Source organism: Emys orbicularis, chromosome 4 (genome assembly GCF_028017835.1).
Source record: "Emys orbicularis isolate rEmyOrb1 chromosome 4, rEmyOrb1.hap1, whole genome shotgun sequence".
NCBI lineage: Eukaryota > Metazoa > Chordata > Testudines > Emydidae > Emys > Emys orbicularis.
The window spans coordinates 135,715,051-135,787,139 of NC_088686.1; the positions used below are offsets into that span (position 1 = coordinate 135,715,051).

Here is a 72,089-nt window from a genome sequence, read left to right on the forward strand (position 1 = left end):
GACCTGAATCACCTTCATTCTTGTAGCTACAGCCCACTTAACCAACTACCAGGGCTATGTATGAATACAAGCACGGCATTTAGGGCTGGGTGTCCCAGGGCCATGAGAATAGGATATAGCACCTTCCCCAGTTGAAATGTGGTCCATTTGCACATACGTAACAGATAACTGTTTGGCCCTCTAGTAAATCAGTCCGTCCAGTCCAGATCCCAAATGGTCACTTAAGCACACTGGTCTCATCCAAGATTCAGTACGGAATGGGCAAGGAGTCTTACCTCCCCCCTCACTCCTAAAGATGGTACCTTTACCGCCAGGTTGACGTTAGGCATACTGGAAGGACTGTGAGTAGGGGGGAGGGGAGGGACAGCTTGCCTGGCTGGATACAAACAATTTGTCTCCAAAGCCCTGTCTACACTAGAAACCTTTTCTGTGGTGCAACAGGCAAACTGAGGTCAGTTGCACATGCGGACAAGGACAAAATCTACATTCAGCCAAACATGGTTTGTCTTTCCCATCTCTTGCAGCTACACTGCATTCGCCACTCATTTAGCCGCACCAGCTGCTGACACCCATTGTCTGCAAGAGGTAGGTTTGCTAACAAAGGCTCAAGTCTGCCAGCCTGGCCCCTTTCGTACGCCCCACAAAACCTGCAAATAAACAACAACAACAACAACCGTAATGCACCCATGCACTTTAGAAGTTAGTTTCCAGATCCCTGTAGAAGTAGAAGTCCTTTTACAGTGGCAAGAAAAGCTTTCCAAGCACCAAACTGCTCACCCATCCACCGGGTCAAATCACCTTTGCTGTCCAAAAGCATGCAGACTGATGCTTAAAGGCTCCCCAAAATACATTCAAATGAGATGACAAGGTCTGACTAAATAGACATAAGAGGCAGGACATTCAGTGTTCAGACTCAAATGCTATATTGAATGTACTTCACTGTGGGGCTACCACACAGTAGATGGAACATTCACTCAAATCCCAGCAAGGTTTAAAGGAGACAAGGACAGATTTTAATCTTCCCTGGTTCGTGGGTTGAAGTTAAGCTCTTCCCGTTATTTAAGTGTCCTGCTTCATGGCGCCAGGTGGTTTATTTCTGTATTTTAAAATACAGTCGTAATAAAAAAGGGCAAAGTGCAGGTAAAGTATCCGAGTCTTCCCTCCCGATGGACCCTCTAGCGTATCAGCTGATTCATTCAAGGGGCACTGCTTTCCTGCTCAGGTCAAAAATTCAGACTACTTTAAAATGTCTATAAAGTGGGGATTGGGCTTTAAGTTCTAAATATATTTAACATTGTTTAAATCCATTACCAAGTTGATTTTTTAAATCTGTTTTCCGTTTTGATGGGATCACACTAAAATACAATTAAATACAACCAACTCCCTCTACTATGCCCACAGCAGAGGCTAAATTCTGCCCTCAGGTACATAACTCCCAATGATGATCAATGGGACCTTTGCATGCGTACACCAGGGCAGCATTAGCCTGTGCCTTTATATAATGAACAGACTCCATCACTAGGGTCACGCAGATTTTCAGGTTGGTTCCATTATCAGCCATGCACATTCCCTATGTCACAATGCAAGGTCGAGAGACTGAGAAGTGAAGAGAGAGAGCCCGTTGGTTTCTGCAGCATTAAAGAAGAAAGAGCAAAATAAAATCCGGTATTTGCTAAATGGAGAACAAAACTGATAGGAAAAGAAGTTTTATTTTCAAGCTTCAAAAGGGGGTATTACAAACAATGGAGAGTAAATAAAAATTTAAAAGCTGGTTTAAAAAGGTAGTGACAGCGTCCCTTTAAGGTAGAAGCACGTACTAGGTTTCAAAGGAGCCATAATGGTGTATGTCGAGAATGTGTATTCCCAGTCAGATCTGTAATTCACAACGTATTTCTGTGCTTTGTAGGTTATTAATAAACAAATACAGCTCTCACCAAAACATCAGTGAGTGTTGGATAAAAGATATACATTGGCAAGCTATGATTCCTGGTACCACATATGTGCAGTAAGAGACCAAATAACCGTTTTGAACCACAATATTTCATCTGCCTTTTTTTTTTTTTTTTGCACAACCCCCTAATAAGCTGTAAACTCCATTTAAAAAAAATTAGACCTGCAGATTGTAAATTAAGCATCTGAAAACAGCAACTTCTGAAAACAATCTTTTGCACGCCAACAACATTAAAATGTGGTGCAACTTTTTTTTTTTAAATGTAAATAAATTAACTCCCAGAATGAAACCCTATTTTAAAGCCAAATTATAAATCCCTAAGAAGAGAGAGGAGTTCTAATGGAAGGGATGAAAAACGTAACTGAAGCAGCACTTGTGGGAGCCGTTGTAACAGTTTCCGAAAAGGAAATGGGAAAGTCGTGATGAAATGCAGTACTTTAATGCTGGTTACTGTCATCACATTGTAACATCCCCAGAAACGCATCCAAGGAACCTCCAGACAGAAACCCAACCCCCAAGAGCTCATCACCGCTGAATGTAACCATAAGAGCTAGATTGTTCCGTCCCTTGTGCTACAGAAACCCATTTGAAGTCTATACTGGAGTGAGAGAGAAGAAAGAAATTACATGAGAAGGTAACCTCTCTGCTTCTGGCTTTCAAGTCCATAACACTGCGGTACACAAACCATGGCACATTGCTTTGCACTTTGTTCTAGTAGGTACAGCGCGATATCTTGAATCGGTAGCACTTGGGTCAATTTTTTTTTTTTTTAAAGAACAACAACATAGGCCCGTGTCGTGCTATGACAGTACAACCAAATGCAATACTGAATTGTACAACTGATAGCTCCTACATTCTAACTCGCTTCAGAGGACCCTGGACACTGTACGGAAAGTTGACATGAACTGAAATAAGCAGGACTTGAGCCGCCTCAGTTAACCCCCTTAGTGCCAAGTTTTGTTGCTTTGTTGTTGCTTTTTTGTCGTTCCCCCTTTCTTTTTAAAGACCATTTGTTCCACTTGGAGTGGTCCCACCGTCCCTTTGCTTCTGCTCCACTGCTGAGCATGCTCACAGCAGAAGGGCTGTTTAAACATTTTTGTTTGTGAAGCTGCTGGTTAGGCATTTTGCTTCCACGATCACACAAACTGTAACAAGCTTTACAATAAACACTGTGGAGTCCTGAGTTCCGCAGAAACCTGTTTTGGCGCAGGCCAAGTTCATAAGAATCAACTTTCCACCTTCTCTTCCGTCGGATGTGCCCCTCAGACTTTGCCTTCAGCCACTGGAGTTTTTAGCCCCTTTTCACATGGTTCTTTCTCCGCCTCGCTCTCTCCCACGGCTTTGCTGGCCTCCTGCACAATGGCAAGTAAACCACGCATGGTTAGTTGAGACACAAGCAGTAAAGACAAAGGGACCCCAGGGGTCCTCACATGCTTTAGTGAGGACAGACAATCCCTGCAAACACATTGTAACGGAAATCTCTTCCTAACCTCAGGTTTGCCTACGGCGTAGCAGTGGTAGTCATACAGCGCACACAGACTGGGAACGTGTACCTTCTTGGCTAGGAGAGTTAGTACATCATATGCGGATTACACTCCACTCCTCTTGGCTAAGCGAGATTAGGTACATAGAAGGTACTGGATTCACCTCTTAGCACTTCCGCAACTAATTTACAGGAACGGGGTGTTGTATGATTCACCCCTCCTCTGTGGGCATTTGGTCCCATCACTGAGAACTCTTACCGAAGTGGATGTTTGGGGACATGGGGGAGTAGAAGAGGGAAACAAGGTAAAACCTCTCAGGATAGACTACATGGAGTTATGGATGGAGCTACAGCCAGTGCTCAGATACCTGGGGCCAACACTACAGAAGCAGGAGAACATTATTCCTGGGAGAGCAACTCAACTGACTAAGTTGACTGACACAAAGAGAAGTTAATAGCCCTGAGTATTCATTGATCCTTACGTAGCAATGTCTGGCAGAGTTAATTATTTGGCAGGGTTCTTTATTTATCAGGCACTAGTTCTGAAGGTAATGCTGTAAAGGATTTATACAAATTTGGTTTCATAGTTCATGTATTCCCTCCTGCTAGAGTAATGTGTGCATCAGGCACTTGTTTGTTTAGCCTGTTGTTGTAAGAAAGAGACATCTATATTATAGATGGAGGAAATGGGGTCTTGTGTGGCAAGACACATGCTTGATATCCAGTGGATTTCCATTACCAACTCCTATCAGACATTTCAGGCCTAGCAATAGAACTGAATGACACCTTCAATCCAGCATAGGTCAGCAGTGACCAGGAGCATGCCACCAAACAGCTGTCAGATGGAAATCGTAAAATTAAGTCTTGGTCCCTGGGAAAGGTTCACACTGCAAATACCCTTAACAACAACTGATACCTGTGATATCAGCCTCAGCTGTAGAGAGACCAAGAATGGACCATTAAAAAATACATAGACTCTCTTTCCATAGGGTTGGTCCCTCCAGGTAATGGGTCAAACACCCCTTTTTGCTCTATCTGTTAGAAAAATACAATCTGCAGTTCTGTTAATATGATCCCTTTCTCCATCACAAAGTCCACTTAACTTGAGTCAGCTATCAAGTCATAACGGATGCGCTCCAAGCGTCAACACAATACAAACCTTTGCATCTCTCTCTGCAAACTTCTCGAACATGTTGGCATATATCCTCCGGTCACGCTCATTGTGCTCCTTCATCTTCTTCTGGCAGACTGTGATCTGGGACTTGGCAGCTTTGTTCTGCGGGTTTACTTCCAGTACTTTTTGAAAGTCACATTTCGCCAATTCAAATTCATTCATTAGTAGTCTGGCTTCACCTCTCCTATACAACCCCTTCTCGTTGACTTGATCCAGTCCTAATGCCTGCAAAGACACATTTCCACATTAATGCTGGATGCCATCCTAAGCTTTGCTAGTTACCCTGGGGTTTCCCTTTACTGTACTCCAGTTAACACAAGCAAGGACTGTGCTGGAGGAAATGACTTTAGCAAATATGCACCAGGTACAATTTATAAAAGATGTACATGGCCACAGGTGTCATCAGGTATTTTTGTGCAGAACAGTCTGCCACCAAACGGCACACAGAAGAATTCCATTACCTAGCTATCTGTTAGGGTGCACAACAACAACAACAACAAAAATGGTCGCATGCTACTCTTTGGTGAGATGGAGTGCTTGATTCTGATCTCACACCAGTCTAACTCCACTGACTTCGCTGAAGTTACTCAAACTAAGATCAGATTAAAGGGATAAATACTTCCACCACAACTCAAAACCTAACCCCCTAAAATGAGACATTGCTGTAAGACACCCCAATAATGTTGAGGTCACACAGTCACCTGAGCGCTCCTTGTTCTGGGGTCCTAAATGCTCTGCTAATGTGAATGTGTCTCTCTTTCAGAGGCATTGCAAGTTTTAAAGCCTCATCAAGCATGACTTATGAGGAGAGGCTGAGGGAACTGGGCTTGTTTAGTCTGCAGAAGAGAAGAGTGAGGGGGGATTTGATAGCAGCCTTCAACTACCTGAAGGGGGGTTCCAAAGAGGATGGAGCTCGGCTGTTTTCAGTGGTGGCAGATGACAGAACAAGGAGCAATGGTCTCAAGTTGCAGTGGGGGAGGTTTAGGTTGGATATTAGGAAACACTATTTCACTAGGAGGGTGGTGAAGCACTGGAATGGGTTACCTAGGGAGGTGCTGGAATCTCCATCCTTAGAGGTTTTTAAGGTCAGGCTTGACAAAGCCCTGGCTGGGATGATTTAGTTGGGGTTGGTCCTGCCTTGAGCAGGGGGTTGGACTAGATGACCTCCTGAGGTCCCTTCCAACCCTGATACTCTATGATTCGATGACGAAATTGGAATGGCAGAAAAGGCTTGAAATCTCTACAGTGCTCCTAACTTGTCTACACAAAATGGCACTGGCCTCCAGTATTGGTTGAAAATCCATATAACTATACTGCAGTTGATTAATATTATAATTGCTCCTCCCTCTCCCCCCGAAAAGTAACAGTCAGTGGGAAACAAACCCACAGATGCAAGAATTCATGGGTAAGTACCAAACCCAAGCCCAGAGGAACACACATGGACGACAGTAAAGTGACACTCTCAGAACCCACTAAATTTTAATCCTTAGCAGTGTCTGTTTTTTCACAAGTTTGTTTCACTGCTTTAAGCCCCTTCTTGAGGCAGCTGCATTACTTTATCTCTTTTTAGAAAAATTATCTTCAGTTGACTTATACTTAAGAACATAAGAATGGCCAGACTGGGTCAGACCAAAGGTCCATCCAGCCCAGTATCCTGTATCCGACAGTGGCCAATGCCAGGTGCCCCAGAGGGAGTGAACCTAACAGGTAAAGATCAAGCAAGCTCTCTCCTGCCGTCCATCTCCACCCTCTGACAAACAGAGGCTAGGGACACCATTCCTTATCCATCCTGGCTAATAGCCATTAATGGACTTAACCTCCATGAATTTATCTAGTTCTCTTTTAAACCCTGTTATAATCCTAGCCTTCACAACCTCCTCAGGCAAGGAGTTCCACAGGTTGACTGTGCGCTGTGTGAAGAACTTCCTTTTGTTTGTTTTAAACCTGCTGCCTATTAATTTCATTTGGTGGACCCTAGTTCTTATATTATGGGAACAAGTAAATAACTTTTCCTTATTCAGTTTCTCCACACCACTCATGATTTTATATATCTCTATCATATCCCCCCTTAGTCTCCTCTTTTCCAAACTTAGTTGTGTATCTCTAATAGAATTCCCTATGACAAGATTCTGATCTTGCATATTATATATTACACACATACCTATGCCTACCCCAAGTCAGAATCTGGCCCATTGGTAATTGTGAGTAACTGCATTATTAGTACATGGAAAGAATGTAAGACTCATTTAGAAAAGGCTTTGTTGAACAAATGTACCATGACTCATGATTACACGCAGAAGCTGATATTTAAAGGTTTCAACTTTTTTATTTTTTTTCCCAGTTAAAATGACTAACTTATACTACAGATCAAGTCTGCAAGAATCCTAACCACCAAAGTCTAAGACAAAACTTAGACAAAAGTTTAAGCTAAGTTAAGTTTAAGTTAAAAACTTAGCACAAGACAAAACTTTCAACACTCTAGCTTCTAGTTTACACAAACTCCTTTATTGCTGCCTACATGCCCAATATGCTTACATGTCTGCTGACAATGCTGACATTCCAAAAGTTGGTATGTTGGTATGCTGAAGAATGTCACTGATGCACAGGTCAGCACGTAGGGGCTAGATTCAAATTAGCTGTGTGTGGTCTGAAGTCATTGGGGTCTATCCACATGGATCCAGCTGCAGGATCTGGCCCTAAAAGTCATACCCTCTGGCTCCAAATTTCAGACAAACACACTTTTAAAAAAGACCAAAGGGCTAAATTTTGAATGCCTGAAGATTCGGGGGACCCCCCCATCTGAAATGCTTTTCCCCACCCAACCGATCTGTACCAGGTAATTACTTTGGATGAATCAGCTCCTGAACTAATTCTGTGAAGCATTTTATTTTAACAAAGTTTGCATGAAAGACACTGTTCAAAATAAAATTATACCAGCATTACAAAGCATCTTAGTAAAAATGAAATTGTGTCCCTTTAAAATCTTTGGGACCAAAACTCCCCTGGACAAGAGCACATAATTCCCTCACTAGGGTTAACAAGATCAGACTAGATGATCATAATGGTCCCTTCTGACCTTAAAGTCTATGAGTCTATGAGTCTATATGCAGCACAGATCAAAAGATCACCACTCCTAGAGCATGCCCCAATTTATTTTTAAGCAATTTTTAGAAGTGTTTGTAGTTAAGTAAGAGAAATAATCAAATGTCTGAAATTGACCTGGTTCAGATGCTTGTATGTTCCTGAAACTTAACAGATTGGTTTCAACTTACTTTAACTTCTCCATCCATAAAGAGCACTAGACCCCGCCCCGCCCCTTTTTAAAGGAAACATCACATAAGAAATACTGAGATTCTACAAAAACAAGTCTATACTGTCCAAGTGCCATGATGAAAAAGTACGTTAGAACAGTACACAATAGAACAGCCCCAGCAAGCATAACACAACACTCTGCTAGCACTTTCCATCTTTTAACAAAACTTCAGTTTAATGATCTGTAACAACATTGCTAGGCAGAGCCAGGCTCACCAAGGAGGATTTGTTTGGCTCTACTTCGCACCCTTCCAGAGATATAGGCACTTTGATATGAATAGGTTGGTTTGTATGCATGTTGTATGAAGGGATGGATTACTGTAACTATTTTCTGACGTCTTCAACTTTCACTGTTAAATGACTAGCAGCAGAATACTGTTTCAAAAGCAGAATACATACAAGAGTAATCTTATTTAATCCCAGCACTGGGATTTTGAAGTACATTTGCTAATCTATAAGGTTATTAATACTGCAAGTCCACAGAATGTTTCAGTTACTTGTTTTCCTGATTACAAGATAGGCTGGTCATCCTAAACATACGAAGGCTGGCGCGTTATAAATAAAACAGATACAAAGTGCAGTTATTTGGGCTGAGGTTGTTTAGGAATTAAACACTAATCAACTTCTGAATATTTGAGAAGCCAAATTTGCTCTTAATTCACATTTTAATTGAGAAGATTCTTGTTTGATGCCAGCCCTCATTTTGTTCGATGCTGCTTTTAATTTGGTGTGAGTTGTAATGTGTCCAAGACCACTCTGTGCGTAACTTTATAAAAATGTGCTACTGCTCTACCCCACCAAAAAAGTTACATTCCGAAAACCTTAAGTTTCAGTTCTAAGCCCAGAGAGGAGACTAAACTTACACTGAAGTTTGGAAGTTCCTTCTGGAATGTAGAGAAATTCAGTGTAAGGGAAGAGGAGAAAGACAGGAGAGGTAGTGGACAGAAAAACAGCCTATTCTAGCAAGGTGTACCTTTACCTTATCGCAACACTCAACAGCTTTGATGTACTCTCGCAGCTTCAGGTAGCACATGGCCAAGTTGAGGAAGGCTGCCAGCAAGAAGGATTCAGCTTCTTTAGATTCCCTTTCTGATAAGCCGTACTCCATCTCTAACCAGGACACGATCTTCCCATACTGAATCACTGCCTGCATGTACTTGCCTTCCTGGGATGAAGGGAAGACAAGGCTAAAGGATTGTTATTTGGCAAACTGAAGCGGATGTGCTTCTGGAACAGTTTTAAAGACAGTTTAACAATCTGAACCACCTGGAGTCTTTTAAAATTAAAAACAAGGGGGCTGATTTTCAGAGGTGCCGTGCACCCACAACTCCAGGGGAATGTAACGGAAGCTGCAATGCTCAGCACCTCTGCAAAGTCAGGCCCTGTTTTCTACTCCCCACTCCCATGAGTGCTAGGAGGAATGCCCACACATCCCACCGTCCTAGGCTTTCACCTGCCTGAGGAAATGAACTCAGCATTAGCCTGGTCCAAGTGGGAGACAGTGCTTCTCTCCTGTCCTTCCCTTTCAACGGCCATCTCTCTCTTTTCAGGGTTCCAAGGAGACACTCCCCTTGAAGCTAGGAGGGCAGGATGCTTGCAAGCCAACACCACCTGATAGGATGCCCGCTGTGGGAGTAGAAAAAAATTATGCCCTTTCCCCTGCTGGACAGGCAAAACTAGAGTACAAAAGGCAGTTTCCAGGGACCCAAAAGATGGGTGTCCCATAGTTCTCATGAGAGATAGACTGAACAGGGAACTGCTTATTCAGAAACACGCTGTGACACAGGGGGAGAAGGACCAATGGTGTTCATCCAGTTTCAGAAATTAAACAGAGCTTCACAGCTGAAAGCGGAAGGCTGAAAGGCAAGGATATGAATATCTTCATTAACTCAAATACAAATCCATCAAAACAGCCAACTACGTTTAAACAACATGACTTGTAACAAATAATCTTAACTGTACAGATAAAAGATGCTGATATCTCCTGACAGAACAAAGTCTGGAGTCTAAAACATCTTCTCCCAACCCACTGTAACCTTGATGGAAGCGATCTGATTTTCAAGGTCACCTATATTTTGATGTGTCCCTGAATTCAAGTAATTTCGTTTTACTTACAAAATGGACAGCGCGTATCTTCCTTTCAATAAAGCTCTCTACTATTATTAGGAGCTATTGGAATTGTCATACCAGATAAAGCCAATATCCTGCATGGCACAGTGTCCAGTACCAGATGCTTCAGAGCAAGGGGTGAGAAATCACACACAGCAGACAGTTTAGAATAACTAATCTATACAGGAATTTTCTTGGCAATTCCTCTCAGTGTTGAGCTTATATCCCGAAGCAGGAGGGTTTGTAGCCCCATAAACTATATTTGGCATAATGCAACTGGATATTCCCACTAGTCATATACATGTTTAATCCTTTTTTTTTAATCTTGCTAAACTCTTGACCTTAATATCCTATGGCAATGAGTTCCACATATTAAATTTGCACTGTGTAAATAAGCATTAGCTGTATGAAGTTTGGAAGTCATAAGGCTATTCCATACAGTACCCAAAAAGGCAGACAATAGTATTAAATGAAGAAACCTTTTCTTAGTGGTACCTCCTTATTTAGTAGGAACCACGTATCAGGCAAGAACAGTCCAATGCCAAACTGCTGTCCTACACTGCAGATCCTTCCTCAGGCTTCTGTGCTACACCAAGCTGGGAAGGTCAAGTTTGCAATAGACCATATTGGTCACCTGAAGAGGAGGGTAGGCAGGAGAGGGGCATTATTTGCCTTGCCTAGGGCTAAAACTGTTTGGGAGGGACAAACTGTGACACTTTATGCCTGTTCAATGATGTTTTAGAGCTTGTCTACACAGGGAAGTTAGCGCGCAGCAAGCTCGCGTGTGAATTTACAGCATGCCGGCTACTTCGCATAACTCCCCATGTGAACACTCTTACTGCACACTAAAAGTGCCCTCGGGCAGTTTAGTTTATTCACTTTAAAGTGCATTGAGCTAAAGCACACAAAGGTACCTTCAGGGCGCGATGAGCGTGCGCCCAGATGGGGTTTAGCGAGCAGTAGCGAATGCACTGTCAAGTCAAACTCCAGCTTGCTGCATAGTAACTTCCCGTGTTGACAAGCCCGTCAGTTGTTTCTCTGAAGGGTCCACCAGCAATTTAAGAAAATGTTAGACTGGAAGCCCAGTTTCATTTCTTGGCGACCCAGTTTCTACTAAGTCTTTACAAACCTTGAAATACACTGTCCCTTTCTCTTTGACAATGGCAGCCTGCTCAAGTTTCTCTTTGGTGTCCATCTCCCAGGATTCTTTGGCCTGTGTGCAAACATTTATAACAATTGTTAGAAGATGAGACAGGAAACAATATCAGCTGGAGTTCCTGACTTCTAGGGCGGCTCCTCATCCCAACTTGTTTGTCATGTTGTTGTAGCCGTGTTGGTTCCAGGATACTAGATAGACGAGGTGGGTGAGGTAATATCTTTTATTGGACCAACTTCTGGTGATGAAATAGACAAGCTTTCGATCTACGTAGGGGACCTGAAGATCTCTGTGTAGCTTGAAAACTTGTCTTTTACCAACAGAATAAAATAAAAGTTATTACCCCACCCACCTCGTTTCTCTTTATCCCAACAACAGAAACTGACTTCGAGAAACCCAGATTTCAAGACATGCTGGCTCCAAGCCACACTGCTATTACCAATTCTTTGCCATGCCAATGCTCACTCATTATCTGAAGGAGTTTGTTCTCTGGTGTCAGGAGGAAGCCACTTTGCCCACAGAAGGCAGTTGGGAGGAGTGGATCACAAGAGCAAGTATGGGTCTATAGTCATAAATAAATCCTTGATCTGTCCACCAGATCCATTCAGCTTTAGGAATTGAAAAGGCAATAAAGTCAAAATGAGCAGTCGGTATTGTAACCTGAGACTCAAGTCCTTCACATCAAGTGGCCAGAGCTGTCTAGGATTTCTCCTTGACTGGCTGGTCTGGTCAGTGCTGCGTGTTAAAGAAAGCCATTCTGTGCCTAAGATCAGTTAAGAGGACACTTGTTTAACAAGATTGGTCCATTCGAACCCCACGTGCTCCAAAACCCCATTCAAAACAACACACCAGCCAGCATCGGAGGGGTGGGTAAAGTGTCTCCACAGGAAGAAGGGAAATTCTGTCCTCTCCCCTGTTAAGAGATAGGGGAGGGAAGCCAGGCACAGATGCCTTCCTCCCACAAACATGCCCCGGGACAGAGCCTGGCAGCATCTGCTCCGCCCCATGTACATCTTGTTCTCCATTAACACTGTACAAACACGGGCACATTTTCCAGCCTCCCGAAGAGGGCACAGCTTGTTCAGCAGCCCAGCCCTGCCCTCCTTTCAGAGCACTTTGGCAGGACATGAACTTTTTTGTCTGCAGCCCAGTTAAAAAAAAAAAAAAAAAGTACAAAGAGAACAGGCCTAGGAACAAATAAAGGAACAAGTCTTGAACCGCATCCAAAAAAATAAAACAAACCAACATAGGAGAACAAATTAAGAACACGGAGATCTTTGTTGATGTAACTGCTTTACCAGGGCTGCGTTACAGCCATACCAAAGACAAAGTGTTAAACACTGTCAATGCGGAACGGCTTCCAGTAGGGTGTGTGTGTGTGTGTGTGTGTGTGCGCGTGTGCGTGTGTAAATTCTCTTCTCACCTTTTCAAAGCTTTTAAGTGTAACTTCATACACAAGCTCAGCATTTGCCTCGATGCCAAATTTCGGCTTCCCTGCCTCGCCAAACCCATATCTGAAACACAGCATAAAAATAAAGCGTCAGAGGAAAGGGTGTGTGATCAGGCACTTCATTCAATATTCTGATTATTCACGCACGCATGGAGGTACGAGTGGGGAGCTACACGCCAGACCCTAGAGACAAGCCAGATGTTGAATAGGAAACCGTGCCAAGTTTCTCGTCAGTGGCAATGTTGTTTTTAGAAACAGGACTGGATTCAACACTATTCCCCTGGCATTCAGAGGGGATGCATCACCCATGCTCTTAGGAATTATTAACCCCACCTGATCTGCAGCTCTGCTGTTCTTCAATTCATTGTATATTTCCATTTTCTTTCAATGTCACCCTTCTAGGTCAGCGCTCTTTTCCCTGTGCCTCTGAAAGGCAGGCAACTTAAATCCATATGTAGGCACCTGACCCTGCAAACCAGAGTTGGACGTTTTGGCCTAAATTTATCTTGGCAACCGGATGCCGTTCCAACCCTCTCCCAGTGTTGAAACATGTCAGGATAGGATGATTTTATTCCGTAAGAGCAAAATGAAGATACACTAGATCATAGGCTGCTTTGGGTGCATGTGGATATTCCTATCGTCAACCACCACGCATGTGATTTTGGTCTATGTAATATGCGGAAGCTATAAGGCTGCACGAAAACAAGCCATGGCTTGCACTGATAGTGATGGGTGCATCTCCTTTAATAGTTCAGATACAAATATCTGAACAAAAGCGTTCGCTCACAACTCAACTCTCCTTAATCCTGTGTTTGTGACAGATTTTATGAATACTATGAACAAAGCCAAATTAGATGCCATTATCTGCTCCACAGACAGAGTTTCGCACAGGTACAACAATGCTCTTGTCAAACTTTCCAGAAACTGAAAATATCAGTTTACAAGTCTGGGTGGCTCTTAGGAGATCATAGGAGTGGGCATTTGTAGAGAAGATCCTATGAAAAACATATCCTTTTCAGTAACAGCCTGCTACTGAGATTGTCTGTAAGATGCTCAGACAGATACTGCTCACCCAGAGCTAAGAGTTTCTTACCGTGGTCCAAGGTACAAGATACAGTATTCTTCTCTCTGCATTTTTTCTAGAGCTTTGTCAATTCCAATTGGAATGTCATGGTCTTCCCCTTCTCCGACAACGAACGTCACATCTCTGCAGTCAAATATTCTGCCACCATAAAATCCTTCCAGGTGGACTGCAGGGAAACAAAACAGAGTAAGAGATGCAAGGAAGGCCACAAAACTGCCAGAAAGGTTTCACTGGGCCGACAGAGTTGCACAATTAAAGACTTTCTGTTTTGCTAGCACTGTTACAGCGCTGTTATTCAACACAGCAAATTGGTTTCAAATACGGAGTTCTCTAAATTACCCCCTGCCTTTGGGAAGTAAGGCAGTCTTAAGAATCTAGAAATGCATTTTGTCTCTGGACATCTAGGTTCTACCAGGTTGAGAAAACTAGTCTGTTGGTCTTAATCTAATTCCCATTTGTGATTATTGCCCAAACTCCACCAGCAATCTTTGATCAGATCTATAACGGGGGGGATACAGCAGAGCAGTGTGGGGAAGCAAGCCCGTCAATCTGTGCAGCACTTGACGGTACACCGATGATTAGCCCCTCATGGAGGGGGGGTGGGGGGAGAAAGGACCTGAAAACTAGTGGTGTTGGAGAGCGCTGTATTTGAATCCCTGACCATGCACCTTCTGTCCAAGGTTAGGACATCAGATAAGCACAATGACTAACACATCCTCTACTATACTGGACAGACTTACTGGAATCTGAAATAGACACAGCCCCTTGCATTGCAGTTACAACTCTTCTGCAGAACACTATAAGCTTGTCCTATACTTTACACAGCTAAAACCAAGTCTCTTGCCCTTAAGAGCTTCAAGCACAAGATTAACATTTTTTAATCTTCAGGGAATAACCCAGCTCTATTTTGAGACAGAGGCAAATACAGTCTCAGGTAAGTAGCTTCTGGTTACAGGTAAGAAGAATCCTGTCTATAGCATCCATGTTTGTTTATACATAAAGTGAAGCCTCTTGTAAGCAACCACCAAATTGTCTTTAAAAGTTTACAGAGTAGCAACCCTGTTAGTCTGTATCCGCAAAAAGAACAGGAGTACTTGTGGCACCTTAGAGACTAACAAATTTATTTGAGCATAAGCTTTCATGGGCTACAGCCCACTTCTTCGGATGCATAGAATGGAACATATATTGAGGAGATATATATATACATACATACATACACACACACACACACACACACACACACACACACCCAAATATATATCTCCTCAATATATGTTCCATTCTATGCATCCGAAGAAGTGGGCTGTAGCCCACGAAAGCTTATGCTCAAATAAATTTGTTAATCTCTAAGGTGCCACAAGTACTCCTGTTCGTTTTAAAAGTTTACTGCCCACCCCCCAGGGCAGTCTCTTAAACAATTACCACAATGCTGCTAAAAATCTTGGTGATTACTTAGAGTGGCCACTTAAGACAAGGGGGTGTCTACTAGTGGTCAGGGACTTTGTGTAAACGTCACTACAATCTGGGAAACGAAGTGTTTTCATTCTTTTGCAAAAAGGTTTAAAATTAGTTCTTGTGAAAATATTAACATTTGGGGGAAAAGCTGTCCCTAAGCCATAGCTGAACAGAATGTAACAGACTGAACCTGTAGACTATGGAAAAAGCATGAACTCCCTGCTTGTTTAAGATTTATGTGCTCTGTGCTCTCAAAGCGGTACCAATACCCACAACATCTCCTGTATGTTCAAATAAAAGTTACTAACAATTGTAAAGTCTGGAGACTCCAAGAACCACAGTAGTTTAGATTGAGTTTCAACTTGCAAATTATCAACAATGAGAAGTTGTATTCATACTATTGTGCCTAGTCATTACAGCGAGGGGTGCTTTGGAACCGTTCAGGGATCTATTCCTTTATTCTATCTTCATGTAGCACACAGCCTGCAGTGAGATATGCAACACGGCCGTTCACTTTCCTTGGGTTTTGGAAGGTTCAGCTCCTCCCTGCTTATGTAAAATCTAGCCAGCTACTGACCAGATTTCTGGTGGTGAGGAGGTTCAACATTCCCCTCTCCCCTGCCCAGAAGCATTACAAAGCAAGGCAATGGGAAAGTAACTGAAGGTGTATTTTCCTTTAATATCTCTCCTCGAGAGATTTCAGAGTAGCAGCCGTGTTAGTCTGTATCCGCAAAAATAACAGGAGTACTTGTGGCACCTTAGAGACTAACAAATTTATTAGAGCATAAGCTTTCGTGGGCTTTCAATAGGCAGCCTGCCCATGGTCTGATCCCACCATCCTTAGTCAGATACCAGTTCTACTGAAGTCAACAGGACCCTGGCCTGAGTAAGGAAACTGACTTACAGCTTGAGGACGCAGGTATAATTTCGGTTCATTGCTAACTGGTGCTCAGATACTCACTTTTTGAAAAACTATTGATTTTTAGGCAGTTTTCACAGGTTTATAAATCCTTGACTGGTAAATATCAGACAAAACAATCATCATTACAACACTGAGCTTCTGTGTAGAGAAACATACACGAATGTAACCATCAGGTCTCTCTATCCAATAGGCGTAGGGTGTACCATACTAAAGTATGCATCTTCACACGACCCACATATTTAAACAAATCAGGCGTGTCTAACAAATGTTAATATTCAAAGAAGTTGGACAGGTGTGGGGTTTTTGTTTTGTTTTTTGGCAGGGATATGTAACTGCTGCGTTAATTTTTTCCATAACCACCTTCCATTATTTTAAGCCATTCCTCTACAGCTGGACTATTTTTCTTTTTCCAGTGAGAGGCTATCAGTAGCCTAGCAGCTCCCAGCAGATGAGAGAGTAATTCTCCATTTCCTTTCATGGGACCATTTTTGCTAGAAAGCCCCAGGAGGTTTCGTAATAAATACCCAAGTTACAAACTATCCCAATGCTCTCATGACTAGACATGGCCACCACATATTCATAGAATCTCCTCTCTCACCACAATTGTTCCCCCCCACGTTTATCCCCATTCAGGCATGTATACATATATTTTTAAGGTGACTGGTGTAAGATGCCACTGAAGCAGAAGCTTAAAGAAATGTTCTTTCATCATGCTACAGACGGAGGTTGCTTGTCCCCTTTTCCAGATCAAATCCCATTCCTTTGGGATAATCGGTCTATCCAGATGCTTTCCCCAGCATGGACATTTTTTTTGCACTTAGGATAAGTTGTCTGCAAAGATTGATATAATTAATTATAATTTTTTGTTTAATTGACCAGTCACCATCACAAGTTAACTTTCTAGGAAAGTTGTTTTATACAGAAAGCTGAGAAACATGATACCTAACTGGAATGTAGCGGTACCATGGGAGAGAGAGCCAGTTAAAGTTAGTTTTGATCTTTAAATAGGTTAGAAAAGTGTTTTTACCTAATATCTGACCAACCGTATCTATTCCATGGCCTTCCCAATCTTTAAAACTCTCTGGTTCTAGTCACATATTTCTAATGATCCTAAATCAGCACCACACTCTGCAGGCGTGCTCCGCAGGTGCTGCTGCACCAGCTCAGATGTTTCCCATATGGGCTAATAGATTTATACATTTTATTTAAGCTAATGTTAAAAAATTATATAGTACACAGGTTAAGAAAAGAGTGGCTGTACATCTGGGTATAGTGCTTAGATTATCCACAAATCCAAAGTTTGTTTTTAAAGTCATAAGATACATATAGTGCATAGTCAGCAATAACTCAAATTTAGGTGACTACATTTAAGAATACAGTTTAGATATTAGCATCCAAGCATTCGGGTACATCACTCATGAAAAGTTATATGGTTGTGGAAAGCAAATATGGCAATGAGTGAAGATTGCCCCTCAGTAATTGAGAATTTAGGGTAGGTTGTCCATTTAGAAAATACAATCCACGAGGAAAGTTACTACAAGTGGTAAGGAACAGACAGAAGATAAACTAAAATGCTCTCCAGGACAACCTGAAGGAGAATCCATTTCAGTGTCAGAGGTCGATAAAACAGGACAAATAGGAGTAATATAATGACACAAAGGAAGAGCTACTGATCTCTCTTGTAGAGAGCTGGCAAACCTCTGTCATGCAGAGGTTATCTTGCTTTATGCCCTCTGCCAGGCGGGAACCACCCCAGTTCAGCACACAGCAGTTAAACAGCCTTCTGATGAGACAGATCACTCTCTATCGCTGCATCTGCACTGTTGTGTGGTTTTGGGAAATTCCAGCCCACAACATGGATGACTAATCCAGTTTCCATTTAATCACAATTAGAGGCGCCTGGAACTTTTACAAAATGCAATCACTAGAGAGAGATACATGCATCTTTACCAGCTTAACAAAGCCACACCTTAGCACTGATGCTGCACCTGGAATACTGCAGAGAAGGACAGGGATTGTGATGACGCTCTGGAGTTGCTCAACAGCCTCGGGACACGTCTTGCATCGGTCATCTATAGCTAACAACTAGAACAGCAGGCCAGTGCGTGGCTGGCCAGTCACTGAACTAGAAAGCACAACGTGACAAGTTTTGTGCAATTGGTAACAGAGATCCTATGACAATCAGGGTCAAGAGACTCCAAGGGGAGAACGTAAGGTTGAACCTTCCCCAAAATGAGCAGCCGAACCAACTGATGGCAAGCTGTATTTTATGAATGCTTGCAGTGTTCTGAACTGGAGGGTCATTATGAGATACATACACAGACAGTGGTTATGAATTTATGTATTTGTGTATATACAAAACTCTGCACATAATCTATGTTGCAACATTCCGCTACCCCTCGCAGCAGGGCTGGGAGCAGTGAAGTGGAGAGGAGCAGCTCCCAAACCAGGCGTTTACACAAACCCAGTTCCAAGAAATGACTGATTGTGCAGCCTAGGAAAGGACAATGGTGGACCACTAGGAGTTAACCGGAAGACACTGAGACATCCTCAGCTATCAAGTCAAGAGGGAATTTCCTCTGCTCTGAATAAACATGGAAACACCATGGATAGAGAGAAAAAAGTCTTTTAAAAAGCAGGCTCGTGTCTGAGGTTTGGCATCCAGGTCTAGGGGTACACTGGGAAACAGCTCCCAGGCAATAGGAAACTTGCATTAGAAAAGGGATTTTATTTAACATGGAAGCGTAAAGCCTAAGGTTGCGTCTTTCGGTTTATTTTCTTCCCTGACAATTTCATTTTTCAATCTGGGGGGTTTGTATTAACTAAACTTTTTGTTTATTTTTACCCAATCAGGTCTCTGGTGTGCAAACTGCGTGGAGCACGCATCCCAAAAGAAGCGGTGTCAGGGTGGCTGATTTGGGGGAAGGGGTGACGAAGGAGAGAGGAAAAGTCCAAGTGTCCGGTACTTAAGAACTCTGGAAGGACGGATCTAGGGAGACTCGGGACTGGATGGGCTGCAGGTATCACCCTGCAAAGAGTAACTAGGCTGGTAGAAGCTAGGCGGAGACCTTTTGCTTGTGGGCAGGCTACCAATGTGAGGGACCTGAACCAACGCTGCACAGCATAAAGGCACCCAGTTACCGGACAGGCAGTGACAGAACTCCTCACTGGTCTGAGTGATCCCCTAAACGTCACAGTTCCCTACCCCACAAGCCAGAGCTACAGGAAATCCACTGATTTTTGGCTTATCGCACTGCTGCATGAGGGCCCCTATATGAATGATATGAAAGGGCACCAATTGCAGAGAGGAGAGCTGGTCAGGAAGTTTTTGATTAAATGTTTCTGTAGGAAAATACCAATTCCTTGAAACTGAAACTCTTTGTGCAAACTCTTTGTGTTTTTTACCCACGAAAGCTTATGCCCAAATAAATCTGTTAGTCTTTAAGGTGCCACTGGACTCCTTGTTGTTTTTGTGCAAATATTATCAGTTTAATGAAACTTTAGTTGGGAAGGTTTCTCGGGTCCGAAAACGAGACAGACGGGAATACCGCACCTCAGAATAGCCAATTGCCCAGTGGTTAGAGCACTCTCCTTGGATGTGGGAAACCCAGGTTCAAGCCCCGGCTCCAAATCGTCCTCCCCCTCCCCCGCCTTTTTTTCACAAAAGGGTTCAAAAGGTCTGTGGGGAACACAAACAGATTTTGAAACCTCCATTTTTCGTGAAAAGGAATCCTTGTTATCCCAGCCAGCCCTAGCCAAAAGCACGGTGACTCCTGACCTACACTCTTCCACTACCGCCAAGTCACCTTGGTTTTCTGCTTTAACAAAAAACGGTGCACCTCACACACTCCCACACCAATTCTCAGCGTACATTTTGAAAACAAGTAACCTGATAACCTTATAGCATCACGTAAACCCTCCCTTCTCCTTTGCTTTGGTGCAGAGATCTGGCCTGCTATTGCCTGTAAACACCAATCACAATAATGGGGCTATCCAGGTTATTATAATCATTGAAACCGGCAGGAATCACTGTCGGGAATAAGCCAAAAGACTGAGCCGGAGAGGGAGCTCCTTGCTGCTCCAGTTCCATGCTGCCTTAAGAGGGAAAAGAGGGCTCATTGAAACAAGTGCTCCCATTACCCAAATCCTTGCCTTTACCAGAATAATTCTGAGAGTCTGATGTAAGATCCCTGGTTTTGGCAGTATGGCAGTCAGAGTTAATCTGTTGCCAGCCTCTGCCAGCATGAGAAGACAATGATCTAACGTGCGAGCTTTAAGACTAGGACGCACAGGATGGCATGAAGCTTCCAGCTGGCCTTTCACAGACTTGCTATGAATTCAAGTGTGCTTTTTTTTTTTTTTTTTTTTTTTTAAAAAGCACAGTAGTTTTTATTCCATTTTAATTATATGGAAATATAATGGCAGCAGGAAAGTCTCCTGCTCCGTTTTTCAAGTGTATTTAAGAGCTATCTAAAGCAGATCGTTTGGATACAGTTATACTTGGATTACACAGCAAGAAACCCCAGCCCGGCTGCAGAACATCACTTCAGCTGCAGCGTTGACTTATTGTTCTCTCAGTGCCTAGAGCGATTTTGTTTTGAAGAGCACAGAACGCTGTGTTCTGAATGTGGCTGGCACATGAACCCGATGTGCTGACTGCAATTTGTACTCCTATTAAAACAGAAAAAAGGCTGTAACAAAAGCTGGAATGCAAAAATTCTACTGCAGGCTGTGTTTTAGGAAGTGGGACTGTGAATTATGCCCTATAACTCAAGCTAATAACATTGCCTTTGAAAATCCAACCCAGAGATGTCAGTTCTGGTAAATGCACATTTTCTTCCAGTCTAATTATAGCAGTGATGTCAGGTACCTTTGTACTAGTTTCTGAGTTAATACTGGGGTTTTTACTAGAACTCAATGGAAATATTTGAACAGTGAAAATGTGGTGGCTGTCTGGTTGAAAATAGATTATTATGACAGATCATTGCTATTCTTCTGGTTTTGTGCCATCCTAATCCCACTACCTGTGTCTGATCCTACTGCCTTGTGCCAGACATGGAGTCTAGAGCGGGGCACTCAGAGACACAGACACAGAGAGAGAGAGCATGGTAGCAACCAAAATATTGTTTTTAAGAGGCTTCCAGGTCTGAAATGTGCCCCTACCCTTGAAGTATCAGAGGGGTAGCCGTGTTAGTCTGAATCTGTAAAAAGCAACAGAGGGTCCTGTCTTAAAGGTGCCACAGGACCCTCTGTTGCTTCCTACCCTTGAAGCACATTTAAGGAGACCCAGGCCCTGGGCAGCTAGTTAGATCAGAATGAAACTGAAGGCCACATTGGTGACTTGCTCTGAACCAAACTGCTGGTACAGCACAACTTTGGGGAATAGGATTAGTAAACGGTTCTTGACCTCTGCCTTGGACAGGCTGCATGTGTTATGCAAAACTGCCTCAGAGGACATTAATCTCCACTATCCTGACTATGCCTGTGTCCGAATTAATGCAATAAGCTAAGAAGAAAATGTACCTTTTAAATACACCTCTACCCCGATATAACGCTGTCCTCGGGAGCCAAAAAAATCTTACCATGTTATAGGTGAAACCACGTTATATTGAACTTGCTTTGATCCACCGGAGAGCGCAGCTCCCCCCCCCCCCACCCCCCCCGGAGCGCTGCTTTACCGCGTTATATCTGAATTCATGTTATATCGGGTCACGTTATATCACGGTAGAGGTGTAGTTAAAAAAAAAAATTAAAGGAGGATTTAGAATCATGTGCCATGAGAAAGGCCCACTACTAACCACCACTCTGAGGGAGTCTTTAAAGAACTGCTATATCAGGATGTTTTAAATCAAGATTGTACATATTTCTAAAGGATCTGCTCTAGGGATTATTTCGGGAAGTCCTATGGTCTGTGCAATGCAGGACGTCAGACTAGATCATCACTATGGTCCCTTCTGGCCCTAGAATCTATGCTTAAGGAAGAGCCAAATTGCTGATTACATTGATATTTTTTCCTCTTTCTGAGGAATCAAACCACTACATAGTGATTAAAAACAAAAATTGTGCTCTAAATGAGAACAGTGCTTTATTCTATTTGTTACTTCGTGGCGTAATAAAGATAATTGTGTGTCTGGTTACAAACTTCCTGAGCACCCAAAAGCATAATGGGTTTGGATGTTTAAATGAAACCAAAAAATAAGTAATAAAAAGGAATGCAGCACTTAGAACTATTAAACTGGTATCTACTTTGATTGATTTTACTTGGCCCTTAGGTACAATAAAGCAAGCTTGAAACTTTACACAAAGCATGTCTCAGTGCACATAACCAGGACCCAAAACATTTCATAGGCAGAGTGAAATTAACAGAGTCCAAAGGAGTTCTCTCTAAAATCAGTCCCACTAAAGGACTAGACATTGAAATTAACAGGCTTAACAAGGTGAATGTGACAATTTGGATCAATTTCTCCTCTCCCAAAAAGGTTCATAAACTCATACTGTACAGAAGCTCTGATATAGGGAGAAGGGTGACCAGCTAATCCTAAATGTACAATTTAGCCATTTAAATGGCCAAGACTTCCATAACTGCTGTTTAACTCTCATTCTATGGTTCAATTGTTCTCTTTAAAACTTGGCTTCCTTTAGCCTCCCACCCCACATCAAATAGTTGCTTTAGAAGAGAAGCTATAATTACTCCATCATATTGATGGAAAGAGTGCTATAAGAAATCTGAATGGGATTTCAGCTCACTACTTTGGGGCCAAATTAGGACTTCAGTTAAGCCCATAGAATAGTACTGACTTCAGTAGATCCTTCTCATTAATCTATGCCCTCCAGTTAGAGCCATCCAAAGTTAGCAGTAGTATTCTGGCCACAGGGAGAGGGAAAGAAAAGACTTAATTGTATTATGGATGCAACCCAAACATTGTATAGGACTATGAACATAGGAAGCTGCCTAGTTTAGGCCAAGACATGCATGCATGCAACAATCAATAAATATTGGACTCAAGTAAAAGCTACAGTAGTAGCTAAATTGAGGCTGAGATTTTTTAATCACATATACACAAGAAAATCCAGAGTTTGGATATACAAAGCAGCCTACACACTGTCCCCTCCTGCATTACAGTGTCTTTCAGATGGCAACACGAGAATGGAAAATCTTCAAAAAAATTAATGAATAAAGGAAGACAACACAGGAGACAGAACTCTCATACCGTACACGCTAATTTTCTTCCAAGTTTCCACATCAAGCTAAGGAGAACTGGTTGCACAATTTAGTATCAGGTTTGTTTATCAAAGCCCGAGGGGAGCCTTTGACAGAATGCAGGACCAGGGTGACTCAGAGAGAAGAGCCTGAGTTACACCTCAGTGGCCATTTCATCATCACCTACCTGCTGCCTCGGTTTAATGCTTTCCATTAAACCCTTATGAGCCAGGGGCTCTGGATTGGCCAAGGAAGGAAGAATTGTGTTAACATATTAAATGCTGACACTCACAGGCTGAGAGTTACTGCCTCTCTCTTCTACTTCCTCCTGCCCCCGTCTTCACATAAAACCCCACAAACCATGGCCAGTGTCCTCTACATGTATACCTTGTGTGCGATTGGACAAACGGCACACTCCGGTCTTTGAGCTAGAACATGTGCTTTAGGAACCCCATTCTGGCACAGCTGCAGGGTCTGACCTGGTCACACAGACAGAACAAAATACAGACTGGCAACCCGATGATGGATGACCCTCCCAGCACTCCTCAGAAACAACTCTGTCAACCTGCTTCGTCGTCAGAGATGGCTACAGTGCTCAAATCCTCTGGAATGCTATTACACAGGCTTCATCTCACCAACATATTTGCACTCGGCTGTTAAAGTGCGTTTAGTTACTCCTGCAGCCAAGCCGGTACTCACTTTCTACGGTGGCTCCTTCGTTTGGGTTGGAGTATCCTTCCCCTTTCCGTTTGATTCTCCGGATGATTCCTCCATCCTCAAATAAATCCTCCCCTTTGAAATCAAGAAGCTCGATCTAAAAAAATAAATAAATAAAAGGTAGCCTAAGCAACAGTTGATCCTAGATGTGGAAAACCAATCAATCCAATTCAGCTGACAAATGGAAGAAGCCCGTAAAAGCCAGCTCTAAGCTAGGTAACAAGTCCGATTTATTAAAAACTGGAACGTGCGTAATACCTGAAAAGTAGCACAAAGAAAGAATAAAACTAGAGTTTACTAATCCTGTAAGGGTGTAATTCAAACAGTGATGCTGGATTATATTTCTGGCCTTCACAACATCCCCTGGCAAAGAGTTCCACAGGCTGACTATGCATTGTGTGAAGAAACACTTCCTTATGTTTGTTTTAAACCTGCTGCCTATTAATTTAATTGGGTGACCACTGGCTCTTGCATTCTGTACAGGGCTAAATAATACTTCCCTAGTCACTTTCTTGACACCATTCATGAGTTTATGGGCCTCTATCACATCTCCCCCTCTTAGTCATCTCTTTTCTAAGCAAAACAGTTCCAGTCTTTTTAATCTCTCCTCATATGGAAGCTGTTCCATTCCCCTAATCATTTCTGTTGCCCTTCTCCGTCTCTGTTGACCAGACATAGCACCACTGAGAAAGAGGCCATTAAGCCTGTTGACAATGAAAACAGGCACACTGAGGCCAATGGCTCTCCAAGGCAATCAATTGCAGCCAGAGCTGGGACAGTCTGTGCCTTAATTAACTAAAGATGCTTTACTTCTGTTGGGTTTTGCAAGGTTTTGCCAAATGAACACATACACACTGTGCTCAGTTTGGCTGACCAACAGCTGCTCCATGCCAACTCTCATTTTGGTTTAGCTCACTGGCATTAATGGATTTTTATGACGTGAAAACATTTTTGACATGCCCTCCCCCTATTTTATAGATGTGTACACACACACACTTAACAGAGTCTGTGTCCTATTTGTGTCAGTGTTTTCCATATGCTTCCAAGTTAAGACTTCTTTTCAGATCCTGTTTGGGCACTGCTTCTCCAGTTTAGACATTTCTGAGAAAGCATGGGCATGAGTTGCCAAAGATGGGGGGAAAAACAATTCAAGAAGCCAACTGCTTTGTTGAACTGGTTTTTAACAGCATGCCCCAAGGGAGGGAGTTTCCATACCAACACTCTTACACATACTTGCCTCGAAAGAGAGAGTTGCATTGGAAGGGATTTTTGGGACGCTGCCGGCAGAGCCATACGCATATTCTGGTTTACACAGCAAGTGGCAGATCTCCCCTTTCTTCATGGTGGCAACCCCAATGTCCCATGCCTTGATTACCTGGCCTAAGAGAAGGACATGCTTTAATATGAGGGAATGATTTAGAACATGAAATTGCCAAAAACAAGTTTTAGACACAGTCCATTTTCTTTTTTCAAATGCTCAGCTATATCTGTGCATTTACGGTCTTTACTTGTGGTCATGAAACCAATACAATAAGAGTCACAACAGCTACACAACTCAACTACTACAAGGAATCCATCAGATCCACCTGTCATCATTATCTAGGGACACTGTGAAGCGTACGTCAGAAAAGTAGCTCATGGAAATTTGCTGCAGTCCCCTCCACATTAGTGGAGAACTTCACCCCAACACGGAGAGGCTGCATAGCACTCTGTGTTATTTAGGTGCTAGAGTGGGGTTGTGGAGGGAATATGCGCAGAGTGGCTACAAAGGGGTGTGCTGACACCCCCTGGGAGCAGAGGGCAGCTCCACACGAGTTCCCCACAAGCTTGCATGAAAGGCCCTACAGCAGAGTTCTAGGAGGGAAGGACTATTGCACTGAGCTGTTCTTTTGGCCTAATACCCCAAATTCTATAGACAGAGTTACATAAACTTCACAATCCATGAGTCTGGTCCATGTTCTCCAGTCCACTTTCTAAAGAAGGATTTTGGAGCTGTAAGCCATTACAGGAGCAAATGTTTCCATTCTGTAAGCTTAAGGGCCATAAAGGGGGATGCAATCTTAGTAAATAGAGGCCCTTAGTAAATCGTGGTCCTTAATTTAAAAAAATAAAATAATTAAAACCCATGTGCTCCAAAACAATTCCTTTTTGTTCTCAACCTGCCACGTAGCAAACAGAAGGTAGAATTTCATCTAAGCGTATTTCCATTTATTGCTCATGAAGTGGTCAGGCCGGGAAGGCCAAAACCAAATTGCCTGGAAGATCTGCTTTGAAAAGCAAGCATTCTAATTAGAAATCACTCCTTTATATTTTTAATTTACTATAGCCCCACTCTCCCCACGTTTATGTTACTAGTGACATCTGCCTGACAACAGGAACTTTAAAACTTCATGAGAGTTCTTCAGTCATTATTCAAGCTGCGGGATATAAAGGTTACCACTGGCTGCAAAAGATACAAATAGGCAGGTATGCAATTCAAATCCTGTCACACTCAACGTGAAGCACACTTAAAAAACCCATTTTGAAAGCGGCTATAACTATGTGGACAGCAGGAACGGGTAAAGCAGCGTACAAAATTAGAGGGAAAGGAAATATCTATTTCCATTGTGATCTGATTTTGAGCCCCCACAGACAGATTCTCAGGGGTGCTGAGTGCAAGCATCAACCACTGACTTAATGTAAATTGCTGGATATTAGACACCTACAGTCAGATTTCCAAAGGCACCCAACATCAGGAAACATTTGAAAATTTGGGCTTAATAAAATGTGATCTCAACACCCCAGGGGTCCTGAGCAGACACACAAAGTGACTGAATCACCCACAGCCACATTTACTCAGCGACAGAACCAAGATTACAACCTAAAATTTCCTTATTCCCAGTCTTGTGTTCGTTCCGCTTAATCATGCGCTCTCTCTAACAACAGATATTATTCAGAGAAAATGCACTTTGGAGCCCTGAGACTGCATTTCCATTTCACTCCTTACCTTTTCCCAAACTGAAAATAAATGGCTCGTTCCTATCACGGCTGGAATCAAATTTTTTTCCATTGGCCAGCTTTCCTTTATAGTGGACGTAAACCTTGTCTCCAATCATAGGGGACTTGTCCTCATGACCTGGCCTCTTCACAATCTAAGAGAGAGAAGGACAACTAGGATAAAGATGGTAGGAGTCCATTTCAACAAACAGGCAGCTTCAGTTGACTGAGTCCCACAGTTCTTCTACTCTAGGCAAATGTCTAGGTTCTAGACACAACCGTGCAGCTAAGTATTGCTAGCATAGCTCCTCTCTCCAACAACTCCAAACTCCCATAACAAAGCATATTTTGAAGAATAAGGCGGTGCTGGCGTACACCAACCTCATCCTAGCTGTGGTTCCAGCAACGCAACAAAACACCCACCACACAGTTCCTTGCGCTGTCGCAATCCCAGAGAACAAGCCCAAATGAGTGTTGCATACCACCCAGCGGGTCCATAGTTGGTAGCACAGCAACACGGTCTTGTTTTTAAGTTTAAGTAGTACCACTGATGGAGTGTTTAAGTAAAATTGCTGAGCTTTCCCAGGTATATTCAAGGGAAGATTTTTTTTTTAATGCTACGTTTGAACCCAGAGCATGTTTTTATAGCCGTTTCCATGGAGATCTAGGGATGCTGATTCAGCCTCCCAATGGCCATGGCTATTCAAGCTAACTCCTGCCATAACCAGATCTCTAGATCAACCCTGTCTTCCAACTCACGATGGCAGAAATCTAAAGAGGTAATGATTTAAGTAGCCTTTTATTAATTTGTCCCCCCAAAATAAAAATCAATAAATAGCATTAGTTGTTTCCATCACATATATTGAGATTTTTACATGCCTCAATAGAGAGAGGTGTAGAGGCTTTACAATTATACAGGGATGTGTTTAAGTATCATATTTAGGAATCTAGTCAGTAAAATAATATTTACTTGCTGCCAATGTAATGCCACATCCATAGGGGTAAAATCATTCCATTCGCTTTTGGTCAAAATTCTTTTATACTACTGTTTGGAGCAGGCAGTTCTTAAGCTAAAAGGAGCGGGGAGCGTGCGCAGAGGAGATATCACTGGGGAAATAGTTATATTCAATCGATAGGATGAAGCAATCGAAAATATACAGCGGAACAATCCTGAATTTGCCTCCAGTAGGAAAAGGGGCTGAGCAGCAGTCTAGATGATCTAAGTAATAGAAATTAGATCTAGGGAAAAGCCTATGAGTAATACATATATATTATACTGCATGGATGTACTACTAAAGATCTGATTAGACATAAGCTAGCAGTGAAATTCACAGTGAAGGCTGATATCTGTACTGCAGTTGTGGTCTCCGTGCCATTTAAGTCTTCCTATTTTTGTAAAGGAAATTGGACAACGAAATCCCCTAGACAACTTTGAAAAGCTCAGCGTTATTGTGCTGGAAGCTGCAAGACAACCCATGCCACTAACATTCAGACAGTTAACAGGTGTGTACGTGCTCTAGGAGAGTAGCTATTGAACTGTGCCACTAGCTTTGGCGATGACCTCACCTTCAGAACCCCTCGATCTTGATTGGGTGTGATGTCCTCTCCTTGTTCAGCAAGAGCTGCTGTCTGGACCTCTCCTTCATTCTTTGTGGCCTCGTCAGTTGTCATTGTCTTCTTTCATAAGCACAGACGCTGTCGAAACACACACAATACACCATGCTCAGTGGCAATTTGTATTTTCACAGGTCTACGCTCCTCTGAGGTGCCCAGTGCTAGAACACCAGCACAGAGAGGTAGGAAACATTTCAGAAAAGAAACAGAGGAAACGTAACTACAAAGTTCTCCCATTTGACCTTTGCAGGAAAGAAAATCTATTAGCATAAAACTGATCTACATATGCAAAGTGGAACATCCCTTTCTATGGAGGACACGAGCCACAAATTGTTAAAAAGAAAATTCGTAAAACACAGAATCTACCTTGTATATGCAAACAGGACTAGACCAATCTGACCTCCCATTGCACTGTTAGTGACTGGGAACAACTGTTTTTAAACAGTCAATGAAAGCCAGATTTCTCCATGCAAGGTTTCCTCTGAATAGCCAATATGACTTCACCACCACTGCAATCTACATAGTAGGATTCCAGGAGTGTCACTCGGAAGCCTAAAATGTCTGTTGAGTCAGTGTGATGTGATGAAACAGCTACAAGCATGGTGGAGAACTCTTTGTTTAGAATGGTTTCAGAGTAGCAGCCGTGTTAGTCTGTATCCGCAAAAATAACAGGAGTACTTGTGGCACCTTAGAGACTAACAAATTTATTAGAGCATAAGCTTTCGTGGGCTACAACCCACTTAGAAGTGGGTTGTAGCCCACGAAAGCTTATGCTCTAATAAATTTGTTAGTCTCTAAGGTGCCACAAGTACTCCTGTTATTTTTGTTTAGAATATCATCAGGTTCAGTCATCAGCAGGGCTGGTGGTCTGTTCCCATTCAATATAAATTTGCAGCTATTTTTGGTTTTTAATAAATACCAAAAAAACCATGATTTTACAAGTTACACCTGTGTGACAGCATGGGTTTTCAGCTACTAACAGTTTTGTTAATTCTTTGAGGATCTTTTTAGCAATACAGATCAGCGAGAACCTCACACAATCACTCAATTACATGAAGTCACGGAGAGGTGTAAAGGTATCCTGGTTTCACATCCTTATGTTCTGTCATTGTCAATCAATCACTGCTATGTTTTGAGGCATCACTATGACATCACAAATCAGCGTATCATGCCATGGAACGCCCTCAGATGAGTCTTGCCATCGGCCCTGGAAGATTTAACACCAGGGACCCACAGCAAGAGCATGCTAGATAATCAACTGCTATGATGGGACAAAAAGTCAAAGACAGTCTCAGGCAGATGAACTCCAGATAATTCTGGGTTTGAAAGATTCCCACTGACGTGCTGAAATGGAACCCAAGCAGAGCAGAAAGCCAGGACAGAGACCTGAGCACCAGAATTGTGCGCCCCAAGTGTCCCATTCCCGTTAGCTAACAGACAGCTGTTTGCTGCATCCCTAGATTGCAAGAGTAGCACATTACAGTAGAAGCTTAGCAGAGAGGTGACAAAGGCATGGATGACAGTCTCAGCCTCCTGACCAACTGTAATAGACAGGCATCAGCGCTACCCCCGTCAGAGATACACTAGCCATTCCTTCCGGGATCTTAGAGAGGAACACATTTTAGACGAGCATACAAAAAGATCAGCTTGGACCAGCCCAGCGTCCTCATAACCACGAAGCTTCTAAACACAAGGTGATCAGCATGTGTGTTAAAGATGCCAAGTAACACAGAAAACGCCTTTGTTCCCTAAAAGGTAGACATTTCTGTTTACAAGGTATGGAAAACAATACATGAGCAAACTCCCTCTCATCCATCAACCAAATAAGCCCGATCACTGAGGAGATGTTTCAGGGCCCACAAGCTGAGAAAGTTATTTAGAACACTAACCTTTTTGTGCATTGTACTGCAAATTACTTTATGCCCACAGTACCTGTCAACCGTTTCCCATAGAGGATTATTTACTGTATCTTTGGAAAATCAAAACCAAAAGCTATTTTTAAAAGCAGCAGCCCCACCCCAGATTCCTTGTTGTTTCTTCTTGCCCACCCCCTCCTGGTCCATCTAATTTTTTGAACAAAATTGAGATCTATATCCAAAATATGCTCAGCACTGTACAGACATGCAGGGAAGTATAGTTCCTGCTCCAGTGAGCTGACCTCCTGAAATCTCTGCATGCTTGTTGCCTTTTAAGACCCACTGCTCCCCCTTTTTGTCCTGTCAATGACTTTTCTTGTTCCGTGTTGCTGACACTGACAGTAAAACAAGTCTCAAGACACTTGGCATTTTTATTTAAGCCCAAATTCCTGGAATCCTCTGCTTACATAAAAAAAACCTCAGCTTTTTTTTAGAATAGGGTTTAACCCACACGGCTGCAGAGGAAAGCTTGACAACGTGACCTAACTGTGCCCTTGGGTACATCTGCACTGCACCTGGGAGGTGTGATTCCCAACACATGTCAACAGGTGGTGGAATCTCCATCCTTAGAGGTTTTTAAGGCCCGGCTTGACAAAGCCTTGGCTGGGATGCTTTAGTTGGTGTTGGTCCTGCTTTGAGCAGGGGATTGGACTAGATGACCTCCTGAGGTCTCTTCCAACCCTAATTTTCTATGGTTCTATGACAGAGTCACACTAGCTTAGCTTGAGCTAGTGCGCTAAAATAGCAGTGTCGATGCTACAAACTGAGCGGCAGCTTGGGCTAGCCACCCAAGCTTGGACGTAGGGGGTTGGGCAGGCTTGGACTCAGATGGCTAGCCTGAGCCGCTGCCCAGGACACAACGTCCACACTGGTATTTTCAGTGCGCTAGGTCAAGCTAAGCTACTGCAAGTCTGAGTACCTGGGCTGAGAATCAAACCCCCAGCTGCGCAGAGACAGGCTCAAAAGCCAAAAGTCAAATAAAAAGAACCCCATGTTTTTTGTTTTGGTTTCAAAACCCATGATTTGTTAAGCCAATCTCACAATATCGGGGGTACTGACTCATGCTTTTTAAACACTGAGGGCTGGCAATACTGCCTTCCTCCCCCTCGATCTGATATCTCTTCTCACCACACGTTATTCTTTTTGCCCTATGCCTCTTCCCACTTCCACCTCCTTCATCTGGCTCCTCCACGTTCCTCTGCTTTCCACTGCTCACGGACTACAGGCCTCAGAAAGACACTAAAGTAAGTTTAAAAGACAAACACACAGCTCAGGTGGGGATAGCAGAGAAGAGACACACAGGGCCCAATGCGCCTGGTAAGCTGGATTTCCTGTTGGAGTGCAAGGCCCATTGCTGCAAACAATTCTCATTTAAAAAGATACACGACATGGCCATTACCTGAAAGAACACACTACTCAGGGTGGGGAGGGGAGTTCAAAAATCATGAATCAGGCTCTGCCAAATAAAATGAAAAAAAATCACAAGGGTTTTTTAACATAATAAGCGTGGGGCTCTTTATTAGCCTTTAGGGTGTATTTGGTCATGTTTTTGTGGTTCTCACTGCAACCAAAAAGGGCTAAAATCTTTCCCTTGTTGAAGAAAGAAAGATGAGATTCTCACACATGTGCAGAACCCCAAGGGCTGGAGCTTTAAGAAAAATACCAAGTCTCGCAAGCTGCATGAGACAATAGGGACAGTGAGTAGGCAACAAGGTCAGAAGGATGGAGGATAGAATTTGTGTAATTACAGACAGCCCTGCAACAACACCGTGCTCTTCTGGACTCATTGCGCAACCGGCTGAGGCTTTGACAATAAGGCAATTTTCTCCATCAAGGACACATGTTTTACAATACCCCCTGATGAGAAAGGAATTGCCTGACGTTTTAAAAATATTTCCTGTCCATTTCCTTAAAATCATTATTCTATTTTGGTAGCTGCACTGCTGTGCAATGCGTAATCAAGGAAACGCATGACGTAGAACTAAAAAGCAATTGTGTTTAGACATAAAACAGATCTATTAAACTAGTTACAATTGTGAAACTTTCCCACTGCCTTTGGGGTTGAGGCTAATAGAAACCAGTGGGAGAAATCATTCATTCAGGGATTTATAAACAGAAAACGGATTTTTCAAGTTTAAGAAGTAGAGAAATCATTTGGTAAGGATACATCCACCTTTAAAGGGGAACATGACTTTGAACTCATGCTAACAGGGGAAACGGACTAGAGACAGTGTTGTTAAATACATGAGATAAACAAACAGAAAAGTAAAAAGCATGTTGTGTTTAGTTAATTTCCCGTTACCTGTGGGTTTCCCAGGCTGCAACAGAGGGAAAGAAAAATAACAACCTTTAAATGTCCTAAAGCCAGAAACCTCAGCAGAGGGACTTAGTGGCAGATATAACTGTGAAATTATCTAACTTTTAAAAAAAACGGATTGCATTTTAGATTGACAGTGTTCCTTGAGAGCTCTCTTTTCCAGTGATATTCATCTTTATACTATGTATTTTTTTTTAAAATTATAAATATTTTGTGCACTATACACTCAAAGAAGCAGTTAGGACAAAGCCACTCCTGTATATCTCATTTTTTGTTTAGTTTTAATTGAGAAGGGTTTTTTTCCCCCTTGGGACATCCACCATAAGGTTTATTCAGTATTTAAGAGCTCATCTGTAGCTATGGATATTAATCCAAACAACAACAAAAAAGCTACCAACCAAACCCTACTGCACCCCAAAAAGGGGGTACTTACCCCAGCCAATAAGCGGGTAGCCTTTTTTTCTCTCCACACAGCTTCTATAAACACTTCTACCGCACTCACATCCAAGGATCTCAAAGTTCTCTACAAATATTACAAAGCCTCATAACTCCCCAAGCCAGCAGTTACACATTGTCCTGTTTTATTGGTGTGGACGATGAGGTACAGAAAGATTTACGAGACTTGCCAAACGTTACAAAAGCAAGCCAGCGGCAGAGCCAGGAACAGAAACCCAAAGTCCCAACTTGCAGTTCTGCGCTCTAAACTACTGGACAATTTTTCCATGTGCCCACAAGTTACTGCTGTGTTCTCCCACAGTTCCAGCAAGCACCTATCACAACAGAATAAGCACTTCCTTATTGCCTACATAATGACAATGTTCAGGCAGTTCCCATCACCAAAACCAATTAACCAGGGGCAGAAGAATTTGAAAGGAGATCATTTACTAAATCAATCCCGAATACCACCAGGCCAGCCTAATCTCAAGAATGATCAACTGTCTAATGCAGAAACCATGGCCAAAGGACTGCAGCAGTTGCTGACTGTCTGCCGAGAACTAGTTGGTCAATAGATGCTGGCTCTCTTTATTTCCAGTTGCTCAATCACATTAAGAGACTATTAAAAACACATTCAGTACATCCTTAGTATTACTTTTTTATGTAAGCAATTACTGTCGTCACCACAGGGATGTTATACAATTGTGAATGTGAGGGGAGGTGGTCTGCATCACAGCAAGCGAGAGGGAAGGTGCTCACAAGATTCTCTATTAAAATGTGGCCCACGTTATGAGAGATCCTGAGAACCCTTGTCTAGTGAAATTGCCTTTAGCTATAAAAGAGGGTGTGCTTTGGTCAGGCTTATCTGCAATTTATAGCAGCCCTTCCAGAGACACAAATGTAGCCAGTCTAGCTGGCTAGGAGCCACGTTTTCCATTAATTTGAAACAAGCAATGGTAGAAAAATCTGCCACTCACTGAGCATTTAACTAAGTCTTCTGGCAGAGAGAAATAGACTCTTGCAAAGAGTCTTGTAAATGGGCTTTGAGATGTCAAAGCCTGACATTTTTCTTTGTGGGACCACGTGTATTCTGGCTAAAAGAAGGGAATTAATTATCTAAGACAAAGGAAACTGGCATTTCTGACAGACTCACATCCTAACCAGGTCCTGATCTACCACCACTTTGACTACAGGACTAGGATATTGTTAGGTTTAATGTCAGACTGTCAAAAAGTATTCCCGGAGGGTCCTAAAAATTAAAGCCAAGTGGAAAGATAAATTACTTGGCAGACTCTAGATGGTCTATACACCTAGATAGATCACAAATGTTATGCTACTTGATGTACCACACATCCTGATATGCCATTAATTTAATGTTGATATGTGGGAGGGGCGGGGGAGACACAACAGGTGCAAAGGAAGGGATAATCAAATTATATCAATGTAGATATCTCCCTCCTGAATAGGCACCGATCCACTGAAGTGCATACCTATTAAGCAATCATTTATGCACATGTTTAATTTTAAGCGCATATTTAAGGACCACTGAAGTCACGGGAACTCATGCACATGTTCAAAGTCAAGCACATTCTCAATTGGAGAACAGAAGTTTAGATGTCATGTGATATAGCGGTGTGTTTCATTCTCTACTCTGTCTAGAGTTTTATTTAATATGGGGCAGTATTGCAGAATTTGATATCCTTAATTCTGAAACACTGCCTAAGATAGAGGAACGCAAACATGCGGGAAAAAACCCCACATTCTAACTTACTGTTTTTAAATGGGTGAGACCAAAAGTTTTGATTCAGTTTTTAACCTCCAGATTCTATTAATATGTCTCTCTTGCTTGCACTCTTCTCTTTCTCCTGCTCCATGGCCCACCAAATCAGCTGATTAACAAATTGTTTAGGAAATTGCTTCCTGTGGGGAATACAAAAAGGTGTTAACATTTACTTTGCAAGTGGGCACAAAGCTGCTTAGGAATTCAAGAAAAGGGGATGGGGAGGGGGGTTACTTGTTTTTAGCTATTTACCACTGCAAAGATTATCTGACAATTTAACATGGCAGCATAATCTGTAATGTAGGAGCAACTACAAACAAGTTTAAAAAAAAACAAGAAAAAAATTGAGGTCTTAACATACCCTTCAAGTGTGACTATATAAACCAAGTTAATTGAATATGAAACAGTAAGGATCTGCCTAACTGAACAAAACAAGAGTTAAGGCTGTCCCTTCCACCCTTGAATCAACACATTGCCCCTGTACTACCATGTACTGAATGTTAAGCAGGAACACACAGTAATATCCAGTTCACAATGGGTCTAGCCAAAAAGGACCCAGTACAGACTGCAGTCCTCATATTTAACTCCGCTAAATAATTGTGAATTCTGGAGTTGATCAAAAGCAGAACTTGTTTCTGCATCTTTTATTCTTGCAAATCTGTTGTTTCCCCAAACACAATCCAGCACATTAGTGTGAGCAGTGGAAAACATTGGCTTTCATTTAACATTTTCAACTCCCCAGACTGAGAATGATGGTAATCAACTCACCCAGGCAAATGAAGCATGCCACAATATGCACAGATTACAAGCCTGTGCCTATATGCCTAGAATCCAGAATATTTAGTCACCACTATGAAATGCTTTTCTTATCCAGATTTTGAAACAGCCATATGTACAGAAGTGAATTTCGGCTCTTGTTTTAGAAAAATGTTGTGCAATCATTACAAGCAGGATAAAAAGACAATTTTCAGCTGTGAAGCAACTTTCTGGAATGTTCTCTACATCTATGCTCTGTGGTTGCATACATTTTTTTTTTTAAATTCCTCTGTACTTTGATGATTTTTCAGACTGTCTAAAGCCACTGCCAGACATGTGGCATCACATATGCTGTCACGGAAAAAAATGGCAGTCTATAAAATATAGTGGAACCTTCTTAAAGTTGAAGTTGTTTTTCTTCGAACCACCCCCTCTGCTACCACCCAAGTGTTTACTATCAAGTGGAATTTTACTACAAGCCATTTGCACTACATAGGTGTTGCTAACATCCAGTGTACAGAAAAGTATGCAAAGCAGAGAACAGGATGCAGCTGTATAATCTACTTTATGAAGACAGACAGGTATTACACATACTAGAATTTCAACAAAACAAGCACTACATCAGTCCTGATTCACACTTCCTAGAAATCAACATGCCAGACTTTCAAGCTCCAAATAGAAACTGGACTTTGTAAATCTCCGCTGGATGTTTGTATGAATGAAAAAGAAAGGACTGTGTTAAAAGAAAAAAAGGAACAAAATGTCTAGCCATAAAACCATATATAAATCAAAAAAGATTTCACCCTAACACGATTTACTAGTTGGAATTGTCTGAAGTAATAATAATCTTCCTCTACAGGAGGGAAACTGCCAACAGACATGACAGGAATTTATGACAGCAAACAGCCAACTGCTATATAAAAATAAATTCATGGGATTCTTAATCCTAAACCATAATTTACTTAAAAAAAGAATAAGCAAACAGAGGGCATAGTTTTAAACCATGAACCTAACCTAAGCTGTTAAGGGGGGGGGGGGAGAATATCATTTGGTAGCCTTTTTAAAAATTGATTTCAGTAAGTAAGGAATCTGTAAACCCCATGTTTATTGTATTATGAGCCATTTTATTTGTAAACCAAGTGAAAGCCACATCACATGTACACACACACACACACACACCAAAAAAAGAAAAACTATTTTAAAAACAAACAAAACAACACATGGGTATGTAGAAAACCAGCTTCTATTCAAAGCCAGGTTTAAGTTCAGAATTCCATGTGCTAAGAAAGTGTTACAGAACCTAATTCAAATGCTCATCCAAACAGATTGTAATTCTGTAAAGGCAAGCATTACAAAGAACAACATTGTAAGAATGCAGAGCTCCTGCAGTTTATTTCCCATAGGTTAAAGTAAGAAGTTTTATTTGCTACTTCTGTGCAGCATTATTAAACAAGGGACACCATAAACCTTAAAAAAGGGCACAATTCTGTCAAACATTTTCAACTATTACAAGTCACTGAAGATTAATATAACTGAGAAAATAAGAGGAATATCTATATTTTTCTTCTTCTTTGTACTCTTAGCAGCATTTTGTCTCTTAGTCATTTTCACTCTTTCCTGTGCATAGACAATTTTGCTGGGGGCCATGGTTTGTTGTGGGAAGCATGTCCTTCACACAGCAACATGGGAGACAAACACATTTTTTTAAATAAAACATTTTTTAAATAAAAAAGTTAGTCTGAGAAACCACAACAATAAAATAAAGTAAACTGATAGAGGGAGTCAGGGCAGGACCTCAAGTTACTTGTAACTTTTTTGAAATTGACTAGATTTTGAGCTTAGGTCCCTTTAAAACCACACCCATGTCAGTTAGCTGAGTAGCTATAGGTACATACTGTCCATTAAATGGCACTCAAGTGATTAAGCAGCTGTGTGTTGATTAGATAATGAAAACGGAAGGGGGTGGATGCAACAGCTGAAGTTTCCCTTCACAGTTTAATGTGTTTTTGCCTGCCTTTGATTGAGAAAGTGGATTTTTTTCTGTTTTGTTTTTAAAGAAAATTGACTGACCAAAAGTTGACATACACCAGGACAGAGGGAAAGAAGTGATTTTTTTCCCTGGTGACAGGCTTTTTTAAGATGCCTGTAATACAGTCCCTACAGTTACATTCTCTGCAGAGTGAAGTCAGAGATAAACGGTCTTTGATTCAGTAACCAACTGCAATTTGGATTTGAGAAAATATAACCTTCTTAAACCTGACATAGGCTCTCTGTCTTCCAAATCAAATTATGCAGCTGCAGGGTTTCAGATCTGTATTGGAACAACAACAAAAATGAAATAAATAGAATAATTTGCACTCTGCTTGGTTGCCGTTAAGCAACAGATTTCTCCACTAGCCTGGCTGTGCAAATCTGATAAAAAAAAAAAAATCTTTAGTACTGTATTACTTCATTAGTCATTTATTTTGAGACCTGACTCAGTTCCCAAGAAGGCACATAGTGTTCTTCCTGAAACCACTTCAGAATTAGAGACACGAAGCAGCTCCAAATAAACTTCAACTCAATCTTAGACATGCATCTGCCCAAATGTTACATTTGGGCCTCTATAGAAAAAAGTTCTCTCTCTCTCTCTTTTTTTTTTTTAATTAGTCATACTATTTTTGGAACTCCATTTTTCTCTATGTACCTTTAAGTGTTTGTATCTCTAATTCAGATAAACAAAATTTCATTAAAAACAAGGTAATATGTCAGGTATGTCCTTTAAGATGTGCCAGAATTTGAATTCAAAGATTCACAACTTTGTACAGTAATTTTCAGAATAGCTTTCAGCTTATCTAACATTCAGATTTTTTCTTCTTTAAGAAAGGGGGGAAAGCTATGAATTTCAAATTAACACTAGTTTAATCAAATTTGTCTGGGTATACTTATCTTCTAGTGTGTGCATTATGCAAGAAGCCAGCAAACGTATCACACAAAGTCATATCAAAATAGCTCCTTTTTAATGAAAGTTGCAATGTACATTGTTGAACCAAATGCACAATGTGAATTATGAGTCACTGGGCTAAAATGAACCCAACGTACTTCTAGATTATCATCAGTTAGCTCATAGTTAAGGCTGGCTGTTTCTCAAGGGGAGTCACAGAAATCAGGACTACATATATTTTTCAGGGGTCCCTGTGCAGTTTCCAGTTTATTCCCTCCCAGTAAGGGGAGCAGTGAAGGCTCACTCCCTTGCCTGGGAAGTTACAGCTGCCATCAGAGAGTCAAACACCTGGGTGACCCAGAAGCTTTCAACCCTATAACTTGTTGGTTTTTCAGGTGCCTACTAAAGATATGCACAAATGGCAAAAAGCATTTTTAAAGGCCCATTTTTAAAGCTTCCCACTACCAACAGGTATTGGGATCTATCTCTTCTAGCAATCAGTTTCCTGGCTGATGTTTTCTTAATTTAGGTTGTTAGCTTGTAAGATACATAGGACACAGAGCCTCCTTTTGGGGAAACTTATCCAATTGTTTAGATTACATACAATGCAGCCACATACTACAGTGGATGGGCACCTTAGAAAAGAGTGTATAGCAGCCAAAGGAATCCCAACAATGCTCACGGTGCATTAGAGCAGCTCTTCAGCCAAAGCTCCCTTTCATTTATATTTAGAGGTCTCAGCCACCACCTTGCCTGCAACCTTATCTGAACTTGTAATTACAGCACCATCTACAGGCAGCCATTGGCATAGTTAGATTCATGGTTTCATTTCTAATCCAAGTACAATTAAACTAATTAGGGAACACTAAAAAGAGTATTTCAAAGACACTAGTGCCAGGATTAACTAAACAGTACCACTACCATAAGAAAATAGAAGACAGAAACGGATACCCATCCTCCCATGTACAATAATAATTGAATAAGCGCATTATGGATTTGCCTTCCTCTTAAGTACCAAGCATCGTGTACTGCCAGAAGCAAAGTATCAATCATCTTAGAAACCTAGTGTGGCAAATCTTATGTTCCTATTGTGCTTTACAGTTTTCCCAAGAAGCAAGGATAATTGGAAGTCCAGCATTAGCCAGGGCTGCAGGGTTGAGGAAGACCTTAAATACATGCTACACTTCATTGAGAAATACCCAATTCCCTGGCAGTGTTTTCCATCCTGCACGGCACACCATATTGTGTGACTAATTACAGCATACAAAACGGTTTCAGCACAGACTGTTTCAGCACAGCTGCGAAGACTTCACCAAGGACCCATGCTCTAGCACTGGAATTTCCCCTTTCCTGTAGATCCACTTTCAGACTACAAGACTATGTGTCAAGAGGCTAGCATAATCATAGCATACGGTACCTGACAACTGTATTTAACTATCTATTGCCAACCCTGTCTGTTCCCAAATTGGCAGGAAGTACAACTTCTAAAGAGACCAACTCAGTGCAGCAGAAGAGCTACCTAACAAGCAGTGCTGAAAGGTTCCTGACAGTTTAAAAATAAAGAGAGAGCGCAGAAGCACAGTACATGTTGTGCAGCTAATATGAGGAGCATGTGTCCTAGCCACAGATGCTAATCATTCTGCCCACCTAATATTCTTGTAACTTTCTAGTGGTTTTAGTTAAAATCCAAGTCACAACCAGTTTTTAAGCAGTAGGAGAAAGTGAACTTTATGGCTCAATATTCTGCTGCTCTAAGAGTACCCACCATACTGTTGCCAACAGACAGCAGAACTGGTGAAGCCTGCCTGTACCCCTAAGAAGGATGGACTAAAGACAGTACTAGCCAACAGCAGTGACATTTTATAGGAGTTTTATGGACGTGCAGTTCAAAGTACAGTACAAGCCTAAAAGAATAATTTGCCTACTTATTCAGGTGTTGTTTAGAAAGCCACTTGTGCCAATAACAAAAAATGCACAAACAAATTCTGTCTTAAAGTGGATCGTTGATTTTAATTTTTCCAAATTGCTTAAAAATAAAGGACTAGCATGGGCAAAGTTCCTTTTGACTCAACCCACTGTATCCACTTGTTACAAGGATCCCAATTAACAGGCATATTCTTACATAACATTCAGCATGGGCATACCCAGCCTAGACAGAACATCTTGGCTCAAAGAAGGAAGGTCACCTTTAATTTTAAAAACTACATATCTAATGCCAGATTCTTAATGTTATTTCATAATGTCTGTTCCTTTAAGGGAGAGATTTAATTTTTTTTATTAAAGTGAATGTTTAAAATTAAATATACACAAGTTAAGAGGAAAGGTACTGTATATCTGGGGTCAGGCTTGGGTTATGAGGGATTACAGGTATCGGTTGCAAGGGTGAAGAAATACATACATATCACATAACCGGCATAGACCCAGATTGGGGTGCAAGAGGTTTTTAAAGTGTCAGTGGATAAGTGGGCTCGGGTACGCCACCCATAGAATGAATAAGGAGTCCAAGTCAGTATCGGTGTAGCGGATAAGTACATGGGTGGGGTATTACACAAGACAAAACTCCAGAAACATCCATGGTCAATCTTCCCCCCCCTCCCCCCAAAAAAGAGAATTTTATAGCTTCCATCAATGAGATGGAATTTAAAATCACCTGTGAAACCTCCTGATTCCCATTTTGTATTTCCATCAGTATGGAAAGGTTACAGAAGACACCCCACACACATGCAATACAACATGCTATTTCCTGAACCTCCAGTTTTCAGTTTCTTGCTTCCTGAGTGGGTGAGAGCCTGGTGAGGATGTTCCCATAAAATATATAAACATGTACACCACACCTGTTATTCCTGCCATTGGCAACTGTGGGGGTAATTATGAACCCAGCATTACACTATGGCATCATGCTTAGCAAACACTACCTAAATATAAATACATAATAATAGGGAGTGTGATTTCAAAGGTTTTCACAAGTTAGGAATAATAACATTATAACAGACAGCCCCATCACATTACAGAAGGTCATCCTTAAAAAGGTGTGAAAATATTTAAAATATCTGAGCACCCACTGCTTGCTATTCGATTACTGGAATCTATTTTTACCATCTATTATGGTTAGTCTTCCTTGGTCACTTTTTCTTAAGAATAACTCTAGCTTATTTCAATGTCCACAATCAAAACACGGCCTCGAATGGAGCAGCTATTAGCGAAGTGTTAGTGCAGAATATGAACATGCATGCACATTTCTGGACACCGGAAAGAAAGCCAAACCTCATTTACCAGAGGAACAATGCATATCTCCAGTGCCTAACCTGGGTGAGATTTTCCAAAGCACTCAGCGTTGACCTAACACTGCTCCCACTGAAATCCGGGATAAAGATTCCCAATGGGACTAATTAGGCCAACCCTGAGCACTAGTGAAAAGCCACTCGATGTGTGGAGATTTCATATTTATGTATTATAATCCCCCAACTTTATTCCCTTTTGTTTGCAAATTCCGTATCCATTTAGTTTTTCCTCCGGAATGAGTGTTTTCAGTTAGTTTTAAATTAAATATAAAAAGGTACTTTAAAAAAAATTGCTCAGTACCAGCAGTCTAGCACTCAGGAGCGACACTACAGCAAGCCAGAGTACTGCTAAGTGGGGAATACGGACTCTGTTCTGTTTCAGATGGCCAAGAAGTTACTGTATAAACAGGAAGAACCAAAATATTCGAAATGATGACCACCTAGACATTCTTTTAATACACACATTCCAGCAAAACATCTAATATACTTTGCATATGTTTAGATGTACAATTATAAAATGTATGTTATGAAAGGGTACATTTGCTTGGGTGGCAACTATTCTGGCTGTGGTGGTTTCCATGTGTAACGACCACAGATTGGGATTTATTAACCAATTTACCAACCTCAAACACACTCTACCTGGGAAAGGGCAAGGACATGGAGAGCCAGCAGAAATCTCAGGAGTCAAAGCAAGCAGCTCAGCAGAGAATTAGAGTGAAAATGAGCACAGGCCATCTGGGATGAGTATTTTAGGATGGTCATGAATTTAATCACCATTAGCACAGAGCAGCAACACTTAAAATGAGAAATCCACAACGATAAGAAATCTCCTCAGGGCTGCTTCAAAAGGGAGGATGAGTTTTGAAAACCCAGTGTTTGAGTTTGAAAAGGAGAGAAAAAATAGCAAGACTCCATCTGGAGGAACTCTGTTGCTGCTTGACAGGCCACGGCCAGGCCCAGAGAATACACTCTACAGATTCCATAGGGTAAGGAGAGCACAAGGATAGGAAAGAGTTTAGCCCAGGGCTATAACGGGACACTACAAGAAAGCTAATGATCACTAAACCCCCAAATCTGCAAAGATTTACACATTTGCTTAACTTTAGGCACTGAGGTTAAGTATCCGCTTTAGTACTTGCAGAATCGTGGGCCTCACAAGTGGTTTGATCTGTAATTTAGGGAATCCTAGCTCCCTATATGCTGGTTATATTAGAAATCCTACACTCAGCTACTATAATACTGTGCACATATACTGCACCTTTAATCCAAGGATCTCGCGGTGATTTACAAACAATATGCATAAGAGATAACTGAAAAGCAAATAATACCCATTTCCCAGATGGGCAAATGGAGGCACACAGAAATTAAGTGATACAAAGTTTAGTGACAGACCCATCAAACCTACAAGCCCGGACTCCTCAGGCCTCTGCTCTAGCCACTACACTAGAGATCAGTGGTCTAGCTGAGGTGGCTTATAAGCGTAAATTAATCTTATCCTACAATCATGAGGGAGATATGTAAGTGGTAAGTGACTGGCTAAGATGCAGACACAACTGAATGTTTTAAAGTGTTTACAAGACAACGCAGGTTGGTATAAACTGGAAGGCTGGATCCACAGTAGAAGTAGCTCCCTGTAAGTCAGAAGAGTCTGTATTGTTTAGTGGTGAACTTAGGGCTCTAGAAAGACTGCAGGTGTAACCACAAGGAGGAAAAGTAACTACCAATTAACCCAATGTTTTTCCATCACAGCAAACTGTAGCACCACTGTTAAGCACTCTGACAGGAGCCACCAGGCATTATGGTGGGGCAGCCCAAGTAATAGCTGTACACCTGAGACTTCTTTAAGCCCTGTGTACATAAATGGTTTAGTGTTGATACTGAATCCTATGCACCAGGGTGAACAATAATTCCTGTATATACTGAAACACAAGACTGTTGCAGGGCCAAGTCATGCTTCCTTTGGGAGGGCCCGGAAATGCCATGAGTGTCAGTTGAGCTTTCTCCAAATCAGACACGGGACTTGGGGAGGGTGGGTAACGCAGCTTGGCTCCAATAAGCTATGGATGTTCCAAGAGCCACAGAATTATCTCCACAGATCCTGGTAGCATCTTTAGAAGGATAGTATGTTCGCTGTATCAACATTACTGACTCTCCACCAGCAGCATGGTTCCTTCATGATGACTTCTTCCTGCCTACATCTGGGCCTCCCCCATCTTCCTAGAAGAGTCAGGGGCTGACAGCAGAGCACATTTATATATATATATATATATATATATATAATGTATATATATATAGCTGAGAAAGCATTAGCATTATCTGAAGTGGGGAGATCTCTGCAGGGAGGTGACATTCTCCCCAAGCAAGCCCTCCCCTCCACTCACATGGAGATTGCAGAAGCTGCCCCTCCCCCAGGCTCAGGAGGTGGAGGGATGAGATTTTCAACCAAATTTGGTCAAGAAGAGCAGGTTTTGTATTAATTTCATTCCTCCATGGTAGGAAGTCCGGAGGGGATAATCTCACCACTGATCTCCACACAACACAAGGTGATTTTTATATTTACGCACCCAATCAAGTATACAGCAAAACCTCTCTCAGATGTCTTTGAAAAGTAACATACTGCAAATTTAGAGTCTAATTGGAAAAAAGGGCATTTTCAGCTCTCTCTACTGCCAGCATTATGGGAGGACTCCAATACCTCAGGTGATGCTCAGGGACCTGAGTGTGCTCATGGACATGCACGTTTCATCGTTGGATGGGCAAGGATGTTTTAAACATAAAAACATCTCTTTTTGAAACAGCAACTAGTTCAAAGAGTCAAGGCAATAATCATTTCCACTGGGTCCGGAGTGGCAACCCACATATCAGAAATCTTATCAATCGTATCAGAGAAGAGGTGGCATCGGCTATAGTTTTTACTATTGTCCTCAACTTCACTAAGAGTATTCCTTTTAATGAAACTAGTTTATACAAGCAAAAATGGAATACAAGAAGAGCAGTTATAAAAACACTTCTCAGTCAGTTGAAGATGCTTTAATTCTGGCCTCTTAACGAGATAGTTGAGCAGAGGGCCTGCATCATCCCAAGTCTGGATGGCCAAAAAAAAATTATTTCGATTGCAATTGCTGTTTAGACAAAAACCTTGTTACTCATATGACAGACCAGACAAACTGCAATCAGTGCTTCAAGCTTTATAGAACCCCTCACCATTATTCTATGTCCCAGTAACCTAAAGAAAATAAATTATAGCTTTTTTCCTGCTAGTTTTTCCTGTTTCCCATTGATTTGAATGGGATCAAAGCAGGCATCTGCAGTTTAAAGCTGTTGTAGCTCCCCCAAGTGGCGGTCAGAGCTGCTCAAAACCCCGAAGGGTGAAGCTACCTCTCTTGATGCCTTATTTTCAAAACAGACCAAACTGTTTTAAAAAGTCATTTTTGCAAAGCTTTCCTCTGTGTCGGTGTTGCTGTACACCAGCTCTTCATAACATTCACTCATTCAATAGGTTTCAAACAATAATACATAACCCGCCCACTTGTGAGGCTGGGCCATCGTCACTTGATTACTCTATAGAGTTGAAATACAAGTACTACAGTATTTGATACCACCTTGCACAATCCCAGTCAGAGCCTCTGGGAGCTATTATTTTATTATTTGTGTTCTAATCAAATGTCTGAACGTTATACTTTCGGGGGAAAAACAAGTGAACTTTTAAATAAGGGACATTCCGTAATTCTGGATTAATAATAATTGTATAATCTTACTGCCAGTAAATTGTTCTTGATTAATGTGATTTTAAGTAGTCCCTGCACTTTTTTGGACGCAGTGTCTGAAAAACAATTTCAATCACTGACTGAGGGCCCAACGGTGCAGGGGATTAGAGATTTATACATAGAATTCTGTAACTACTGGGGATACTTTCAAAACATGTTTATGTGGCGTTTGTCATGACAACAACCACATTTACACACAATATCAATATATCAAAAATAGCCCGTACATTTTAGATATAAATTCTTCAGAGCAGGGACTTATTTCCCTAAAGCACTAACCGTTTATAAAACAATATAACTACAGACATTTTTCCATGTCACAATACATTTTTTAAATCAATTATTTATTTAATTTTTTTGGGGGGGGAGAGGAGGTACAATATCAGACACAAAATGAAGGGTGAGATTTAAAAAAAATAAGTTAAAAGATGCGTAGATTAGTTAGGTGCCCGGCTTATAGTATTTCAGCAGGAGTTGGGCACCTAACTACTTCTAGCCAACATTGGCAAACTCACCCCAAGTGTTATTCAATTAAATAAATTAAGGTAGCAACAGCCCTGGAACTTTTTATTCTCCCTAATTTTACACAGCTAAGTGTACAACAACACTTAGAGAAATTCTGAAACTTTACAGAAGTATTAAAGGAGATTCCCCTTTAGGAACCTGAAACATCACTGCAGGGGGAAGGACCAGACCACCTACAAGATTTCTCTCAATCTTAATAGCGAATACCATGAACTAATCCCCAGGGCAAACGCTCTTTCCTAGACTGACTCACACACAAGACTTAAGCAACCCTTGTCATTAAAGCCCACTTTGTTATGTAGTAACACATTGATGTTCATGAATAATACAGTTCGATTTGTGACTGCTTCCATAAACCCGTGAAAAGAGATTAATTATTTAACTGTTTGAGCTTAAATTTAGGATAAAAGTTCTTTCTTGGGAGCATATTTTTACTCTCTATTATACCTCACAACATATGAAAAAGCTTTTTAAAAGATGTTCATAACAATTCAGAAATGCTCTCCATATAAATACAGATTTAGTAAGCTAGAACATTTAATAGTCTAGTAACTGCATTATAGATAGTTGATATTAAATAAAGCTGCTATTACTTAATTCAAAGGATGTTAACACATGGGGTCCCACAGTTGCCTAACAGACAGAACTGTCCTGAATTCAAATGGATACACTAGGTACTAGTTAGCATCCCAAGCCTTTGGAGAAAGTCCGAGGACTACAGCAGTTTCTTCCTGTCACCTCTCAAATCTATCTTCTTCCCTTCCACACAACTTTCCTTTTCCCTGAAGGACACACTTTACTTGCCCATTCCAGTCTTCACATCTCTCCTTAAAAACGTCCTTCCCTGACCTGCTCCTCTGTGCCTCTCTCTCCTTCTGTTGTGTGGACTTGTCTTAGATTGAGCTAGCATGTTGTTTAGACTTTGGCCTTCTCCACTGAGGGTGCTGTGCCTTCCATCACTAACAACCCACTCCTAGCCAAGTCAAAAGGATTCTTCTCCCTTTTTAATCATGTCTATACTGCAATCAAGGGCGATTGTAGCTCATGTAGACATGCCCACCCAGAACCCTGGGTAACACCTGCCTTCTTATCACTGAAAACTTTATCCTTTCTCTTTCCCATACTCACAACTTTGAGGTCATCTGTGATTCTTCTTCCTATGTTTGCAGTCTCTCACTCAAATTGTTACTTATTCCAGTAACATCTCACAAAAAGTCCACTCTTCCCTCACTAGTCCCACTGATAAGTAAGGTGTGGACAAGGGTTTTCATCTCTTGCCTCATTTACTGTAACTTTCCACTTTCCAGCCTTTTCAAAAAGCTCATGCTGAAGTCATCTTCCTTGGTCATTGCTCTGATTAAGTTACCCTTCTCCTAAAATCCCATCCTTCCTTCCACTTATCAAAGCCAAGCTTGTTTTCCTCAGCTTAAGGTCCCTATATAGACTCAGGCCCAATGGCATCGGATCTAATCTCCTCCTACACCACCCATGTCTTCCATCCCCACCCCCTTCCTACATTCCTCCCAGTTCTCCTGCCTTGCTGCTTCCCTCGTCTTTCTTATTATCAATTTTACTCCCTCTCTTACACTCTCCACTGGCCTTAGAAAAATCTGCCAGCCCCACCCTTTATTTCTCTGAATCCCTCCTCCCCAAGAATCCTCATTCTCTTCACCAACTAGCCCCCCATATTCTCCTTCCCTCATCTTTATCTCTATGTAGAATCATAGACTATTAGGGTTGGAAGGGACCTCAGGAGATCATCTAGTCCAACCCCCTGCTCAAAGCAGGACCAAGCCCCAGACAGATTTTTGCCCCAGATCCCTAAATGGCCCCCTCAAGGATTGAACTCACAACCCTGGGTTTAGCAGGCCAATGCTCAAACCACTGAGCTATCCTAGTCTTGCATTTGTCTCATCCACATTAGGATACAAGTTCTTCAGGATAAGGATTATGCGTTGCTTTGTAAAACTGAGTGTAAAATTTACATCACTGTACAGACTACAGCAATGGAAGGGGTTTTTCCTCATCACTGTAGAAACTCCACCTCCCTGAGCAATGGTAGAATGCTTCTGTGGATCTAGCTGAGCGCTGTAGCCATGTCGACCTAAGTTTTAAGTAAAAACAATGAGGAATCCTTGTGGCATCTGAGACTAACAAATTTATTTGGGCATAAGCTTGTGTAGCCCAGGCCTTAGTAAGAGTTAGAAATGGAATACATGGAAGGGTTATTTTGTCCCTTCCCTGCCTAATTAGGCCTTTTCTCTATAGTACATCATCCTTTAGTGTTTTGTCCAACCCAGTTTGAAATACTTTGAAAGTACAGATAAATTTATTAGAGGATCTCAAAACAGTGCATAGCCAAATGGGTATTATTCCTGTTTTATGGATGGGGAAACCAGAGATAAGGAGTTAAAGTGACTTCCCTAATGGGACAAAACTGTAGTGACAGAGGCAGGTACAAAACCCTGCTCTGTCTCTCAAGTCCCCTGCTCTAACCACTAAGCACATTTACCTCCTAGATTCAGCCAGTGGGGCTTCAACCCCCTTGGAAGATTACTGCACAGTAATTGATCCTACTGTTTGGCATTTTTTCTGCTATTTAACCTAAATGCCACAAACATTTTTTTAAAAAGTAACTGTAATACCAAGACATGCCTGTGCCTAAATTAAGTGTGTGATCTTACTGCAACACTTTGTCCTTTCACTCCCCTTCATCCTCCTACTCCCTAAACATTTGTTGCCCTCATTCATGACTTTGCATCTAATATTACATCATACGATCGTCAGGGCAGGGACTACATCTTTGTTCTGAAAAAAAAATACACCCCACAGCACTGCAAACAAATTGTTCTTTTCTCAGTTTCATCCCACTTCTCCTTGATACTATGCTTTGGATCTCAGCAATCATTTCCTCTGCCTCCTTGGTTTTTATATCCCTCAAATACTTGCTGTAATTCAAGAGCCTGTAAGGTATATTACAATGTTTAAAATCGAATATAAATAGAATTCAAAAAGATTAAAAGCCAGAACATTCAGGACTCAAAGTAGAATTTGTAGATTGAGAGCAACATCCTTGCTCTCCTTCGTTTTCCACTTAGGAATACCTTATTTTGACCCAACTGTATCTTTATGAAGTTTGCCAAAAGGAGCCAGCCTTGTTTTTCCCTGTGCCAAACAGCTTTTCTTTGGTTCCTAGTCCATTATGATATTTATGGGGCAGTGTTCACACATGGTTCCAGGTAACCCTCCCTCTAATACAACTTGATTAATCAATGAGGATGGGGTAAATAGTGTTTTCAATCCTGTTTATAATACCGGTTTCTAACATAGATTCAGCACCATCCACAGTGACTAAGAAGTGTTTGAAATTAAGTTTAAGCATCTTTCCCAGCCCCTTGTAGAGAAAGTTTTGGTTTAAATGATCTGTCCTAAAAAAAAGGTTGATATTTGAGGAAGCAATATTTAAATGGAATCAATTCACTCATCTGATGAAAAGAGACTCCCCAAACTGGCACCTTAAGGGCACTGTCTACACCAGGGGTCGGCAACCTTTCAGAAGTGGGGTGCCGAGTCTTCATTTATTCACTCCAGTTTAAGGTTTCGCCTGCCAGTAATACATTTTATCGTTTTTAGAAGGTCTCTTTCTATAAGTCTATAATATATAACTAAAATATTGCTGTATGTAAAGTAAATAAGGTTTTTAAAATGTTTAAGAAGCTTCATTTAAAATTAAATTAAAATGCAGAGCCCCCCAGACCGGTGGCCAGGACCCGGGCAGTGTGAGTGCCACTGAAAATCAGCTCATGTGCTGCCTTTGGCACGCGTGCCATAGGTTGCCTACCCCTAGTCTACATTGTGGAACTGAGCATAGCAAAGCTCTGTTTGTTTAAGATGGTCAATTTCACGCACAGACAGGATCAACTCAATGGTGCATCAAAGAAGGAACCTTGAATATAGCACTGGAAATATGAACCGGAATTAATCATCTGGAGACATTACATATTATTTCTGAATTTACCCTTCAAGGGCTCTTACAGCTCTTCAGATAAATAATATTCCTTTGTGGCACTGATATGCACTTAGCAGCAGGAAAATAGCAACTTCACAAGAGCTATTTGGGCTATCGAATGAGAGAAAAAGCGAGGGCAAGAGCCTTCAATCATGTTTATTTTGGGTTATACATGATAATTGCACTGAGATATATTTTATATGTTTACTTTTTACAATCCATGGTACATTTTTAGGAGGTGTCATTTCACAGAAACCTCATTTTGTGACAACACTGTGCTTTCACAACTGGATTAAAAAACATCCTCCCCTAGTGCACCATTATCATGGCTGCAGACCATGTTCCGATTCATTGAAGAGCACTGCTATAGGAAGTTGCAAAACAGTATTTCAGCAAAGGATACAGGGCTGCCTATAGTGAAAGTAGACCACTTCTCAATCAGTTGATTTAAAATCGTTTGACATTTCAGTCTGAAAACAGGTGAAATCTCAGATATGGGACAAAGAAGATTAATCTAGATATAAACTTTTTAAATGACTGGAATAAACAGGGTGGATGCAGAGTCAATTTAACTTAAAATTTCCAGATCAAAATGATATTTAAATATCACAGTTGTAACACAATTAGACAAAAGTTAGAAGATTCAAAGCAGAGACTCATAACTCACTTTTTTGTGTGAGAGTGAGATTAAAACAGATTCTGCATCTACTTTGATTTGGCTGGAGGCACCCACAGGGTAGATTTGATATGAATATACTGTGAAAATTGAAACACATTTCCCCCTCGCCCTCAATCGTCTGCTCAAGGTTTGATTTAATCCGGTCCTTTCACCTGGCTCTTTCAGAATTTAACAGCACCAGCAGACTCTGCCTACTCGCCAAGAGTACAAGGGGCACATCACAACAGTTTAAGCAGATGTATTTATTACTTTTTTTTGTTGGGGGGAACGGAATGTAACCCCAGCCAGCAGATCCTAAAGCAAAAAAAAAAAAAAAAAAAATACCTAGCACAAACTACGGACACTGCCTTCCCTATCCTTGCATAACTGCATGTATAGAGAGAACAGTGTTTTGTAAAAACAATTTGAAATCCTTGGTTAGAAACAGAGCATAAGGTAGAGCTCCCTCCCAAGGTTAAGGACCACGACAGTTACATAGATACTCCACTCTCACACACCTTCCATACACAGGAGGCTCCTCCTGTGGTACTTACCCGGGGCTCTTTAGCCACAGCACAAATAACCCACCCGTTCTCCAGGTTCTTCCTGGTCCCACATCCCACCGCGTTCCCTCGCCCCCTTTCCACCAGGCTTCCTCAATTACCTTCCTCCAATGTTACTATTACCACCTGGCTCTTACATAGCGCTTTCAATAACTATACACAATACAATATGGACAGCATTTCCGTTTGCAGCTCTTTATGACCTCCTAGACCAGGGTCTCTATATTGCTGGTTATTGGAGGGGCAGGGAAATTATATCCCCCCTCACTCTCCTCTCGGCAGAAATATTGAAATTGACACGGTCTCATTGTATAAACTTTCCCTGTTGCAGGGGGTGTAATTCATCCTCCCCTACCCCCCCCAAAACACCCACACTCCCCAAAATGTTCCTTTGGGGGATGTAATTCTTCTCCCCTTTAACATACATCCATGCAGATGTCATACAAGGTGAGGGGGGCGGTCTGCGAGTGTAAGGGGTAAGAAGAAGGAGGGTTTGGGGGACACAGGAAAGGGGAAGCAGGGGGCTGTTTGGGGGAAGGGAGAGACCTGGGGTCCAGTGGGGGGGGGGGGGAGAGCCTGTACCCAAAGTTGCCCATGAAGCTGCCCCTGGGGGGGTGCCTGCCTCTGACTATGGGGGAGGCTACCCCTAGGGGGTGGGGGGCTGCCTCTGACTATGGGGGGGGCTGCCCCTAGGGGGTGGGGGGCTGCCTCTGACTATGGGGGGCTGCCCCTAGGGAGTGGAGGGCTACGGAATCCCCCTCGCGGGGGCTGCCCCTAAGGCGGGGGGGGGAATCACCCCCGCTTTAAGCCGCGGTCCCGACACCCACCCCGGGGGCGCCGGTACCTGCCGCGCCGCCGCCTCCTCTCGCTCCCACCGCCGCCGAGCTGCCGGGCTAGGACTGACACCAACCGCCCGGCCGGAGCCGGCCCCGAGACCCCCGCCTGCCCCCGCTAGGCCCCGCCCCTCAGAGCGCCTATTGGCCGCTGAGCCTGCCCGTCTATGTCAAGGGCACCCGAGGCACTTCTTCATTGGCTATCGCTCCTCCCGCATGCAAATAAGGCGGCTTCTTCCCAGCCCCCTTGCCGGGAGCAGCCCGCAGCCTTGAGCTCTTTTTGCAAGAGAGGGGCAGCGCCGGAGTCGGACAAACTGAGTGCAATCCCCCAAATCCTCAATGCAACCGCCCACAGCCCCCATGCAACCCCCCAAATCCTCAGTGCAACCCACCGCAGCCCCCGTGCAACCCCCCAAATCCTCAGTGCAACCCACCGCAGCCCCGCAAATTCTCAGTGCAATTGCCCGCAGCCCCCGTGCAGCCTCGCAAATCCTCACCGCAACCCACCCCCCACCGCAGCCCCCGTGCAACCCGCCAAATCCTCACTGCAACCGCCCGCAGCCCCCGTGCATCCCCCCCAAATCCTCAGGGCAGCCTCCCAAGACCTCATGCAACCCCCAAACTGTCAGTGCCAGTGCAACCCCGCCCCCCCCCCAGACCCGGTGCCTTCCCCCAAACAGTCAGTGCAACCCCCAATCCCCTGTGCAACCCCCAAACCGTCAGTGCAACCTCCCCCCGCCCCGGCTCGGTGCAACCCATAACCCCAAACCCACACATCAACCCAAGCCGATGATGCTGCGTGGTACAACGGAAAAACCCAACCCAACCCAACCCATCTCAAACGCGGCACTATAACGAACATGAAATCTATACGAAAGCAACGGTACGGAACTCAGCGGTAATCAATCAACCCACAACCGTTCAGGGCAAAGATAAGACCTTAATGGGAATTTAGACTGGAAGATTAGCACAACTTTCATCGCCTGACTGTAGCAGGAGTGTAACCCATTATAATATTCAGAGTCCCCAAAATAATATCAAGTACATATCCAGTGCTTAAAGTCTGGCGTTTTTAAAGCCCTGCATTATTACTTGTAACACCTCAAATTACTGCAACCGGAAGATTGGAGAAGTTATTTTGTATCCCTTTTTCAGCATGACAGTACTTGGTACATAGTCGGTTTCACTGTTTCCACTGTATAGTCAGTTTCGCCTGGGGTTTGTTTGGGTCCTTGATGCAGCAACAGTAGAAAGAAAAACATGTTACTACGGTTCATGATCATGCAGGTTGTAAGGCCACACAAGGGGGCAGAAGAATCAGCAGCAGGTATAGAACCTGTGGTTCCTTGATAATTATTTATTTTCTATTTGCTAGATGAAGTGTTCCTTTAAGCAATTTCTTTTCACTGGAGCAAAACCAAGCAACAGACTTGTGGCTTCCATTCCCCTGCTTTTCTCTTCCCTCCATTTTTACATACAAACACAGACACTGCTGCATTTTGCTGCCATTATTTGGGGGAAGTGGGTGATTGGGTAAACTACTCTATACCTAGATCCGCTGGCCCAGATTTCTGGTTTTCAAAAGGGCTGAGGACACAGCAACTCCCCCATGGTGACACCTTCTGGCCAGGTTTTCAAAGGAGTTCAGGGGGCTGAGCTGGTGTGAAAAATTGGGCCACTTGTTTGAGCTGTGGCCACTGTTGCAGCAACAGCTGTGAAATGGCTGCTCCGTGACTAGGGGTGGAAGGAAGGGGGGGGGGGAAGAGTCCTACTTAACTCTCCTTTATTAATACAAAGATGGTGAACAAGGAGTCCAATTTAAGGCCTGCAGGATCCTGTCAGTGTATCCCCCCTTTAAAGCAAAAACTCTATCCTCAACCCACCTCTTTGTGTATGTCTGGATATTGCAGCACTTATGGCATATTATAAACAGTGTAGAGACACAGCAATAGTGGAGGGGGAGAATGGAGTTAAACACTAATGCACTCTTAATTTCCCTTCTTATTGTGGGTTTAATATTAGACTAGCAGCACCCTTAGCTAGACATATATTTTTCCTTGATTTTTAAAAAATAGTGCAGTAGAGAAATAAATCCTTTGTGACTATCTGAAAGTTAATGATAGAAAGGAATGATTTCAGAGCAGACACGGACTGTTGCAATAATCAGGATAGTTATGGTTTGGTTTAAAAAGAAGTTTGTTAACGGAAAACGCTAATCTGGGCTGGAGAGCCTCCTTAGATTAGAAAAAAAATCAAGCTTTGTTTTAAACTATCTTTTTCAGTACTGTTGAACCTGGTTTACCTTTGTGTATCACTCAGCCTGGACAAGGAAACTAGTCTAGTTGCTTGTATTTCTAGTCAGTTTCACTTTCAGGTTTTCTTGCAGTAGCACAAATGCTGCAGTGTTTGGGTTGGACACATTGCAAAAGGGACCTAGATAAGAAATATTTAGTGAAGACACTATGGCCAGAGTTTTAGCAGGACTCAGAGTCAGCACCCACAACTCGAGTCAGATTTTCAAGACAGCTCAGCTCTCACTTGGGCACCAAATTAGGTAGCCACATTTTCGATCAAGCCTTTACCCCCAATAGGCTGAACTCTTAAAAATCTGACCTCCAGTTGTGGGTGGTAAACATTTCAAAATCTGACCCTGATGTCTTTTGAAAATGTGTCTCTATTTGACTGACAATCAGTACCCAGAGGCCGTAACCAGGATCAGATTCAGGACCCCATTGTCTTGAATGTGTGTACATATGAAATAATGCATTTTTGTTCATTTTAGGAATGCTAGTTCTTACAAATCTGCATTTTGACCCGGTTATTTCCCTGTATGACTACAATAGCTGACCAAAGAATGTGCTTAGTTGTCAATGGATTTATAATGTTTAACAAAGTCTTCCTTAGAGCTTCTGTTCTTTGATACAATGTTGAAGAAGGTTAGGTTTTTGCATTTTGAATTAGTCACCACCAGCACAGGTTGGAAATGAGGAATTTAACTTGAAGCTGAATGTTCACATAGCTAGTTCACCGTAACAAGGACTCACTCACTTTAACAGCGTTTTCCCTTCTTTAAAATATAGTGGGGAAAATATGGATCTTACTAAATGTCACTGATAGTAAAGAAATGAAATATATGAGAGAAGAAAGTCTACTATCATGATTTTTACTCTGAATTTAAACATTTTCTAGAAGATTGAAAGATACACTCTTTCCCCATCCGTATCCCAAACAGTTTTAGTTTTCCATTTAACAAGCAATTCTGTGTTTCTAATACAAAAAAAAATAAAATAAAATAAAAAAAACAAGCAAACACAGACTGATCACTTTACTGTTATTTTTGTTCAGAAAATATGCGTAATTCTCATATAAAAAAAGAGTCCTCAATTTTTTATCCTAGACACCAGCAGGGGGAGATCACACATTGGTTTTGTGTTGTCCCACAAAAATGGTCGCTTTTTTACAATCTCTTGGACAGAGGGTGACGGAATTTTCTTTCAAAAAGATCTTTAGACTCCAGATGACATTCCATACCAGATTCTAGCTCCTTTAAAGACAGATACAGTGTCCATTTTACTCCTATTTCTCCCCCCTCTTTATTTTATAGTAGCATTAAAAAAGGAGATTACAGTTTAAAAAACACATTAAAATAACAGTGAGACTGACGTAAACTCACAAAAGCCAGGAAATTCACAGTTAAGGCAGCCACCCTGTCCTCGATTCACCCTATTTGTGCCAGCGTATTGCAGCACATACGTTATGTAAGATCACAATGTTCCGAGCCCTGTGCAATGCTTATGTTAAAGTGGTTGACTTTAGAGCAAAATAGAAGCCTCAGATTGCTTGTTTTTCTCTCAGGCTTTCATAAGTGAATTTGGAGCAGATGAGTAAGTGAAGCCTTAATAGCAGCAATTTCAGCTAGGTATATGGCTGACAGGCTTCCCCGTAGAGATCTACCAATGCACCATTTCCTTGACCAGTAGTAATGCTTACCACTCCAGTCTTGGGGTCACAAAAAGCTCTGGCAGTGGGGCCCCCTGCTATGTTAACTACATTTTTCAGTCCTGCCCATCCCCCTCTTCCCAGCTCTCCTAGTGCACTGAGTCATGACCAGCAGCAGCCTCTGCTACTCCAGTCCTGAGCCCAGACAACACATTCGACTCCGAAGCACCTTGATCCTAACACAAATACCTTGTTATTCTAGTGCTGGGCCTCTCTTGAGCAGACATTGCCAGTTGTGTACGCCTCAATTTCCTGGCTTTGGCTGTTTAGGATATAACCTTAATATCATTTAAAACTTACTGTAGCTTCTAGTATTTGCTATGCAAAAGTTATTTAATGTTAACCACAGGAAAACACGGGATAAGAATGTACATTGGATATTTGTACAGGAGCACGTATAATATAGCTTGTAAGTTTCATAGATACAGGTACCCAAGAGTGTGTTATCTGTGTACACTTAGATGCTATGACAATAGATGGCTTAGGAGGGGAAATAAGGTGGTTCTAGCCATGGCATAGCATTATTTATTATTACTAAAGATGCTGTTCAGAGCGTCTTGGTGATGGTGTGTAGGAGGTGTGGCGGTTCTTTGCACTGAGTAGAGCAAAACAACTTCTGCAGTAACACAAGTTACCACCTCATCCTCCATTTGATGTCAGTACCCTATACCGGCTCCGGTCATAGCTACACCTCTTCCATTGTGAGTGGCCATTGCAGTTCGTCAGCTTGTGTGCTCAAGTTAACCATCATCCCTATGTACATCAAGGGTCTGGGAATCTGGAGCAGGGGGAGGAAGGGGAAGAACCTCTATCACTGATAGCTGCTTCCTCTGCTGGTCTGACAGAGCCTAACTTTGTTAACCTTACTTGTCAGTTTGGCACAACTTTCAGCCCCTACCAGCTGGCCCATGAGGTGCCTAAGCTGATCGGTACAATATATAACAAGAAATGATGTACAGTATGTTGTGTCTAGAAAGAGTGCAGCCAGGACCTGCTCCCTTATCGTTAGTCTAGGCCAGTGGTTTTCAAACTAGGGCTGCCGCTTGTTCAGGGAAAGCCCCTGGCGGGCCGGGCCAGGCCGGTTTGTTTACCTGCTGCGTCTGCAGGTTTGGCCGATCGCGGCTCCCACTGGCCACGGTTCGCCACTCCAGGCCAATGGGGGCTGCAGGAAGGGCGGCCAGCACGTCCCTCGGCCCGCGCCGCTTCCTGCAGCTCCCATTGGCCTGGAGCGGTGAACCGCGGGCCCATGGGAGCCGCGATCAGCCAAACCTGCGGACGCGACAGGTAAACAAACCGGCCCAGCCCACCAGGGGCTTTCCCTGAACAAGCGGCGGACCAGCTTTGAGAACCATTGGTCTAGGCCCCATTAGTAACCTCGGACTCTAAACTAGTAATATATACTCTGTATGCCATGCACAGTACACATCTGGACAATAAGTTCCACACACGGCCTGTGTTAAGGAGTGACTCTGATTATACACTGCCCATCTCTGTGCTATGGCACCTTCGGGGCTCCGGCAAAGCTTTCCGAAATATAGGACCAACTCAGGTGAAACATGCACAAAGATCAAACAAAGGCACCAGGCAAGTGTGTAAGGAGAGAGAGGAGTAACAACGGCCACCCTGCTCCACTCCCATCCTAAATCCACGCAAGCCCTGAATGTGAATATCAAGTGGTCAGGGCTCTGTTAAACAAAGGGGGCAGGAAGGGGAGAGGAACACAGCTAATCAGCATCAGAGACAGCAACACCCCAAGAAAGTCTCTATGGGAATTAGTTCTGTCCCCAGCGGCGTTAAAACTTCTTGCTCCAAAGCCACTCGGTAGAGGTCTGGGCCCAGGTGCAAGGAGGGGGGTTATATCAGCTCAGAAACAAGCTGCATGAGGTGGGAAGGGGAAGCCAGGGTAATAATGCAGAAAGGCTGGCCTTTTCATGGGGATGCTCCCAGTCTTCCATTGTTACACCAAAGTCTGCAGGGAAATGCTATAGATCTCAGGGCAACGGCTTTGTTAGGGGAAACTGTCTCCCCTCCATCCCTTAGACAGCATAGGAGAGATCGTCAGAAGAGCTCAACACGTTGGATGCTGAGCTGCTTGGAAAATCTGGTACCTATCGTGAATGCTTAACAGCCTTACGAGGTGGGGTGGGAAATTCCACAAATGTCACCTCTCGAAGAGTTTTCCTGCAGGGGCATGTGGTGCAGCCAGGATGGACCTTCATGCTAACAGCTCAATATCACCCTCTACCATGAACTACAGCATCACCTCTAGAGAAAATCTCTGTTCTTCCCAAGCTATGACACCATAAATAATCTCCCAATACTTTGCTACCATAGGGACTGGCTGTTCTGCCTAAATGGGACAGCTGGCCTTGATGTACTACCTGATTGCATGAGGCAGAGCTGTCTAGGTTGACTCCAAGCTCATTACCTTGGCTCCAGTGGAGCGGGGGCGGAGGTTCTGGGAGAGGCCCTTGAGGATGAGCTCAGGGTTAGAAAGATCAGTTTGTTGCAAGAATTAATATAGCAGAACCAACCCCCATTTATAATACCTCTCTCTCCCTTTTGACATAGATGGGATCCTGTCGCTTTTTAGTCTTTGTGGCATTGAAAATCTCAGCAGCATCTGATATGACATGAGAGTGGAGGTAAAAGAGATATTTTTATTCATCTGTGTCTCATTCTAAAAATAAACTGTATTATCTGCCTTAACCACTTGAGATGGAGAAGAAAAAGAAGTCCCTGCTATGCTGCTTTAAATCTAAAAGCCACATCAGCAAATCCCTCCAGCACATTTTAGATTAAAAACAAATAGGCTTCCTTTTGGTTTCCCCCTCACCCTGCGCTGTTAAGTTAGTAAGTTTTGAGTCATGTTTACCAGGCAAGGTTTCCATTCCTCAGTATTCACTTGCTGGGAGGGAAGGGGAAAAGGAACCCCAAAAATGCCTTGAATTTGATCGGCAACACTGTCAGGGAGGTTCAGCTCTTCGCACCAGTGCCTCGGAAGGTGGCTGCTTTGAGCCCCCAAACAAGAACCATGTTAAAACAGCAAAGTAAGTAAGCTGGTGTTCTGATCATCCAGTTTGGAAGTGCCAAATAACTGAGGATTTGGCAGCCAGTTCTCATGCATCCCATGACATTTGCATTGTTACATATTTGAGAAGCTGCACTGCAAATGAGCTGGCCTGTTTCTGGAAGTGCCATCCACTTCCCATGTAAGGATACGCCGGGTGCCTTTTGAACTTAAATCTAGAATTGGATTGCTTTCTGCTGGTAGAGTAGGTGGCTATTGCACAGCCTGTACGAGCGGTTGCCTCATTCACACACATTGATTCCTTTTCCGCCTTCCTTTTTCTGACATTTTCTAAATATATTTGTTTCAAGGCTGCCACTGCACCGTGCCGAGTTTCAGTCTGAAGTGGGGGGAAGTGAACTGGTTGCACAAGAATCCTTGACATGTGGAGGTCAACCGTGGGCGTGGCCGTTCGCACTGAACAGCAGCACCACTGCCTACCATTGCTAGAGTGAACCTGGGTCTAACCCCAGCAGGACTACACAGTATTTACAGCTAGATCAGTCTCTGTATTACACCATAGCCTGCCTACCGCGAAGCACACTCTGTACTAGCTGTCAGCCACGGGTGAGGCTGCACCAGTGATGACAAGGGTTTTATCCTTGTCTATCCAAGCACTTAAACCATTTTCAATGCCATGTCAAGACCACCTGTTTGGAGCAGCTCGTCTTGAGACTACCTAAAATGGTGCAGCCCCATTCATGCTAATACTTAGCTGTTGTCAATGAGGGTACAGAATGTGCTAGCTTAGACAAAGCTTAAAAGTACAAGCTCTGCTAGAGCTGGTGCTTGATCCTGCAGTCTATCTGCTTCCAAGATTTCTCCCCCCTCTACTTCCCCCCACACACACACACACACCTCTCTCTCTCTCTCTCTCTCTCTCTCGGGCCTGATTTCAATGGGAGTTTGAGGGTAGAAGCAGTGCAGGATCAGGGTATTTGATATCCAATTGGCAATGGCTTGATTCAAGGTGAGAAACACTTGTAGTTACCGCATGAAAGTGCTGAGCAGCATAAGCTCAGGTGCCAAGAGTGTCCCTGCAGCCCCCTCCCAAAAATCTCCACTGGCACCAGTGTCAATGAGCATCTGTGTGCCACTGCCTTCTGCTGGATCGGATCACAGCTGCTCAATTGTGTCAGGCACGAGGGTACGACCAGCAAACCAATATTTTCCTTTGAGTTCAAGCGGCTACAGCCCGTGTTTTTGAAGCAAGAGGCCAGAGTTCTAGTTCCGTTCACAGGCGGAGGCTGTACTCCACGAGGCAGTGATGACTATGAACTCCTAGCTACCCACGGACGGGGTACAACATTCTCATTTCTTTTTGCTGATTCACATTTCTGGTGATTAAATTTCAGGTGTGAGAAGCGGCCAATAACTCCGGCCCCCATGTGGAGGGCACTCAGACTCGGTTGATCCTTGTTATCTGAATATTCCATAGATTCCTTAGTGCTGCTTTTAGGTCTCCAAATAAATAACATGACCTAGCTCGCAGCTGGGAAAATGAGGTGTGAGCTGCGACTGATTACGGGAGGGTCCTGCTCCCGCTGACTTCAGTGAACACAAGATAAAGATTTTCAAAGGCGTTCTGGATCCATAAACTTCTGGTTAAGGATCCTGTCTATTTCTACTGCAAAGAAGTCCCCTAAATCTAGAATCAAGAAGCTATTTTGCCTTTCCCCTAGCACTTTCCATCAGAGGCTCTCGGTGCAATGCATTGGACACACTCTCCCTGTGAGGTAGGCCTCACTGTACTCAATGGGAAACTGAGGCACCAACTGGTTAAGAGACTTGGTCAGGATTATATAGAGTCGCTAACACAACTAGGAGACTGATCTCACTCGTATTTTTTACTCACTAGAAAGCGCTTCCTCTCTAACAACTTCCACCAGATGAAAGGGCAAAATATTTTCCTAGATGAGCTTGCTCTATTTTAAAAATGGGCTTGTAAAAATTTACAAGTCTGTAAATTAATTGCGAGTTGGCAGCCTGGGAGAGCAGGCAGGCAGGGTACAAGTCTATTTCCATGCATTAAATAGTATGAATGGCTTTTAAAGATCAGGTCATCCCCCTCGCAGATAAAAGCAGAAGTAACTGACAGCAGGATGTTGCTGAGCCTGGAGCAGGGAAGTATAAATAAAGTCCGGCTTCTGAGTCCTGGCCTGAGGCCATTTGTAACACAAAGTACATTCCGGCCTAAGCGTAACAAACTGTACCAACCTCCTCCCGGGTCATGCCTTGGGAATTGGAGGGGAGGGAGAAGGGGGGTGGGGGGAAAGGTTTCCTGCTGATAGCTGCAGTGAGATGATAGGGCAGCACCCTATATTGTACAGCAGCAGTAGGACACAGCGAGTTGGCTGGATATTCACAGCACCCTCCTTTAGAGCTCTTCAGGGAGCTGGGAAAACTCCTTTCCACAGACGGCTCGCCTGCCTCCCCATCCCCAGTTCAGTAGGCTTGGCCACAACAGGGTCTGCCGTGGCAAGATGCAGCTGGTGGGGTTGGCATGGTTGTGGTGCGGTACTGGCTAGTGCAGTGGGATGAAGCAAAAAGATTCCCGGCACATCATGGGTGGTGCAACATCCTAGCCACGCTCTTCCGAGCTAGCCACATCCCAGCCACTTGCTGCTAACTTTGCCCCCTGGCCCACGTGGCTTGCGATTTAGGCCCTGGAAAGGCAGGTACCTGGAAGTTAATAGGACTACTCATGTGACTAATACTAAACACATGCTTAAGTGTTTCCAGGCTAGGGCCAGGTCCTGCAACCTCGCTACACTCGTTGGCTTCAAGAGGAGTGGTGCGGGCTAAAGACCCTGCCGAATCGGGCATGCACAGTACTGCACAGGCAAGGATCTCAAAGCACTTTACATTCATTCACAAAGCCGCATGAGGCTGGTACTCAGCTGCCCGTTTTATAAATTGTTGACCCAGAACAATTAACCCTACCTTACGTGAAGAGGGGGCACGCAGTGCCATTCGCAGCTAGGTAGTCACCAAAACAAGTGTGAAAAATAATGCCAAGATTTTTATTTTTTTTTTAAACCAAGACAGTCAGGGAATTCACAGCTGAGAATGAATCCACTGGTCAGCTGCACGCCACCAGTGAGGTTGTCTTCCTGTAACTAGCTGTTGGTGGGTTCCTTTGAAGTTGGTTTAGTCACACATTCTGCATTGGTCTCCCAGCGACTCTATAGTTTGAGTCAGAGTTTTTCTATCCAATCCTATCTAAGAGACAGAGCTTGGAGAAGAAATATGATTTTCCAAATACATCCAGCTGCACTCTGGAGTCAATAGAGCCTCTGAGGAGGAGTTTGGCCTTATGAGGAAGGCACTGGGTTTCGACTCAGGAGATCTGGATTTAATTCCAATCTCTGCCACTGACTCGGTGTGTGACCTTCGGCAAGTCCCGTGAGACCAGGTTTTCAGAAGCGTTCAGGGCACATTTTCAAGTGCTCAGCGTCCAGTGTGCTGAGCTTATTTGAAAATCTGGTTCCTAACCTCTCTAGTGCCTCAGTTTCCCCATCTGTAAAATGGGAGAAATGCTTTCTTTCTCTGTCACGTCTAGTTAGATTGTAAACGGGGCTGGGCCCTGGGGAACAGCTGGCTGGGCAGCTCCCACCCCATAAATGGGGTCTTCAAGTTTTTGTCTTCAAGTTTCTGCAGAAGTGAAACCCCATTTCTGTGCAGCAACAGTTAGGGTGGGGGGGGGCTCTCTGGGTTCCCACAGAGGGGCAGGCCCCCCAGCCCAAATGCTTGAGCAGGGGCAAGGGGGCAATTAACCTCACACTGCCACACAGAGCAGACTGAGCTGTGGCATAGGAACCGTCTCCTAAGTATGGATAGCACCTAGCTGGGCCCTGATCTCCACTGAGACTTCAAGGTGTTTTGTAAGCTCAGTAGAATTTCTCCATCAAGACACCTGGGTTATTGCCATGACCAAGGTTGCTAACACAGCCATGGGGCTGACCCAGACTTTTCAGAGCACCCCGACAGACTCACCGCTGCTAACTACATTCATGGGCAGCGTCCGCTCCTGTCCCCGGAGCCACACCCTAGCTGCACTCGGAGCCTTTAGTTATTGTGAGCAGGCTGGACCATTCCGTGACATTTTACACAGGAGCACCGGGGGCATTAGAACAATGTTCAAATGGCCAGAGAAGCTAGCTAGCCCAGGTCAAGGGCTAAGGGCCAAATCCCCTCAAGCACACTGGGAGATAACACAGGGCGATGCGAGAGGAGCAGAGATCTTTATATGATCTGGGGTCCTTGGGAAGCATTTACATTTGACTGACTAATATCTTGAGTGTGTAGCAGATATACACCCCCCGTGAGACAATTACGTACTTGTATGTCATATCTACATACTGGGTCTCATGGCATTTGGCTGGCTAGCCTCGTAGGAGACGCAGGGGGGAAAGCTACACCAATATGTACTCAGTGTGCAGATGACCCCGGTTAATCTTTTATGAAACTGGCCATTCATTTTTGAGCCACTTCTTCAGCTCTCCCCCCCCCCAAACCCATGGTGTCAGAGGTGCCCCCGCTAACCCGCCCACTCACTCCTCCTCTCCTGCTCTCCCTATCCCTTTGGAGCCAAGGAGGGGGGTGGGCAGGGGAGGGTTGCCGAGCTGCAAACCAGCCCTCAGTGCAAGATGAGAACACAAACAAGAGTGAGAAGCTGATGTGAGCTGGGCGAGGTGCCAGCACAGCAGAGCTGGGACACAATGTACCGAGCTGGGAGGCAAGCTAAGGGAACAGCCTGACTCAGCAGCTGGGGAAGTGGGTGTGCTCTGTCTCTAGATAAACCACTCCTGCAGGCTTGCGGTCAGCCACAAACCTGACAGAGAGAGAGGCTGAGGGCTTCCGAGCAGAGCGCCCGGGGCTGCACTGAAAAGCCAAATCCATCTCTCAGGGCTATCTGTCCAGCACAGCCCTCTGTACCGTCGCAGGAGCCTGCTGGTCTCATGGAAATGGGACTAGGCGCAAGGTGCACACAACATTCAGGACTCCTGGGTTCTGTATGCCCAGCTCCAACACCTCGCCAGGCCTCAGTTCCTCCTCCAAAATCAGAGAGAAAATCTTGCAATCAAACAGTACAGGATCCCCACCCCCAATCCTTGTCCCTGGCCATGCATGGTGGTTTGCCAGCTTTTTGTTCAACTTAGTGCTAAAAATGCCAAGTGATGTTGATTCCATTTCTTCCCTCGGAAGAATGTTCCATGGTCCAATAGATCAAACTGTCAGGAAGTGTCCTAAGAGAGCAGGTTTTCCCCATGCTAATTCCATCCCATTCGTTTTACACTGCCTCCTACCCATCACACTAATTCCTAGAGCAGAGCAAATCATTCATCAGGAATATTTTCCCTCTTTTTTTTTTTTTTCCTTTTTTTCGCTGCAGGGGGAATAGCTGGAGACCATGAGTCCATCCAGTTTATCAGAAAGTTTCTGTTGTGGTTGGTGATCCTGAACATTGCACTGCATTAACTCTGAATTTGAAGTTGGATGACTTCCGTGCTTAATTTGCAATGAAAGAGGTGCCAGGGCTCCAGCAATTTTTTTTTTACTTTCATAACTGACGTGGCAAGCCCAGAGGAGCTGGGGCTAGGACCTGCCAGGCCCAGGAGAGCCGGGGCTAGGAACTGCCAGGCCCAAATTAAGCACTGGATTTAGTTAGTTACAACTGGGCAGATAAGCCCCATGATGTTGTTTCCATTTGCTCACTAGGTGAGGATGCAAGTGTAATCCACTGGTGAGTGTGTTACAATGCAGAGGGGGACTTGTAACATGCCTCCCTCCCCGACACTGGGCTATGTACTAATATGACTGCTGCCATCTTGGCCAGCACACCGGGGACTGAACTCTGGGACATCCAGAGCTGAAAGCACCTGGAGCAAAAGAGGCCGCTGCCCTTGCAGGGGCTCTAACAGACTCCTATCCTCTGTAGATTGGCAGAGAGGGGGACCTGGCCCACACACTCACCCGGGGGCTATGCCAGCACAAATACTTGTGCACACAACTTTGAAATGTTTATTTCTGCGCGTTGGTGCCAGCGAAACTCCGTCGCTTGAATGTCTGTAGAAAGCAAACACAACCCAAATGAGCGAATCGTAAGATAATAATAAGAGTGAATAATCATGGCAGCTTATTCACCCTGCCCCTCCTTGGCGCTTGTGTTCACTTGAGCCACTAGCAGTTGCAAAGCATTTCGAGGTCCTTGGATGAGAGATGCGGTAGAAGGCCAAATATTCTTTATCAGTCTCCTTGACATGCCTCCCAGAAGATACATGGAACACACAGTAACAGGCGGCAATTCGGCTGGAGGCAGCATTTCGGTTCTCAGACACCCTTTCCTCTTCAACTACAAGTCCCTCTAACTGAAGCTAGCGTTTTAGAGCAGGGGCGCTGGAACAATTTGTATAGTGGGGGTGCTGAGAGCCATTGAACCAAACTGTCAACCGCTTCAAGTCAGGGGGTGCAGCAGCACCCCCCACACCCCTAGTTCCAGCACCTATGTTTTAGGCCCACTTCAGTCTGGATTCATAGAATCTCAGGGTTGGAAGGGACCTCAGGAGGTCATCTAGTCCCACCCCCTGCTCAAAGCAGGACCAATCCCCAACTAAATCATCCAACGAGAGAACCTATTGTAAGCCAGGACACAGAACCGAAACCACCTAGGTCTCATTAAAGGTGGATCTCCTGTCAATGTCTAGAGGAGAGACATCTACGCGCATCCTCCTGGACCTCTCTACACCATTTGACGCCGTTGACCAGGAGATTCTGCTGTCTTGCCTGAGACCTAAATTGAATCCTTCCTGAAGGGACATACCCAGTGATTAGAGACGGGAAACGGCACCCCCCCACTAGACCCCTCTTCTGTAGAGAACAAGGATCAGTTCTCCCTCTGGGCCTTTTCATCATCTTCATGCAAGCACTAGGTGAACCGGTCAGGAAACATAGACCCAAGTGACAGCAATATACAGATGATTCACAGTTCTACCTATCCTTCCCCACATACGACTGCGTCACTACCACCTAGAGCAGTGGTTCTCAAACTTTTTTACTGGTGAGCCCTTTCACATAGCAAGCCTCTGAGTGCGACCCCTCCCCCCCATAAAATAAAAACACTTTTTTATATATTTAACACCATTATAAATGCTGGAGGCAAAGCGGGGTTGGGGTGGAGGCTGACAGTTCGTGACCCCCCATGTAATAACCTCACGACCCCCGAGGGGTCCCAACCCCCAGTTTGAGAACCCCTGACCTAGAGGGCCCAGTGCTCAGAGGAGATCAGCTCATGGCTGAAGAACAGCTGGCGGAAGCTGAATCCAAGCAAGATGGAGGTGATGTTGGTGGGCAGAGGAAAGACTTTTGAAGAGCTTTGCAGCCACTGTGCAAGCATCTTTGCTGATGCAAACCCACAACTGGTCAGTGCGGTCTGTATTCAAGGAGAGCTGTTGGATTTCTCACTGACGCTGAGCTCTCTCATAGCAGTATCCATGAGTAATGCTTTCTACCGTCTGTGCTTGACTAGGAGACTGCATCTCATCTGGGCGGCCAAAGACCTGGCCTCAGTTATTCAGGCCTTCATCACCTTTCTGCTGGATTGCAGGACCTGATGCTTTCATAGGAAACTCCATCTAGTACAGAATACTGCAGCATGTCTCCTGCTCACAGTAGCCTGTATTGCTGAGATCACACCCATCCTCCACTCTGGATGCTGGCTTCCCATAGAATTCCAAATCATGTTCAAGGTCTCGGTCCTTATCTTCAGAGTGCTTCATGGCCGGGCCCAGGCTATTGAAAAAAAGCATCTAAAGCTCCAGGACAAAGGCCGTGGTCAACAACTCGGCTCCTCCGACACAATGAAACTCTCAACAATAAGATCAAAGCTCATCTGTGGGGGAGACAGAACTTTCTCCAGTGGAATTAACTCCCCCAGGAACTAAGGATCATCACAGACCTTACCACTTTCCTCTCCTAGTGCAAGGCGCGCTGCTTTGACCTGCCTCCTCTAACAAACACACAGCCACAGGCATATTAATTAAAAACCTACCAAAACCCGGCACTCCACTGCACACAATTCTGCCTCTGGGGAGAGGATGAGAGAACAAACACATGACAGAGGTGTGGTCGCATTGTTTGATGCACTATTGGAACGAACTGAGATACTACGGTGGTGAGCATGCTATAGGAACTAATCCAGCCTAGAAAAGCCCATGGAAACAAATTTAGTGCTAGTGGCAATTCAGGAGAAGTCGGCTGGGAAGAGAGAGGATGTTGGAAGCTTGCCTTCTCCCGGAGTTATTAGACATAACTGCAACTCCACAATGATGGATGTCTTAGAGGATCAAAGCACTGTACAGAGATGAACTAAACCTCACAACACGCCTGTCATATAGAAAGTACATAGCCCCATTTCATAGGCGGAGAAAGTTTGGGGAAGAGAAAGTGACTTGGCCAAAGACACAGAGCAGAGCTGGTGTAGAACCCACAGCCCTGCCCAGAAAAGACTGGGATTGTTCACCTTAGAAAGGAAATGAATGAGTGGGGATGTAATAAAAGTATATAAAATAATGGTGTCGAGAAGGTTGATGGAGAACAGCAGTTCCCAGGCCCATAACCCAAGAACAAGGGGACATTCAATTAAATTGAAAGGTGGCAAATTCAGAACCGATGAAAGGAAATACTTTTTCACCCAACTCTAGCTTGCCTGTGGAACTCATTGCCACAGGGAGCTGCTGAGGCCAAGAATTTAAGATAAAAAAAAGGGGGGTTGGATATTTATATGGATAGCAAGAATAGTCAGTTCTATCAATCAATGGCAAGAAAAAAAATGGGAAGGTATTAAACTTCATGCTTCAGGGTCTAGGCCAATCCCTATAAGGAATCAAGAGGAGACCTAATGTAGGGGGGCAAAATGATCCCACATCTGTCTACTGCGGGGGTCTTGCACCTTGCTCTGAAGTAGCTGGTGCTGACCACTGTCAGAGAGACAAGACACTGGACTAGATGGACCTTGGGTCTGATCCAGGCTGGCAGTTCATATGTGCCTGTGGTTCTCAACCCATGGCCCATGGGCTGCTTGCGGCCCCATCAGCACACAGCTGCGGCCCATGTGACATCCTCAGGGTCATACAGCTAGTGTATATATTGTGTGGATGCAGCCCACATAACACACAGTGAGTTGCATATGCGGCCCACAATGGTAAATAGGTTGAGACCCTCTGCTGTGTGCTCATTCAACTAGACCAGACGACCGTACGGCAACGGCCTCTGCCCACCACTCCTGTTCTCATCCACCCTTGTCCGCCTCAGCGGAGGGAAGCCTCTTATCTGCCATTCTTGAACGCAGGAAGTGACCCTTCTAGGCTCGACTCGCATCTCTGCTCCCAGGCTCTGGATATGGGCAGCAGGGAACAGCATGCTCCCCAGGGTCCCAGCAAGGCTTGGGGAGCAGGGTTGCCTCAGCACTGCACTAGGCAGTCGCACCAGAGTGGCAAGAAACTAGGACACAAAGCAGCCATTATGTAGTCCCCATTCATGGTCCACAAGGGTGAGCCGAGCTTATTGCCCCGTCTGGGGCACATCTCAGCGCAGGGAGCAGCAGTAACTCGACTGTAGAGATTCAAGCACTCATGCCCAAGGCAGAGCAGGAGCGGGGCTGACCTGGGGCAGCCGTTTCAGCCTCATCGTGGTTCTTTAGAACCAGCCGTAAGACCCCCGGGCAAGATGTTTCGTGGCATTGTTCTTGGCTCCATGGCTGTCAGCACAGCAGTGACTGGGCTTGGGCCTGGAGCTGTCAAAGAAGTTTCAAAATGTAAGATGCTGTGGAGTATTTAATGGAGTTCAGTATTGGAAAAATGTGTTAATAGCCCATTATCTTCACTGAAAGCCCCTTGCACGTTTCCCCCAGTGCAGAATGCAGCTGACCATTTCCTTAGCAGTATTTCATGCATGCTTCCCTCTGGGGAGGAAAAGATCCCGTGTTTCCACTAGTGAGTGCGTGAGAGCACCACTATGGGAAGGAAATTATTCCTTGGTGGGTACCCACCAACAGCTAGTTACAGGAAGACAACCTCACTGGTGGCGTGCAGCTGACCAGTGGGGGTAGTTTTTTTCTCCCCATGGTGTAGAAGAGTGGACTCACCCCTGCAGCACCTCCTGCTGGTGACTTCCGGGAATTAGCTTGTTCCAGCTCCGGAGCACCCTCTGCAGGCCAGTGATCCGCCTGTCCTCTGGCCCCCGTATCCCTCCCTGGACCCCAGTGCCCTTTTACCTGGGGTGCTGCCCCCTAGCAGTAACCCCTCAGTCTTAGGGTCTCCCCTCCTCAGGGAACCCCCACCCACTATCCCCACCTCGCCTCAGTATAAGGCTACTGCCAGTCATCATCTAGCCCCACGCCCTGGGGCAGACTGCAGTATCAGCCTACTCATCACTGGCAAGGAGGGTTTGGACCTCCTGCCTTGGCCTACCCAGGGCTGCCCTCTGCAACCCCTAGTACCCCTTGGCCTTCTGCTAGGCTGCAGCCTGGGGCTTTCCAGGCTGGAGCTCCCCAGCTCCTCAACCTTTCCTCAGCCCTGCTCCACTCAGGTACTCTATCTCTAGCTCCCTGCAGAGAGAGACTGTCTTTGGGTCTCTGGCTCACAGCCTTTTATAGGGACCAGCTGGGCCTGATTGGGGCATGGCCCAGCTGTGGCTACTTCCCCAATCAGCCTAGCTTTTCCCTGCCACAGCCCTCTTCCTGGCTGTCTTAAGTCCTTCAGGGTAGGAGCTGGTGTCCATCCCGCTACACATGGGAGGAGGCCTGTATGCAGCGTTTCCCTTCCTGGGTCTGCACGGAGAAGCAGGGAGTTTGCTCTTTGGGGTAGCAGGATCCACAGGCAGTTTTCTTTCCAGGGGCTGGAGGACATTGCTCGTGGCAAGCTCTGGCCTCAAGGGAGGGTTTGCTTGCTCACTGAGGGACGCGCTGGGAGCTTGCAGGGTGGGTGCCATGCAAGGCTTCCCCGTTTGCCCTCGGCGGAAGCAAGGAGCCGGTGGGACATTTAATGGGTTCCTGATGCGTCTGGGCTGGAAGGAGCTGTGGCAGACAGAGGTCAGAGGGGTCACCCAACACTGCAGTCTGAGGTTTCAAATTGCAGATGGATCTGAGCAGAGGAGTAAGCACGGACCTGAGTCCTCCTCGCATGTGGGGGGGATAATGAAATATGGGGGGTGACTGAGATGGGCTGGGGGGCTGGGGAAGGCTCAGCGAGATGTGATGAAGGATGGGACAGGGAGTGAAGAGCTTGAAGCATTGGGTGAGGCGTGAGAGGCGAAGAGCAGGGCGATGGGAAATGCAGGGGGCTGGAGCGTGCACCCAGGGCTGAGGGAAGGCTGGAGGGGTGAGGAAAAAGGAGTGAGGCTGGAGGGACAGCAATAGTTGGAAAGAAGCGACGTGCACTGATGTGCTAGCAACTTGAATACACAACCAGGGCCCCCAGCAGGCTTGTACTGGGGCAGCCTGTCTGTGTTGAAGTCTACGCTGCCACGTCTCCACTACTATTGTAACCCACACCAGGGGGATTCCTGTGCGACAGTTACACCTTAATTTGCAACGTCGATATACTGAGCCGTGTGAGCATATAAAGGAACGTTCCCCGCTCAGACAATGGGAGCCCGGAAACAGGAGACCAACAGGGTGGTTCTCCTGTGATAGAACATGAGTGACTGAGAGCTGCAGGGAGTCAGGAGGTTCCTGCAGGAGTCCGTGGGCCAAGGGGAAGAGCCATAGGCACCTCCAAGGTAGGCAGTTGGCCTGTGCAGCATAAGCCTGCAGGGAGGGTAGGAAGAACCACAAGAGCGGCAGGGAGTAGACAGGCTCCTGCAGAAGACGCCAGGTCAGGGGAAGGACCATGATTGAGATGCAGAACTTCTGTTAAACCCTTTTATTCTTGAAGGAATAAAGTTAAAGCCCTGAAGGGACTGGAGTCCCGTGGCAGAAGCGTGTTCTTTGGTGCAACACCCAGTAAATTAACCCACACGCTCACCGGCACAGTTGGGACAAGAACCAAGGAGACCCCAGTCCTTTGCTCTAACCACTGGGCTAGACAACACTGCCTGCTGCAAAGTCACGATGAAACACCTAAATGTCTTATGGTGACACAATCATCTCTGTCTCAGTCCTCGAGTACCGTGGGGCCAGGGCCACTCAGAGGCCAAAAACAGAGACACCTGGAGAACACGGATCTTCATTTTGCAGAGAAATCCATTTCCTTGAGCAGCTCCATCTGGCATCAGCTGCTCCAGGCACACACTCCCTCTGCCCGCCCGCCCCTCCTCAAGGCCAGCTGCTGTGCTTGGTGTACTATCCCGCGGCCCCGGCTAGGACTCTGTGTCCACAGGAATGTGCCAGCAATGGGGAATGATCTTCCCCTGCAGAGCTGCAGGATGAGTGCCTGGCAGCTTCCATGCTGCAGATTTCTCTAGGATTGAGAGGATGGGGGACGTCCAAAGATGCCTAAATCCCAGCCAGCGGCCTCTCCTGAGACGCAGCGCGTGACACCCATGCTCTTTGCGTGCGTAGCCCAACTTTTCACAGGGGATTCTCGGCTCAATTTGGCTCCCACTGGAATCCGCAGCAAGGTTCCCGTTGGCCCCAGCATGAGCAGGATCGGGCC

General features: G+C 44.0%; 1 protein-coding gene across 1 annotated transcript; it reads right to left on the reverse strand.

Annotated features, from left to right (window-relative positions):
* Positions 1–2,309: 2,309 nt before the first annotated feature.
* On the reverse strand, positions 2,310–52,441 carry FKBP5 (FKBP prolyl isomerase 5). Its single transcript, XM_065403872.1, has 11 exons — positions 52,379–52,441; positions 28,557–28,685; positions 27,001–27,145; positions 25,252–25,394; positions 23,997–24,111; positions 13,729–13,885; positions 12,609–12,699; positions 11,159–11,242; positions 8,900–9,085; positions 4,594–4,833; positions 2,310–3,303 (listed from the first exon to the last, which is right to left on the reverse strand). The coding sequence occupies exons 2-11, from the start codon at positions 28,659–28,661 to the stop codon at positions 3,214–3,216; spliced, it is 1,356 nt and encodes a 451-aa protein (XP_065259944.1). The 5' UTR covers positions 28,662–28,685; positions 52,379–52,441; the 3' UTR covers positions 2,310–3,213.
* Positions 52,442–72,089: the final 19,648 nt, after the last annotated feature.

Excerpts from the sequence above, each read along its gene's own strand:
- FKBP5 (XM_065403872.1), bottom strand. The coding sequence starts at position 28,661 with ATGACAACTGACGAGGCCACAAAGAATGAAGGAGAGGTCCAGACAGCA. Across the intron at positions 27,146-28,556 it reads AAGATCGAGGGGTTCTGAAG|ATTGTGAAGAGGCCAGGTCA; the intron begins GTGAGGTCATCG and ends TCTCTCTCTTAG. Across the intron at positions 13,886-23,996 it reads CGAAGGAGCCACCGTAGAAA|TCCACCTGGAAGGATTTTAT; the intron begins GTGAGTACCGGC and ends GTTTCCCTGCAG.